The sequence below is a fragment of the Rana temporaria genome (assembly GCF_905171775.1).
Source record: "Rana temporaria chromosome 2 unlocalized genomic scaffold, aRanTem1.1 chr2t, whole genome shotgun sequence".
In the NCBI taxonomy this organism is placed as follows: domain Eukaryota; kingdom Metazoa; phylum Chordata; class Amphibia; order Anura; family Ranidae; genus Rana; species Rana temporaria.
Window position 1 is genome coordinate 101395 of NW_024404422.1, and position 72089 is coordinate 173483.

Sequence of the window (72089 nt, forward strand, 5' to 3'; positions counted from 1 at the left end):
ACCGTCATAAGCATTGGCTTGTTCCGGTTTAATTTCGAGCATGCGCACTGGGATACCCCCACGGACGGCGCATGCGCCGTAAAAAAAAAACGTCATTTACGTCGGGTCACGACGTATTAACATAAAACACGCCCCCATCACATCGATTTGAATTGGGCGCCCTTTCGCCGGGAGAATTTCGCTACGCCGCCGTAACTTTAGAGGCAAATGCTTTGTGAATACAGCATTTGCCTCTCAAAGTTGCGGCTGTGTAGCGTTACTAGGATACGCTACTCCTGTATAAAAATACGATCCGCTACGTGGATCTGGCCCTTTGTATTTTGTTTATTGCACATTCTATGTGGTTTTTCTAATATTTATTTTTTGGTATATAAATGTGATATCCTCACACATGTTTATCCGTATAGTACACCACTAATGTCGTTGCACTTTATATAGCACGTCAGTTGTTTGTGCACTAATTTAGCATATCTCTTAATAGCACTTTATGAAATTGCACTTTTTAAAAAATCTTTGGATCAGCGCAGTAACATTTTTACTATTCCTTTATATTGGCTTTTGGAATTTACAAATGCAGCAATTTAGAATTTGGATGAAAGGTTTAGCTCTGGGAAACACTATTTGATAGATAAATAGTAAATTTTATATACAACTATAGAGATCAGACCAACATGAGGGACAAATGAGGAGAATGAGGGACCGAGGCACATTGCTCCAAAATAGGGACAGTTGTAAGTGACTACTCTGTGCAACATTGTTGCACAGAGCAGGTAAGTATAACGTCTTTTTTATTTTAATTAAAAAAATTATCTTTAACCCCTTAACGCCGTTGCCTCCCAAACCTTTAAGAGGTTTCTGATACCGGGAGGTGGAGCTGGGTTTCTGATCCTGTGACCGCCGTGATTGGCTGTCACAGGATTAGAAAGCTCCCAATCTCAAGTACAGACCAGGAGCTTTCTGTTAGCGGCCAATAACTGTGCCAAGAGCGTGCAGGGCGCATGCTCTCGGCACAGCTCTGTATACATTCTGGTATGCTTACAGTGCCTTGAAAAAGTATTCATACCCCTTGCAATTTTCCACATTTTGTTTTCAATATCTTTTTTACTAAGTTTATACAAAATGTTTACAAATACATAAACATTCATATATCTTATGTCTTTACATATTTTCCTGTTTTCCTAACTTCGGGTCTTAATTTATAAAAGTGGGGTGTGTTTCCTTTATTCCTTTCCCTTGTTAATTTCCCAGGGCTTTATTATTCTACCCCCCCCCCTTATTTTTTTATGTGTACGCGGCATTAGAGGTTTTCTTCCTATATTGCCTTGTTTTTGTCTCCATCCATCTTCCCATCAACTCTGACCAGCTTCCCTGTCCCTGCTGAAGAAAAATGTACTGAACAGCAACCACAACTCTGGCCGTATGATCACATTATTGTGTGAGTAGGGTTGAGCGAACCTGAACTGTAAAGTTCAGGTTCGGTACGGACTTTGGGTTTTTCCCGAACCCGAATAATTGAAAAAAGTTTGGGTCCGGGATCGGAGTTTGGGGAAAAAAAATGCGCGGAGGTCCCCGCAAATTCAATAACCAGACCCTTCAGGTCTGGTATGGATATTAAGGGGAACCCCGCCGTCAATTTAAAACAAAAATGACGTGCGGTTCCCCCTAAATATCCATAACCAGACCCCTTATCCGAGCACGTTGACCTGGCCGGCCGCAGAAAAGAAGGGGGGACAGAGTGCGGCCCCCCCTCTCTCCTGAACCGCACCAGGCCACATGCCCTCAACATGGGGAGGATGTCCCCATGTTGATGGGGACAAGGGTCTCATCCCCACAACCCTTGCCCGGTGGTTGTGGGGGTATACGGGCGGGAGGCTTATCAGAATATGGAAGACCCCTTTAACAAAGGGGACCCCCAAATCCTGCCCCCCCTATGTGAATTGGTAATGGGGTACACTGTACCCCTACCATTTCACAAAGGAAGTGCAAATTCTTGTTTAAAAAAAACACACTGACACCATAGAATAAAGTCCTTTATTAATAAAAAAAAAGAAAAAAACTCCAGCGGTGATAATCCACTCGTTCCCGGCTTCCTGCTTCAACGTTGTCCTGATCCTGCGACGGCTGCGGGTGATCTCCAGCGATGAGACGATCCTGCGACGGACGGGTGATCTCCGCTCCAGCGATGAGAAGATCCATTCATCCGGAGCGCAGCAGCATCCCCGACCTCCTCATCGCTGGACACAGCCCAGCGAATGACGCGCTGAAGCTGTGACATTACTTATATAGAGGAGGCAGGGCCACCCGTCACGTGACCCCGCACCCTCTGACGTACCCTCTGCTACGTCACTGGGGAAGCCCAGGAAGAGGGAAGACTATGGGCTTCCCCAGTGATGTAGCAGAGGGTACGTCAGAGGGTGCGGGGTCACGTGACGGGTGGCCCTGCCTCCTCTATATAAGTAATGTCACAGCTTCAGCGCGTCATTCGCTGGGCTGTGTCCAGCGCTGAGAGGAGGTCAGGGATGCTGCGCTCCGGATGAATCGTCTCATCGCTGTAGCGGAGATCACCCATCGCTGGATCTTCTCATCGCTGGAGATCACCCGCACCCGTCGCAGGATCAGGACAACGTTGAAGCAGGAAGCCGGGAACGAGTGGATTATCACCGCTGGAGTTTTTTTTTTTTTTTTTTTATTAATAAAGGACTTTATTCTACGGTGTCTGTGTGTTTTTTTTTACAAGAATTTACACTTCCTTCGTGAAATGGTAGGGGTACAGTGTACCCCATTACCAATTCACATAGGGGGGGTCAGGATCTGGGGGTCCCCTTTGTTAAAGGGGTCTTCCAGATTCTGATAAGCCTCCCGCCCGCATACCCCCACAACCACCGGGCAAGGGTTGTGGGGATGAGACCCTTGTCCCCATCAACATGGGGACATCCTCCCAATGTTGAGGGCATGTGGCCTGGTGCGGTTCAGGAGAGGGGGGGCGCACTCTGTCCCCCCCTCTTTTCTGCGGCCGGCCAGGTCAACGTGCTCGGATAACAGGTCTGGTTATGGATATTTAGGGGGAACCGCACGTCATTTTTTTTTTTTTAAATTGACGGCGGGGTTCCCCTTAATATCCATACCAGACCTAAAGGGTCTGGTTATTGAATTTGCGGGGACCTCCGCGCATTTTTTTTTTCTAAAAGTCCGTGTCCCATTGACTACAATGGGGTTCGGGTTCGGACCCGAACATCCAGGTGTCCGCTCAACTCTATGTGTGAGTCAACCAGAATTTTTGAGGTGGAGTTTACTGGTGCCACACGGAGACCAAAATATAAAAATATATACATTTTTATTATTATAAATACATACAATACATAGGACCAAATGGGTTACATTTAACTGCTTCACACCTAAGGATAAAACACATCTTAATGCTTGTCCACTTAAGGACCACCCACTGTATATATACGTTGGAAGAATGACGCGGACAGGCATAATCACGTATCTGTACGTGGCCCTTTAAATGCCTGCCGTGTGGTCGTGAGCTTGCCGCTTTTCCCATGAGTCAGACCGCGGGTCCCGCAGACTCAATCACTGCGGGGATCCCCGCGATCGTCTTACGGAGGTATAGAGCGGGGAGATGCTTGTGTAAACAAGCATCTCCCCGCTCTGACTAGTGACAATGACACTGATCTCGGCTCCATGTACTCGGAGCGGAGATCAGTGTCATGTGACACAGAGCCCATCCCCCCTACAGTAAGAAACACTATGCAAGAAACACTTAACCCCTACAGTGCCACCTAGTGGTTAACCCCTTCAGTGCCAGTGTCATTTTCACAGTAATCAGTGCATTTTTATAGCACTGATCGCTGTGAAAATGACAATGGTCCCAAAAATGTGTCAAAAGTGTCCGCCATAATGTTGCAGTCATGAAAAAAAATCACTGATCGCCGCTATTACTAGTAAAAACGTTTTATAAAAATGCCATAAAACTATCCCCTATTTTGTAGACGCTATAACTTTTGTGCAAACCAATTAATAAACGCTTATTGCGATTTTTTTTACCAAAAATATGTAGAAGAATACGTATCGGCCTAAACTGAGGAAAAAATTGTTTATATGTGTAGCATTACCCCCAGTGGAGCTGCTGGATTTTTGGGCGGCGTGTTACCTTGTGGCTCATCCGAAATTCTTAGGGGTGAATGATGCGTATTGCATGTAGTAGAAGTAAAGGAATGTCCACGGCAGGTGCTCTTTGCTGTGCTCTTTATTACCCAGCCGGGAAAAAACAATAAACTTGTGGTGAGGAAAGTAAAGCTGAAGAAGAAAGGAGAACTGCAGATTCAGGCGTAATGATAGGAAACAGTCCTGCTCCCAAACGTAACACTTCTCTGCACCACTCCCGCCGGAGTGGGTTTAGTGTACCCGGACAGGCCTCTCTCACTGACCCGGACAGGCCTCTCTCACTGACCCGGACAGGCCTCTCTCACTGACCCGGACAGGCCTCTCTCACTGACCCGGACAGGCCTCTCTCACTGACCCGGACAGGCCTCTCTCACTGACCTGGCAGCCGGAGTGTCACTCAGACAATTGTAGGATAAAGTTTCTGCCACAGACCCTCCTTGGTGAACTTAAACATGGGAGAAAGTCTCTGCCACAGACCCCTCTCAATGAGCCTCAGAAGATACCTCTGCCAGAGGTCCCCTCTGGGTTGGATTATTGGAGGTATGCCTCCTTAATTGATTTACGTCTGGATCTCCTTCAGCTTGTCGCCCAGGTACCGACTGACAGGTGATAAATCCCTCAGGGTCCGGTTAACTCAATCCCCGGTGGTTTGTCAAGGCCCTTTTGGATCACCAGCCTCTCAATGGCGCTCCTCAGACTGACTCCCCACCGAACAGCAGTGCAGCTTGGGATCCTCAAAGGTGGGAACCCAGTCACTCACTGGGTCCCCGCCGCTGTTCAGATGCTCCGAGCCAGCATGGTCCCGGAACCAGGAACACCGTGTGGCACGCACGCCCTGGCCAAGTAGGCCATAACGCTGGGGCGCCGTGATGTGGTCACCCTGAAGGTGGGTGCCACAGTGGACAAAGAAGACCCAGAACCAATGGCGTCTGCCTCATAAGTACCCCTCCCCAGCATGCACAGCGAGGACAAACCCTCCTGATTGGCTGCTGGGAAAGAGCACCCAAACCATGACTCCACTGATGCCACCTACAGCACTGGGGCTGGAAGAACACCCTGGTACAGCAGAATGGATTCACAGCCCAGCCAAGCAGAGACAGAGACCCTGTTTGACACTTAACAATCTGGATCAGAGTTCAACTACACTCTGATTCTGCCCTTACATTTAACTAGCACCGGTTCCATAGTACACAGGCGCTGCATATGTTTTTTGGGGATATTTATTATAGCAAAAAGTAAAAAATATTGAATTTTTTTCAAAATTGTCACTCTATTATTGTTTATAGCGCAAAAAATAAGCCACGTCACACAACCGTGCAATTGTCAGTTAAAGAGACGCAGTGCCGAATTGTAAAAAGTGGCCCAGTCTTTGACCACCCAAATGGTCCGGGGCTAAAGTGGTTAAAGACAATTTTGCAAATATGACATGTTCTAGCAAAACCGTATACATCATCACAACTACTTTGTGCATCCAAGTGGATTATATTTTTTCCCAAGACAAATTAGTCTTTCATTTGATGCTAAATGGTAATGGATATCTCCTATCTTTTTTTTTTATTATCAAAGGAAAAACTGGCCCAAAATAGTAAAAAAAATATAAAATATATATATTTTTTAAAGATTTAGCTGCATATTACTTGCTACTACCGTAACCTTCCAACAAAGAACATCCCAAAACAAATTCTCCTGCTTCTAATGAATGCTGCAATTTCACATATGTGGATGTTAGTTGTTGTTTGTACCTGTAGTAGGGCCCAGAAACAATAGAGTGCTTTTACTTTTTTTTTTTTTTAATCTACCTAAAACACACTTGGCTGGATTCAGATAGAATGCTCCATCTTTCTTCCGGTGTAACGTATCTTAGATACGTAACGTAACGATATGTAACGTATCTTAGATACGTTACGCCGCTGTAACTTTGGGCGCAAGTTCCATATTCAGAAAGAACTTGCGCCCTAAGTTACGGCGGCGTAACGTATGTGGGCCGGCGTAAGCCCGCCTAATTCAAATGGGGATGTTGTGGGCGTGTTTTATTTAAATTTAACATGACTCCACGTATTTTTCGTTTTTTGTGAACGGCGCATTCGCCGTTCGTGAAAGAAACCCAGTGCGCATGCTCGAAATTACACCGCAAAGCCTCATTGGTTTCGACGTGAACGTAACTTACGCAAAGCCCTATTCGCGAACGACTTACGCAAACGACGTAAAATTTTCAAAATTAGATGCGGAAACGACGGCCATACTTAACATAGGATACGCCGCACATACCCCTCATATAGCATGGGTAACTTTACGCCGGAAAAAGCCTAACGCAAACGACGTAAAAAAAAAGCGCCGGGCGGTCGTTCGTTTCTGAATCGGCGTAAATACCTAATTTGCATATTCCTCGCGTAACTATACGGAAGCGCCACCTAGCGGCCAGCGTCAATATGCAGCCTAAGATACGACGGTGTAAGAGACTTACACCAGTCGGATAATCTTAGGGATATCTATGCGTAACTGATTCTCTGAATCAGGCGCATAGATACGACAATCCGCACTCAGGAGATACGCCGTCATATCTTGTTTCTGAATCCAGCCCAGAGATACTAATTTAAAAAGAAAACACTATCCCCCTTGATCTTGGGGGATAACTGTACTGAAGGACTGGCTAACCTGGGGGTATTATACTGGGGACAGATTGACCTGGGGGGGATTATACTGGGGCACAGATTGACCTTGGGGGAAAAGATTGTACTGGGGGGCAGACTAACCTAGGGGGATTATACTGGGAGACAGATTGACCCAGGGGAAAGGATTTTACTGGGGGTCAGACTGACCTGGGGGGGTGGGGGATTGTATGGGGGGACAGATTGATCTTGGGGGGAGAACTGTACTGGAGAACTGACTGACCTGGGGGTATTATACTGGGGGACAGATTGACCTTGGGGGGAGAGGGTAGGATTATACTAAGGGAAAGACTGACCTGGGGGGGGAAGTATACTGGGGCACAGACTGACCTAGAGGGCGGGACGGATTATACTGAGGGACAGACTGACCTGGGGGGAATTATACTGGGGTCAGACTGACTTGGCGGGCAAGACGGATTATACTTGGGGACAGATTAACCTGTTGGGGATTATACTTGGGGACAAATTTACATTGAGTGCGAAAGATTGTGCTGGGGGACAGATTAACCTAGAGGAATTATACTGGGGGACAGATTGACCTGTTGGGGGTTATACTTGGAGACAGATTGACCTGTTGGGAATTATACTTGGGGACAGATTGACCTTGGGGGGGAAAGATTGTGCTGGGGGACAGACTAACCTAGACGGATTATACTGGGGGACAGATTGACCCAGGGGAATGGATTATACTGGGGGACAGACTGACCTGGGGGGTGAGGGATTATACTGGGGGACAGATTGGTCTGGGGGGGGAGGATTGTACTAGAGGACTGACTGACCTCGGGGTGTTATACTGGGGGACAGATAGACCTCGGGGGGAGGGGGAAGGATTATACTGAGGGACAGAATGACCTGTAGGGAATTATACTGGGGGACAGACTTACCCCGGAGGGCGGGATTGATTATATTGGGGGACAGACTGACCTGGGGGTGGGGGATTGTACTGGGGTGTTGTGCTTTTTAAAAGGTAATTTTTACCCGCACAGTATTTATTTTGAATTCTTATTTTAATGAAGATATTTTTGAATACAAGTCAATCTATATGACATAGTCTATAATATGAAACTTATTCACGGAGACATATGATCATACAAAATAGCTACATTTATTGGTTGACAAAAATATGAATATTTACATGAAATTAAAATACCAGTTGCGTTATATGAACGACTTGAAAGTCAATAAAAATACCCCCAAAATGGGCATGCAGTACACTTTACATTTGTGCCATGATACATTCTCAATGTGGTTTCAATAACTTTGTGTAAATGACAATGAAACTCATACTTGCAAGATATTCAATATTTTAGAGAACAACATCAATATTTCAACATTTTAGAGAACATCATCAGTATTTCAATATTTTAGAGAACAACATCAGTACTTCGGTCCTGAGAGAGCGCGCCAAAAACGTCCTCTCCCTTAAATTACCTCCCCCAGCAGGCGGTGCGGAAGGCAAAGCATCTTGGGGTTGCAAAGCTGCTCTCTGGGTAATGTAGTTTATTACAGGCCAGGGCAAATGGAGTCTCTTCTCCTTCTGAACTCAATCCCCCAACATTCACTGCGGTACCAGAATGAAATGTAAACAACAGGTGACTCTAACCCAACTTGGCCGCAGGAGGGAGCCAAGATCCTTCATGATCAACAATGGTAGTCTTTTGTATCACATCAGAGGGGCGATACTATAAAAAAAAATTTGCTTGTGTAAATGTTCAGGTTTGGCTTGAAAAAAGGTGGCAACCATATCCTATAGCCATAAAGTGCAACAGAGAAAACTCTTTTAGGTGGCCATGGACAATAACACTGATAAAATGCGCAACATACATTGATTCAGACAACTTTCACCTAAGACTTGCACATATTTCTAACTAGATTCTCTAAACTAGACATGTGTAATTAATTTATAGGTAGATTCAGGTACATTGGATTAACTTTAGGGCTGCGTAGCCTAGCCTGTTTAGGCTACACCGCTGTAAATTAGTTAGGCTAGAAGTGATTTTCAATCTACTTAGCTGCTAATCTACGGCGGTGTAGCCTCAAACGAGCGGGCGTAAGGGCGCCTAATTCAAATTGCTTGGAGGGGGGCGTGTTGTATGGAAATGAGGCTTGACCTCAAGTTTTTTGCTACTGTGCATGCGCCGGGCGCCTACATTTCCCAGTGCGCATTGCGGCTAAGTACGCCGTACGGGCCTATTGATTTCGACGTGGACGTAAACGACGTAACTCCCGATTCGCGGACGACTTACGCAAATGACGTAAAAAATTCGAACCTCGCGGCGGGAACGGCGGCCATACTCATAGGTGGAATAACTTTAGGCCGCCTAAGGCCTTACGGAAACGATGTAATTCGACTGCGGCGGCCGGGCGTACGTTCGGGAATTGGCGTACAAGCTCATTTACATAATCTACGCCGGCCGCAATGGAAGCGCCACCTAGCGGCCAAATAAAAAAATTGAAAATTCGAAATTTCGAAAATTGAAAAATTTGAAAACCTGATTTTTTGAAATTCGGAATTTAAGAAATGCGAAAATTAAAAAATTAGAAATTTCGAAATTGTCTAAAATCTAAAGTTCGAAAATCTAAAATTCGAAAATGAGAAATTTCCGAATTTTTTCCGAATTTCCAAAAATGTGTTTTTTTTCATTTTCGTTCCATTCGTTTTTTTTCAGAAATTTCGTTTTTTCCGTTTTATTCATTCTTTGCTTTTTTCGGAAATTCGAAAATTCCGAATTTTCGAATTTCCTAATTCCGAATTTCGTGGATTTACGAATTTCCGAAAAAAGCAAAAAAACGAATAAAAAAAAAATATTTTTCAATTTGCCCGAATTTTCGATAAAATTTAAAAAAATGAATGAAACAAAAACAATTTTTTTGGCAGTGCACATGTAAACCTTTCGAAATAAGCCTCTTTGTTTTCGTATGCAATTCATTTCTAGGCAGTGGACCAATTTGTGTACCGTATAATGTATTTCCAGATGTATCCAGACAGTTCCTGATGGTGGGACTGGGTTTATTTTGTATAATCCCAGAGCTTTGCAATGTCCTGTAGTGATGGAATGCTGACAATTCTGTGCTCCTCAACACTGGACCAACCAAATTTGACTCTTTTTATGGGGAGGAAGGGTAAGATTAGGTGCTCCTGGGTAAATCAACTCCAATAACTCCAATAAGTCTGTATGTTTAAATGCAGAAGAGATTGGCTAGAGGTAGATGGTACAAATAACCAGACTTAAAACCAGATTTAAATGTGAAGGTCTCATGGCTCAATAATAAGTCAATCTTACTAAAGGAAAAGTCTTTGTAGTTTTGATTTTTGGTTTAAATCCAAAAAGCTTTGTGTAGTGGGTAGTTTCCAGTAGAGTATATCCAAACTTTGCAGAGAACAAAACTCATTTTGCTGAAGGAAGGGCAATACTTGAGCTGGCTGCCATGACACATCAGAGCTCGTTGCACACAGAGAGGAGAAGATCTCATCAGGATGATGGAGAAGATCTTTTTATGTGGATCGCAACATGCAGTGCTCACTCTGGAAGTTTTATTTCAGTGACAATCACCGGCTTTCCATCTGAAAGACAAAAAACAATGTGGTAAATGTCTCCATGTCATCCAAATGCATTAACTGTTCCAGGCCTGGTCTCAAGTTAATCAAGGAGTGCATGTTGGTTTTGGCGTATCAAAAGAACTTGCTAAAGCACATACGGGGTACAAAACTCTACTGATTCAAAAGGTTAACTCAGCAAGTCAAGCAAGAGGAGCAGTAGAGTTGTTACGGGTAAGGATGAGCCTAACACCCTCCAGTTCGCACCAGAACTTGGGAACAGGCAAAACATTTTTTGAACACGGTTAAAGTCTATGGGACACGAACATGAAAAATCAAAAGTGTTCATTTTAAAGGCTTATATGCAAGTTATTGCCATAAAAAGTGTTTGGGGACCCGGGTCCTACCCCAGGGGACATGTATTTTTTTCGGGAGCAGTGATTTCAATGATGCTTAAAGTGAAACAATAAAAATTAAATAGTCCTTTAAATTTTGTGCCTGGGGGTGTCTATAGTATGCCTGTAAAGTGGTGCCAGGCCCGTCGCTACAGGACAGGCAAAGCAAACAATTGCTTGGGGCCCCGAGCTGGCCTGGGGCCCCCAACTTCCCCTTCCCAGGCTGTAGCGTGGCTGAGCTCCTCTTCTTTCCTCCTGTCAGTCCGGCAGAGTACCGCGTGGTACAGGAAATTCAGTGTCCTGTTACCGGCCAGACTGACAGGGAGTGCTCACTTCCTTTCAGCCTGGCCGGGAACAGGAAACTGAATCTCCTGTACCGCTCGGGACCTGGCCGGTGTTCTGCCAAAAAAAGTTCCGCCCGGTGGATAAGGACCCCCCTTGTACTGTGCATGCGTGGCACCGAGTCTCCGAAAATACGGCAGGACACCTGACTGACAAGAGGAAGAGGAGCTCGGCCATGCTACAGCCTACAGGTAAGAAGGTGTGTATGACACAATCAAAAGTTGTAACAAGTGATGCTATATGGTGATAGTAAGAGTCTCTCAGTGACTGTGAATAGAAAGAGAGAACACTGGCACAGCTGGGTGGATGGAAAGTGATCACAAAATGGTAAAATATGAATGAAAGCAATGTGGGAAGCATAAAGATGCTTTATGCTTCCCACATTGCTTTTATTCATATTTTACCATTTTGTGATCACTTTTATTGGCTATATTTTACACCGATTTGTAAGATATTTTTTGAAATAAACCTCATTGGTTGATCTAGACCATATGGAGCCCTCTGTTATATTTCATGCTATGCTGGGGCACTAGTGATTCATCTTGCCCCACCATCACCCCTTCCATCCACCCGACTCTTGGTTTTCTGCTTGCTGTGGTTCTGTGCTTTGCGTGCGGGGGGGGGGGGGGGGGGGCCTCCATGTTAATTTTGCTTGGGGCCCCCTAATTCCTTCAAACGGCCCTGAGTGGCGCATGTTTCCGTGTTTAGAACAATACCACAGCAAAATGAAATTTCTAAAGGGAAAAAAGTCATTTAAAACTGATCTCGGCTGTGATGAATAGTCGGGTCTCGGCAATACAGATACAAGTCATTGAAAAAAACAGCATGGGTCCTCCCCCAGTCCATACCAAGCCCTTTGGGTCTGGTTTGAATATTAAGGGGAACCCCTGAATCAAAAAATAAAATAAATTGTGTGGGGGTCCCCCCAAAATCCATACCAGGCCCTTCAGGTCTGGTATGGATATTAACCACTTAAGGACAGAAGGTGTTTTTCAGATTCAGTGTTTACAAGACTAAAACATTTTTTTTTGCTAGAAAATTACTTAAAACCCCCAAACATTATATATATTTTTTTCTAACACCCTAGAGAATAAAATGACGGTCATCGCAATACATTTTGTAACACCGTATTTGCGCAGCGGTCTTACAAGCGTACTTTTTTTGGAAAAAAATCACTTTTTTGAATTAAAAAATAAGACAACAATAAATTTGGCCCAATTTTTTTATATATTGTGAAAGATAATGTTACGCCGAGTAAAATGATACCCAACATGTCTCGCTTTAAAATTGCGCCCGCTCGTGGCATGGCAAACTTTTACCCTTAAAAATCTCGATAGGCGACGTTCAAAAAATTCTATAGGTTGCATTTTTTGAGCTACAGAGTAGCTCTAGGGCTATAATTATTGCTCTCGCTCTAACGATCGCGGCGATACCTCACTTGTGTGGTTTGAATACCGTTTTCATATGCGGGCGCTACTCGCGTATGCGTTCGCTTCTGCGCGCGAGCTCGTCGGGACGGGGCGCTTTAAAAAAAAAACATTTTGTTTTCTTATTTATTTTTATTGATTTTATTATTTTTTACACTGAAATAAAAAAAAATATATCACTTTTATTCCTTGTAATAGAAAAAAGCATGACAGGTCCTCTTAAATATGAGATCTGGGGTCAAAAAGACATCACATCTCATATTTAGACTAAAATGCAAAAAAAAAAGGAAAATTTGTCATTTAAAAAAACGTCACTTCCGCCCAGCAGAGCTATGAGGATGGGTGGGGGCCATCTTGCCCTCACTCAAGTCCTCACACACGAGCCGGAAGCATCCGATCTCCTCCGCCGCTACCGACGGCTCCGGTAAGTGGCGGAGGGCGCGGAAGAGCGGCGAGAGGGGGGGGCCCCTCTCCCGCCACCGATAACGGCGATCTCGCGGGGAATCCGCCGCGGAGACCGCCGTTATCGTTTACACGGCCGCCCACTGTAAAGATGGATACCTCAGTTGTGGCAGCAGCAGCTCTTTAAAAACAGGATGTATATATACAGTGGGCGGACGTTAAGTGGTTAAGGGGAACCCTGCGCCAAATAAAAAAAAATATGTTGCCCCCAAAATCCATACCAGATCCTTATCCGGGCACGCAATTTGGCAGGCTGCAGGACAAGAGGGGGGGACGAGAGAGCGTCCCCCCTCCTGATCCATACCAGGCCACATTCCCTCAACATGGGGAGGGTGCTTTGGGGTCCCCAAAGCACATTGTCACCATATTAATGGGGACAAGGGCCTCACCCCCACAGATTTATTACATTTTGTGAATAAGTCTGGGAGGCTAACAAGGATAGGCAGACGTTCCCATGGCACTGTAAGGGGGCCAGCAGCGTATGTGTCCACAGGCAAAGGTGGACATGGTCCATCCTCAGGCAGGGCATCATTTCCTCTGTTTAGTGATGTTGTCCGTGCTATCCAGCCACAGCATGCAGAGGAGGTGGTAGACTGGCTTACTAAACCTTCCTCATCTTCCTCCTTCTCATCCTCCACCAACCAAGCAGTGACTAGTGCAGAGTCCACTGCAGCTTCCCTCTGAGATTTTTTGCAGTTATGTGTGGTGGCTTATCTTGACGATATCCTCATATTTTCCAAGTCCCTGGTGCTTCAGAAACTAAGAGAGAACAATGTCTATGTAAGGGCTTACCTTGTGTGGAGTCCATTTTGCAGGTTTGTAAGCTCACCCTTGCAGGTACACACAGCCCAAGGTAATACAGGTAAGACACTACCTGGGCTGTGAGTCTGTGCACGAGGGCTAGATAGAGATTAGCCCAGGATAGTATAGCCGTGGCCCAGGATTCCAGAGAGAGTCAGGTAAGTACTGATGGAAAGTTCAGGGTTTGCAGACAGGAACCAAAGACAAGTCCGGGGCACAAGCCGTGGGTCAAGGGATGGAGAAGACAGGGAAAGTCCAAAAGTACAAGCCGGGGTCAGAGGGCAGGAGACAGCAGCAATCCAGGGTACGTAAGCCAAAGGGTCAGAAGCCGGGGTCAGTCTTGTAGCTGAAGACAATCACAGGAACACAGGAACCGTTGGCACAGACAGGACAAGCAGAGTACAATGAACTGACACCTGCCTCATAGTGAGGCAGGGCTTTATACCTTGGTTGATTAGGAAACCTGCCTCAGCTGGACCAGGATAAACAGGTGCAGATTGCAGGGAGATTCAAAGACAGGCAATCAGCCCATAGTTCAGAACCAGGCCTTGATGGACAGCGAGCAGAATATGAACTTGAGAAGTGGCTCAGAGGCAAAGATCTGGAGCAGTGAAGGAGAAGTCCTGGGTTCAATCCCACCCAGAGCCACTTGGGGCGTGACCACGCCTCGCTGTCTGTTTGGCACGATAGCGATCGTGACAGTCTATTGTAAATTGGAGAAGTGCGAATTCCATCGTGAATAGTTTAAATTCCAGGGTTACCGTATTTTCCGGCGTATAAGACGACTTTCTGCATCCAAAATCATGCCCCAAAAGTCGGGGGTCGTCTTATACACTGGGTACCTGTCGTCAGACGGCGGCCATCCATTATTCAAAAGCCGCGCCTCTTCCTCTGACTGTTCCGTGAAAGGCGGAACACTAATTTTCCCAGCAGAGCCTCTGTTCAGTGTTCTGCCTATCACGGATGCCTTCTCATCCTCGGCCTCGGACGAGAGGACATCCGTGATAGGCGGAACACTGAACAGAGGCTCTGCTGGGAAAATTAGTGTTCCGCCTATCAGGGAACAGCCTGAGGAGGAGGCGCGGCTTTTGAATAATGGAATCGCCGCCGTCTGACATACTCTGCAAACAGGAGAAGGTAGGGAGATCGTCGAGGCAGGGAATGGAATGGTACAGTGAGGCATGTATAGATGGCACAGTGAGGCATGTATAGATGGCACAGTGAGGCATGTATAGATGGCACAGTGAGGCATGTATAGGTGGCACAGTGAGGCATGTATAGGTGGCACAGTGAGGCATGTATAGGTGGCACAGTGAGGCATGTATAGGTGGCACAGTGAGGCATGTATAGATGGCACAGTGGGGCATGTATAGATGGCACAGTGAGGCATGTATAATGGCACAGTGAGGCATGTATAGATGGCACAGTGAGGCATGTATAGATGGCACAGTGAGGCATGTATAGGTGGCACAGTGAGGCATGTATAGATGGCACAGTGGGGCATGTATAGATGGCACAGTGAGGCATGTATAATGGCACAGTGAGTATATCCCAAAACCAACATTTTAGCTGGAAAATTAGGGGGTCGTCTTATATGCCCAGTCGTCTTATACGCCGGCAAATACGGTATGTCATTTCAACTGCTGGTTTTTCGATGGACCCAGAGAAACTTTCAGCAGTCCTATAGTGGCCCCGACCTGTGGGTTTTCATTCTCTGCAGCATTATCTTGGCTTTGCCAACTATTTTTGGAAGTTTATTCGTAACTTTTATTCTTGAGGTTGAAGCTTCTGAGACTGGAGTTGGCGCCCTTCTGTCTCAATGTCGTACCTCTGTGAGTGCTTGTGGCTACTTTTCCAAGAAATTGGCACCTGCGGAGTGCAATTACGAACAGAGAGCTGTTAGGGATCATTAGCCCTGAAAGAATGGAGACACCTTCTCGAAGGTACCACTGTGCCGGTTCTTATTCTTACTGACCATAAGAATCTCATATTCTTGTCTGAGGCTAAACGTCTCTCTCCCAGAAGGGCACGAAGGGCTCTTTTCTTGTCAAGTTTTAATTACATTGTCTCATTCTTACCCGGTACTAAGAATGTAAGGGCTGAAGCTTTGTCACAACAATTTTCCTCCACTTCCAAGATGGAGTTGGTTCCGGTTCCTATGCTTTCTCTGATCGTATTCTGGCTATGGTTCACACCAGTCTCACTTCTCCTTTGGGTGTCAAAATTCTCAGGTCTATGCTCCTCCTGAGAATCCTTGTGACCGCTGCTTTGTCCCTGAAAGTCTCCGTACTGCCGTGCTCCAGACTTACCATTCTCCCAAGGCTGCTGGCCACCCTGGGAAGAATCAACTCTTTTGGGCCATTTCCTAACAATTTTGGTGGCCTAGTCCACGTGCTGATGTAACCGCCATCATAGTTGCCTGCTCTATGTGTTCTCAGAGTAAGACTCCACGACACCTTCCAGTGGATCTCATACAACCAATACCGAATGGAGAGAGGCCCTGGACCCACCCATCTACGGATTTCATTGTGGAGTTACCCAACTCCACAAACACATTAATCCTTATGGTGGTTGACCGGTTCTCAAAAATGTCTCGTATTCCATTTAAGAAGTTGCCCGCTTCTAAGGAACTGGCTTCCATTTTTGCTCGGGAGATCTTTCGCTTTCATGGGCTACCCAAGGTGATTGTCTTAGTCAGGGGAAGTCAGTTTGTGTCCCGGTTCTGGTGAGCCTTTTGTTTACAGTTGGGAGTTTTGTTTGCTTCTCCTCTGCGTATCACCCGCAGTCTAATGGGGCCACAGAACGAGCCAATAAGTGCTATATTTCTGACCATCATAATAACTGGTCAGACCTCTTACCATGGGCGGAGTTTGCTCACAATAGTGCCTTGAATTCTGCTTCCCGATTGTCCCAGTTTATGGCAAACTTTGGTTTTAAACCTTCGATGTTGCCTGACTCATTTGTATTCCTGAGATTCCAGAGTATTCCTGCATTAGAGGAGCATCTCCGTGGTCTTCGTTCCACTTGGGCACAAGTCCAGGAGGCTTTGCAACATGCTAATGATAGGTACAGACTCCATGCTGACCGCAGATGCATGCTTGCGCCTTCCTACCAGGTTCTGGCTGTCATCTCGCAACCTCCAAATTAGTGTTCCCTCTCTCAAGTTCGCACCTCGGTTTATTGGGCCTTTCCGTATTCTTCGCAGGATTAACCCAGTAGCATACGCGTTAGACTTTTCTTCTAATATACGTATCTCAAATGTATTTCATGTCTCCTTATTAAAACCTTTGGCCTGCAACCGCTTTACCACCTCAGTGCCATCTCCTCACCCTGTACAGGTTGAGAACCATGAAAAGTATGAAGTACAGTCCATTGTTGATTCCCGTAGGTTCCGTGGGCGCATACAGTACCCAATGCATTATAAAGGGTACGGTCCAGGTGAACGATCTTGGGTCTCATCTTAAGACGTACATGCCCCTGTTCTCCTCCGTGATTTTCATAGATGTTTTCCCCTCAAGCCTGGTAGTCCTCTGAGGGGTAGGGGTCATTGAGGAGGGGGTACTGTCAGGGCTGGGCTCAGCCCTTCCTTCTCTGAGCTCGCCGCTCAGCTGTTGGCCAATTGCCAGCTCCTATCTCTCCACAGTGACTCACCAGTTGATGATTTCCTGCTCATCAGTCCTGTCTGCTTAAGCCGTCCAGCCCAGATGATCTCTGCCTTCGGCTTGGTCAACATCACAGAGTCTATCTCCTGTGTTCCTGTTAAAGACTTTGCTTAGCTGACATTCCTTCTATCTCCAGATCCTGCTTGCTGTTTCAACCACGCTGATCCCTGGCTTCCTGACTTTCTGTAACAACAAAACCTGGGGAATGCCCAGGGAAAAACCAAGCCCACTTACCGTCCAGCTTGCAGAACAGCCAATAAACCTGTCTAACAGTATGCGTTAAAAACAGGGGTTTTGTTCGCACGCATCTGCAAACGCATGCGTGAGCCACAGAGCCGCGCCAAGGCACCCTGTAATCTGTGGTCCTAACACTAAACAATGAGTTTCCCCACAATGGAGGCACATGCATTCTAATGTATAGATGAGGGCAGGTGGACTGGAGGGGAGCCATCCCTCCTTAAAGGTGCAGGAGCACACCAAACACCCAGCATGTAGCACAATGGCTGCAAAGGTGTTGGTGCGCTGCTGGACCAATACAAGCACCACAGGTGAAACATAAACATGTCCACCGCCCCATCTATAGCTGGCCATAGCAGTAAGTAGCATTGGAAGGCTAAAGCAGGTAACAACAAAACCTGGGGAATGACTTTCCTGACTTTCTGGCTTGTCTGACTATCCATTCCGGTTAGTGAACTTAGGCTATGTTTTGACTACGCTTGTTCTATTTACTTTTATTATTAAACAAGTGTGATTTATCTGTACTTCTGTCTCGGTCTGATTCATGGTTTCTGACAAAAACTCACCAAATGACGATGCCTTGCACTCTCATGCTCGGCAAAACAGCATCAACCCATACAGGGTTAGATATCCACTGATATCCAGACGTGACACCTGATATCATGGACTCTCCATATACAATGAAACAAAGTGCTCCAATAGTGCAGTATCATTGTAAAAAGTTTATTCTATTAAAACAGCTTCAAACATTGCACTCACATAAGCTCAAATAAATGATTCAAGTACTGGTGTAGTGTGGTCTCAGCGGACACAGCATAGGTGAACTGAATCTCACCAGCAAAAGATCGTGATCCTCTGAGCATCACTTCCCGTATAGCATCAAGCGTGAAAAACTGGTTGCCGTACAGCCACATCCCAATATTCTGTCATAACGACTTACTCATGGGAGTAAGCTTACACATCCTATCAGCAACGTCTTTATCATATGGTGGACGATTATCTAGGGGCTAAAACAGAAAGAGAGAGCTTTCCGTTGACGATCCACTGGGTTACTACGTCATGAGAATAGACTACTGGCCAGAACTTGCCCAGTATGCAATAGAGCTGCTGGGCTTCCCTGCATCCAGCATGCTTTTCAAACATGCATTCAGTTCTGCCAGAGGTTTTGTTACAGACAAGAGAGCGCATCTGTCCACAGACTCTGTGGACCGGCTGACATTTATCAAAATAAATCAGTCCTAGGTTAGCAGCAGCTATCAAGCCCCTGATGCCGATTGACACTGATTAAGTGCTTTCTGGATCTGGAATCTTTGAAAGACTGCCTGGGCTGATTAGCTTTGTGGATGTTGATTTCATGTGGAAGAAATTTTTTGGTGTAAGTTTAATGGGCACGATAGACAAATGAATGAATGAATGAAAACTTATATAGCGCAGCACATGCGAATTTAATCGCCTCTGGTGCCAATCTAAGTGTAGTAGTATGAACAGACTTTAATCGCAAGTTATTGCACTCACTAGAAAGTGGTTGTTAGTAGGCACAACATGAATTAGCAGACTTTGGATGTCACAGGAGTCCAGGGCAGCTCTGTGCAGCGCGATCCTGTCAAGCTCGACGGCGCCGGTGGGTTCCGGTGTCCCAGGCTTGATGTGGAGGGCACAGAGGAGAACCCAAAAGTGCTGCACAGAGCTTCCCTGGACTCCTGTGACATCCAAAGTCTGCTAATTCATGATGTGCCTACTAACAACCACTCTCTAGTGAGTGCAATAATTTGCTATTAAAGTCTGTTGTTTATACTACTACACTTAGATTGGCGCTGTTTTGTTTGTCTTTTCTGTTTCCACTACCAGAGAAACTTCTGCTCTACAGCTAGCTGCCTTCCTAGTGTGGATTTCGAGATTGTCATTATTCCTGAGGTTTTAACCCAGGACACATGGACTCTTTATCTGGTCTATTTTAAATTTTGAATCCTTTGTCATGGGTTGAATGATTTTAATATATCTTTAATGCTTAAACCAGGAATATACAATCCCTCTATCATAATTTTTTTATCTTTTGTACATACAATCCTCATTTTATATGGTCCAAGGATTGACTTACCCTTACCAATATCACCGCCTATACTTGGGAGTGCCTTGGCGTGACAAATATTGTTGTCTTCATGGGCACGATTAACGCCCAAGGACCAATTTTTAAGCACCTGTTTTTGCTTTCATCAAGAGTATTTCTATAGTGTTTTGGTGTGAAGGCACCACCGACACCCAAAGACCAACTTTTCCGCACCTGTTACTTCTATCCAAAGTCTGCGAAAGAGACACCAGAATTTTTACCCAAAAAATTCTAATCTTGTTTCCCATGCACTACATTGTGGCCTCATTATACAGACTGCCTCTGCAAGCCATTTATAAAATAAAGAAAGCTTGCAGGGAAAATTTATTTTTTATATATAATAATAATAATATTTTTTAATATGTACAAGAGAGGAGTGTGGAGGGGATGACAGTAGGCAGTATGTACAGGAGAGGAGTGTGGAAGGTATGGCAGTGGGCAGTAAGTACAGGAGAGGAGTGTAGAGGGTATGACAGTGAGCAGTATGTACAGGAGAGGAGTGTGGAGGGTATGACAGTGGGCAGTATGTACAGGAGAGGAGTGTGGAGGGTATGACAGTGGGCACTATGTACAGCAGAAAAGTGTGTGCCTGTCAGTTTATTTTTTTGCTATCCCTGTCCCATTGCAGAGACTCAATTTCCTGCCCCATAGACAAACAGGAAGTGAGAGGAAATCTTTGCAAATTAAGGGAATTTATTGCACCCTCCGAGAACTCTCAGAACTGGTGTCCCGACTGGAAGATTGCAGGGCGGGACTTAAACTGTGTGTGTCCTTGACAGGCAGGGGTGGGTCATATCTATATTAGAGGTGCATGAGTTTATTCAGGCCTAGAACAGCACACAACATTAATACACCACTGGGGGCAATTACCCCAGCTCCCCACTGCAGCCCCTGGCCACGCTCTGTCGACCAGTTCAGGAACCTGAAGTTGGTGGAGCAGGTGATGTCCAGTCTGATCTACCCAGTGAGCAGAGAGTACCTGGAGAAGAGCTTCAGCCTGGGATGAGGTCCGGAGGAGGCAGGAAAGAGGGAAGAGAGTCGGGCCTCTGGGTTGTTCTTGTCCCCTGGGCAGCCCTTGAATAGACACCTACAATTTTATATGTGAACATAGCCCATGACACACACTATCAGAAGGAATTTGTCTTTCTCTCTGATCTTAAAGAAAGACAATTTTTCAGACAGTGCGAAGCCCCGTGTGTACACATCTCTTGTTACTTGCTGGATTCGCATTGGACAAGTCTAAAGATTTTCGTTTGAGGCTCAATGAGGTGACAGTCTGTTCATCTTTACCTATAACTACAAGAATGTCAGAACATTCTTTACATCTAGGTGTTAATTTCCCCAATCTTCAGGCACAAGAGCTGTCTATTCAGAAGTTTCAATTGTGGCCTTCACCTTCTACTGACTTTCATACCTGTGCTGGTTGTGTCTGGTTCTTCTAGTTGCACCTCTGGTCTTTCTCTCTGTTTCTTTGTTGTAATTCCCCCCTTATATTAGACTTTGTTAGGTGATAATACCTGATAGCACAGCTCGGGCGGTCCTCTTCAGTCTCCCCTCTTTCACCACACAGAAGTACGGTTTATTTCTTTCCACATCCAAGTTCAGCACAGACGTCACCATCTTCCGCCCATTACCGATGTCAGTTATGTTACGTGTTCCATAGTCGGACAGATCTGTACTCTCCTCATCATACCACTTTATCCAGGGATCCCTGAACACACCGATATCAATACACTTCAGACGCTTCTTCCCATCAATGTGAATGATGGTAACTGTTGACTCCTCTGCATTTAATTCTAAAAAAATAAGAGAAACTTAATGTTACAATAGAACAACAAATTTACATTTTGATAAAATGATACATAAAAGGCCTAGATGTTTTTGAAATAATAAATGCTCACTGTTGTTGTCAGGGATACCCTGTGGCAAGGCAGATGCTTGGGTGTGCGTGCGCCAACTCAGCTTGGCACCAGTGACCCTTTAAAAGGACAGCAGCTGCTCTAGTGCAGTGCTGTCTGATCTGCAGCATTTCCTGAGTCTGATTCTGTACCTGCTTGTAATTACTGATCCAGCTCTGTTTGACTACTGCTGCCTTTTCCTATCCTGACCCGGCTTGCCTTGACCCTGCTGTACCTGTACCTGTTTATATTCCGGTGCCGAACCTCTGCCTGTCTGCTGACTACTCTCTGCCTGCTGTATTACCTACCTGTTCCCCTTGCTGACCTGGCTTGTCTCACTCTGCTCCAGCCTGTTCATGATCATGTCTCGGCCAATATCCAGGGGTCGCTGACCCACACCTGTAACCACTGCCTCCAGCTGCTTCTACAGTCCAGTTCTTCCAGTGGATCATCTCTACTCATCTGTTTCAGCTACTGCAGAACTTACAGGCACTCCTAACTCACTGCGCTCTCGTAACCACTGTTGCAACCCCAGTGGTCCCAGAGCCAGGGCTGTAAGAGGTCTCCTTCTACTATTGGGCTCTGGTATGTGGCAGCTGTCCCCTGCAGAAAGTCCTCTCCACTGCCAGTCCTCATTTGGGTTAAATCACAGCCAGCATCTTTAAACCCATTTCCTATGAGCCCAGGGCATCATGAACCTGTGCCCTTGAGGCATGTCACCATGCCAACCTGGACTCACAGTACAATACTGCTGAGTACAGCACTCATTTCATCTTCTTAAAGTGGTTATTAAGCCATGCAATAACTTTTCAACAACCCCCTCTGCTATGTTTAATAATATTCCCAGTGCATTTGTTTAAAAATAAAATGCAGCCGTGTACCTCATTTCAGAGCGCCGATCGGTGCTCACGTGACAGGACGCATCTCTCTTCTCTAGGTATTATAGCTGAATCTTGCGCCCAAGAACTAGATGATTCTAGCTTAGGTGCAAACTGTAACTGACTGATTGTAAACTCACACACAATTTATACCACACAAAATCAGGTAAGAGCTTGGTCACATTTTCCTAAACAATGCAAACTGTGTGGCCAGCTCTTTCAATGAACATGTATCATTTCAAATAGAACAAACCAGGAAAAATCTGTAGGCCAAATACAAGAAAACAGTCCTTCCAAAATGAAACAAAAAAAAAGGAAATATTACAATAATGAAAAACAGGGTGAATGTGGGCAGAAAAGGTCCCTGCATCCAGTGTCTGTGACAGTACCCCAAGGGGGAAACGGTTGTATAGAGCCAGTATTTGGTAAAACCAGCTTTGGCTGCAATTGAAGCCATTTGGGGTCAGTCTTATTTGAGGTAACAGCTTTTCACATTTAGACCCAGATTTTTTTTTACCAGTTCCCCATAACCAAATTGCTCTCCATCTGTTGGGTTGGATAGAGGCCATTGGTGATTTGTGAATTTTAAGACTTGCCTCAGATTCTTAGTTGGACTGAGGTCTTGTCTTTGACTGGTCTTTTCCAGTCCAATCAGGTTTTGGTTCAAAAATACTCAAGTGTAGCACTGGTTGTATGTTTAGGGTCTTCTTTGCCACACTGGAACTTGAATCACTGCCCCAGTATAGCATCTCTTTCAGATTGAAACAGGTTTTTTCTAGAATTGTCATAAATTGGTTACATTCATCTTGCCCACAATGAATGGTTTCTCCCATCTCAGTTGTAGACCTTTACAGCTCCTCCAGAGTCACCAATAGCCTGTTGATTACTTCTCAGAATAATGCCCTACTTATCCAAATATGGATGTAGGCATATCATTGAAACAAACAAGTTGAAAACCTTGCATGGAATGTAGATATATAGAGTCTATACTAATATCCACTGTCAGCTTAAAGAATCTTAGGAGTAGCACAGAAATATCTGGAGATAAAAAACAAACAGACATACTGTAAATATAGAAATACAAAAACATATCAGACCTCGAATTCCCTACTTACAGTCGTGGCGAAAATGTAGCGAAATTCCAAGTGGGTATAAAAGTTATGCCGCGTACACACCATCACTTTATGTGATGAAAAAAAACTATGTTTTTAAAAACGTCACTTTAAATGACCGTGTGTGGGGGAAAACGTTGTTTTATGTCTTGTGAAAAACGACAAAAAAAATTGAAGCATGCTTCAATTTTATGTGTCGTTTTTCAAAACGTCGTTTTTTACTTCACAGAAATTGACCGTGTGTAGCAAAAAACGTTGTTTAAAACGACGTTTTTACACCCGCGCATGCCCAGAATCTAGTTATGAAGCGAGCTTCAATGGAAAGACGTGGTGGAACGTAACCCCGCTTTGCTAGAACATTGTGAGAAAAACGATGGTGTGTAGACAACTTCGTCTTTGAAAATTGAAGTTTCAAAAACGTAGTTTTTTACTTCACAGAAAATTTCGTTTTTTTTCATCACATAAAGTGATGGTGTGTATGCGGCATTATGCCCTGTACACACGAGCGGAATTCCCGACAGAAACAGTCTGATGGGAGCTTTTCGTCGGAAATTCCGACCGTGTGTATGCTCCATCGGATTTTTGCTGTCGGAATTCCTGTCAGCTGGTTCTCAATTCTCCCTACGGAAAAAATTCCTATCGGGAAATCTGATCATCTGTATGCTTTTCCGCATGCTCGGAAACAATTTGACGCATGCTCGGCGGCATTGAACTTATTTTTCTCGCCTCGTCGTAGTGTTGTACGTTCTTAACGCTTGAAAGTTTCAGAGAACTTTTGTGTGACCGTGTGTATGCAAGCCCAACTTGTGCGGAATTCCGTCGGAGAAACCATCCAACTTTTTTTCCAACGGGAATTCAGCTTGTGTGTACAGGGCATAAGACAACGCATAGATAAAATCAATGAAACTTCAGAATATATTCAATGTAAGAAGCTGGATGGAGCCCCCAAAAGGCCAACAAAGTTCTAACTGGGAGTTGCGGAAAGGTGGGGGATGGATAGATAGGATAGATTTCTCACGGTACACGCCCCCAGGCATCACTGCAAAGCCCAGTGATGGAAAGGCACACAGGTTCTATAAATTAAATAAATAAATAACCTAGTAAGTTGGCAGAAAACTAGTAAAAAAGCAGATGAGAAAGCATGAAAATATAAAAAAAATTATGTGTGTGTGTTACAAAAAAAAGGTGCAAAGTAATGTGAATAAATGTAAAAAATATGTATGTGTGTATATAAACGCACCCATCAATATACAATGTCAAAACAGGTGTAAAAAGTGTATGTAATATGCAAAACTGCTGGTAAATAAAGTGAAAATAAAATCAATAAAATCTAAAATATTGTGTAAAGTAACTAAAACAAGAGGTGGCCAAATTGTGATTGTTATGTGTGCAATGTACCCATAATGGTGATAATGATATTGGTGTAAAAGTAAAAAATAAAACAGTGAAACAATGAAGAAAATAACAAATGATGAAAAAAGTCTTAAACCCCACAACAAAATGTAGTCAAAAAATCAATCAATCAATCAATCGACCCATACATCATCCAAGGATGATGCATCAACCCCCATATCATGTATGACAATGAATCCTTGATCTCTAAAACCAACACAGGGTAAAGCAAACAGCATCCAGTTACCTGAGCGGCAACTAGTAACCACCAACCTGATCCCATCCATCAACAAAGAACCACTAAGGGGCAAGCCCTGGGCTATATATAGTCTAAACATCAAACAAACCCCACCCTTCCAACATCACCATGGGAAACCGCCACTAGGCTCAAGTCAAATGGGGGGGGGGTGCCACACCGCCACCCACAGAACCTGGCCAATGGTAATCCAGGGCAGGATGCAGGGAATGCTGCATCTGCCCAAGAAATCTAGGCTGTATCACGGATGTGTGAATGACGCCAAATGCATCACGGCTGTGTCATGAACCCAGAAGTGTACTGGTTGGCTATGTGAGAAATTATCTCCAAGGCAGGTGATGCCAGTCCCATCCATTCCCAGGTGTGGAAGGGGATGCAAAGCACATTGGGGGGTGGGAAGGGGGGAAAGTCACCCAGGGACTAGCCAAGTGACACCAATAGGGACACAATGAAGAATCCCAGATTTGCCCCACAATGTGACAACGGCAGCAGGATGGACAGATGGGGTTGTAACTCCTGAAGCCCTGGTCGGATGTGCCTACACACCTTCAGATAAAAAAACGATCAAGTCCAACGCGGTGACATAAAACACAACGAAGTGCAGAGAAAAACGAAGTTCAATGCTTCCAAGCATGCGTCGACTTGATTCTGAGCATGCGCAGGTTTTTAACCGATGCTTTTGCGTACTAACCATCGGTTTTGACCTATCGGCTAGGTGTCCATCGGTTCAATTTTAAAGCAAGTTCTACATTTTTTGACCGAAGGATAACTGACCGATGGGGCCCACACACGATCGGTTTGGACCGATGAAAAGGTCCTTCAGTCCGTTTTCATCAGTTTGGACCGACCGTGTGTATGCGGCCTAAGACCTAAGGGAAGGAAAAGGAAACATAATTTTTTTTTTAAAAATAAAAGATAAAAAAAACAAACAAAAAAAATAATAATAAACAATAAAAAAAACTCAATTTATATATCTCCAGATATTGCCAGTTAACATGCAACTAGACATTATAAATAAATAAGCAACAATGAAAAGCAAACAAACAAGTACAAAATACAAATCATACATAAATATGCCACACACATATTAAAGTGAATAAATTAACCGGTCCAATGGGTAAAAAAGACCTAAAGGAAGTGGCATCATTCATGAACAGATTAGAAACAAAGTAATGTACATGTATCGGTCTAGGAAGGGTTTCAAAGCCATTTCTAAGGCTTTGGAACTCCAGTGAACCACGGGGAGAGCCATTATCCACACATGGAGATAACTTGGAACAGTGGTGAACCTTCCCAGGAGTGGTACAAAAGTTACTCCAAGAGCATGACGACTCCTCATCCAGGAGGTCATAAAATAACCCAGAACTATATCTAAAGGCCTCACTGGCCTCAGGTAAGATGATTCACCAATAAGAAAGACTGGGGGCAAAAATGCAGTCAATGGGAGAGTTCCAAGGCCATAACCACTGCTGACAAAAAAGAACACAAAGGCTCATCTTACATTTACCAAAAAACATGTGGATTATTCCCAAGACTTTTGGGCAAATATTCTGTGGACTGATGAGACAAAGATTTAACTTTGTGGAAGGTGTGCATCCCGTTACATCTGGCATAAAATGAAGGCAGTATTTTATAACAACATCACACCAGCAGTCAGACATGGTGGCGGTAGCGTGATGGTCTGGGCTTCAGGATCTGGATGACTTCCCATAATTAATGGAGCCATGAATTCTGAGCTTTACCAGAAAATCCTAAAGGAGAATGTCCGGCCATCAGTTCCTGACCTCAAGTGCACTTGGGTTATCCAGCAGGACAATGATCCGAAACACACCAGCAAGTCCACCTCCAAATGGTTCAAACAAAGCAGAATTAAGGTTTTGGAGTTGCCTAGTCAAAGCCCGGACTTAAATCCCATTGAGATGCTGTATCATAACCTTACACAGGCCGTTCATGCTGGAAAACCCTCCAATGTGGCTGGATTAAAACAATTCTGCAAAGAAGAGTGGAGCCAAAATTACTCCACAGCGATGTGAAAGGCTCATAGTCAGTTATCGCAAACGCTTGATTGCATTTGTTGCCGCCAATGGTGGCACAACCAGATACAGGGGGTCCCCGACTTACGAACACCTGACTTACTAACTCCTCCTACTTACAAACGGATGCTGTGGGGACCATCTACCGTTCTGCACATGCACGACCAGATGGAGCCTCGGAAAACATCATAAAATTTCGGAAATGTCCGTAATTGCCGTTCTGCACATGCGGACTTATGAACATTTCCGGCTTACAAACAAAGGAAAGTCCGTAACGCGTTCGTAAGTCGGGGAACCCCTGTATTAGGTTTAGGGGGCAATTACTTTTCCACATAAAGCAAGGCTGGTTACTTTGAACAGCTTTTTTTCCTCAATAAATGAAACATCATTTAAAAACTGCATTTTGTATTTACTCGGGTTATCTTTGTGTAATAAAAGTTGTTTGATGATCTGAGTAATGTACTGTATATAGCACCAACAGTTTACACAGTGCTTTTTTAAATCCTATATATATGTCTTCACACTAGAGCTGCACAATTCTGGCAAAAATGAGAATAACAATTTTTTTGCTTAGCATAAAGATCACGATTCTCTCACAACCTTTCACATTATATAAAAAGATTTGGGCTAACTTTACTGGGGTTTTTTTTTTATTCATTAAAGTCATTTTTTCCCAAAAATTTGCATTTGAAAAACCGCTGTGAAAGTGCAACATAAAATATTGCAACCAACATTTAATTCTCTAGGATCTCTACTAATTATATATATAAAATGTTTGGGGGCTCTAAGTAATTTTCTAGCAAAAAAAATATTTTAACTTGAAAGCAACAACTGTCAGGAAAAGGTTTGGTGTTTATGTGGTTAAACGTTCCTAATTTACATACAGAAGTTTATTCCTTTGATGTAAAAGATAAATTGATACATTGTTTAGACTTAACATTCCACTGATAGAATGTTTTAAAACTTTGCAGACTGCCCAAACTTTGATCTTTGATTTCTGAGAGCAGAGAGAAAATTCTCTGCATACCAAAGATCGGGAAACCCTTTGTCAAGATCGCAACGTGGGAAAAAAATCGCGATAACGATTCTTGACGATTAATCGTGCAGCTCTACTTCACACTGAAAAGGTGTATAACAAGCTGCGCTACAATACAATAACTAAAACCATATAGAAGAAAGTCTATGAAGACAAATCCAATAAGGTCTTGAAAGTGAGATTAGGTCACAGACTTGAAGGTGCCATCAGAAATACTGAATATAATGTCACACCACAAAACACTCGTGATCCACCACCGTAAGGATTTTGTGTTTACCAGAACAAGCTGGTAAAACAGCCTGTATAATTAGACCTGCAGGTACCAGTCACACTCCTCCGATTCAGACAAAGGCTGGATAGTAGTTGAACTGTTAATACTCAGAGGTCACCGCCCAGAATCTCTTTCCTTCTGTCACAATGTGGTTGATCTGTATACACCCATTCAAATGTATCCCTTACCACCTGATTACCCATGGTGTATTCACCCTGCACCACGTAGAAGGCTGATTGTTGTCACCTTCAGCATACATTATCCACCCGCCATAACTGTTTGCATTCCAAAAGTTGCGTTCCAGTGCACCACCTCTCTGGCTGAGCCAATAGGAAAAACGGAGAGTGTGAGAGGTGGCGCACTGGAACACAACTTTTGGAACGCTTATGCCGCGTACACACGATCGGTCAATCCGATGAGAACGGTCTGATGGACCATTTTCATCATACCAAACCGATCGTGTGTGGGCCCCATCGGTTATTTATCCATCGGTTAAAAAATGTAAAACTTGTTTTAAAAGTAACATCCATGCATGCTCAGAATCAAGTCGACGCATGCTTGGAAGCTGTGATCCCTGTCCTCTGATTCTCCAACCGTGATCCCTGTCCTCTGATTCTCCAGCGGCGATCCCTGTCCTCTGATTCTCCAGCGGCGATCCCTGTCCTCTGATTCTCCAGCGGCGATCCCTGTCCTCTGATTCTCCAGCGGCGATCCCTGTCCTCTGATTCTCCAGCGGCGATCCCTGTCCTCTGATTCTCCAGCGGCGATCCCTGTCCTCTGATTCTCCAGCGGCGATCCCTGTCCTCTGATTCTCCAGCGGCGATCCCTGTCCTCTGATTCTCCAGCGGCGATCCCTGTCCTCTGATTCTCCAGCGGCGATCCCTGTCCTCTGATTCACCAGCTGTAATGCCTGTCCTCTGATTCTCCTCTGATGTAAAGAAGAACTCTGGAAACTCAAAACTCTTAAGCCACTTTGAGTATCTTGGCGTGCGGTGTGTGTATTTGCACGCACGGTGGAAATTGTGGGTGGTAATGGGGAGGTCAACTTTTGCATTCTGGGCCCACAAGCTCCAAGCTATGCCTCTGTTCAGCTATCTATCAAAGGTAAAGAAACAGATCTTATAATACAGTAAGCATATTATGAGTTACGCACGGCATATGTCACCGACACAAACCCCCCATGCATGCAAGCTATGTGGTGGGTCCACTACCACCAGCCACACATAACATTTGAGGAGCCTGAAAAAAATGCATATTTTAGGCCATGAACTGTGTGGGGAAGAACTTACTGTTTATGGTTAATTCCACCTTCTTGTCCCCATGGTCTTTTCTGTTGGCTGCTCTGCAGAAATAAGTCCCCTCATCATTGAAGGTGACCTCTCGCAGGGTCAGGTTCACCGTTCCCTGAGCGAAATCTCCAGACAATTCTGTGCGTTCCGTGTAGCGTATATCCTGTTCTGTGAGATTATCCTGATTATTCATAAACATGTGTGCGATCGATCCTCTCCCATCCTTATCATTCTTCTCCCAGACCACCTTCAGACCTTCTGACCCTTGTATAAAGGAAAACCAACACGGGAGGGTGACATTGTCATGGAGGGAAGCCACCACTCCCGTCTTATCTGTGGAGGAGAACAGAAATATTCGCTGAAAATAAATTATTTGTACAATCAGCCTCATCACTTTCACATCATGTCCATTTGTTACAATGTGTATATATTATTATTATTTCAGGTACTTCTATAGCACTGTCAATGTATGCAGCGCTTTACATATACATTGTACATTCACATCAGTCCCTAACCTCAAGGAGCTTACAACCTCAAGGTCCCTTACTCACACATACTAGGGCCAATTTAGACAGGATCTGATTAACCTACTAGCATGTCTTTAGATTGTGGGTGGAAACCCACACAGGCACAGGGAGAACATGCAAACTCCAGATAGATGGTGTTGTGGTCAGGATTTGAACCAGCGACACATTTTGCTGCTAGGTGAAAGTGCTAACCACTACACCACTAATATGAGCAATTTTCTTTATAATACTAAGAAAATCCATACATGTGTGATTCTGGGCAGAAGTCTTTCTGAGTCCTGGGAATTAAAAGGAGCCAGTCACTGAATGACTTTACTGTATGTATTTACTGGATGAGCTTCGAGTTTCGACTCGAACATTGCCCGTTCACCGAACAATTTGGGGTGTTCGCGGCAAATTCGAACAGCCGAAGGAACACCCTGTAAAAGTCTATGGGAGAATTCTAAAGTGCTAATTTTAAAGGCTAATATGCAAGTTATTGTCCTAAAAAGTGTTTGGGGACCTGGGTCCTGCCCCAGGGGACATGTATCAGTGCAACAAAAAGTTTTAAAAACTGCAGTTTTTTTCGGGAGCAGTGAATTTAATAATGCTAAAAGTGAAACAATAACAATAACAGTGAAATGTTCCTTTAAATTTTGTACCTAGGGGGTGTGTAAAGTATGCCTGTGAAGCAGTGCTTGTTTACCATACTTATAACTGTCTCTGCACAAAGTGTCATTTCTGAAGGAAAAAGTCATTTAAAAATCACTCGTGGCTAGAATGAATTGTCGGCTGTGTGGGGGGTCCCCCCCAAATTCAATTACCAGGCCCTTCAGATCTGGTATGGATATTAAGGGGAACCCTACGCCAAATAAAAAAAATAATCTGGAGTTCCCCCCAAATATCCATACCAGACCCTTATCCGAGCATGCAACCTGGCCGGCCGCAGGAAAAGAGGGGTGGACAAGAGAGCGGCCCCCTCCTTCTGAACTGTACTGGGCCACATCCCCTCAACATAGGGGGGATGCTTTGGGGTCTGGACCCCAAAGCACCATGTCCCCATGTTGATGGGACAAGGGCCTCATCCCCACAACCCTTGCCCGATGGTTGTGGGGGTCTGCAGGCAGAGGGCTTATCAGAATCTGGAAGACTCCTTTAACAAAGGGGACCCCCAGATCCCGCCCCCCCATGTGAATTGGTAAGGGGTACATTGTACCCCTACCATTTCACAAAGAAAGTGTAAAAAATGTTTTAAAAAAAAACACAAACACAGTTGGGATAAGTCCTTTATTAAAAAAAAAAAATTCCAGCGGTGGTAATCCACTCTCGATCTCCACTCCTCCCTCTTATGCAACGGGAAACCTGCGTTACATCAGAGGGGGGCGGGGTCACCAGTCACATCACTGGGAAAGCCCGGGTTTCCCCTTGCGTCAGAAGGGGATGGGGTCACATGACGGTGGCTCCGTCCTCGCCTACACAAGACCTGTCAGGCTGCCGTGACGTCCTTCCCGGGGTGTCTCCAGTGGAGACAGGATCGTGTGCTGTTCCTCGCTGGACATCATCGCTGGAGCCTGGAGATCACCCATCGCTGGATACCAACAGCGTTGGAACGGAGACCGAGAGTGGATTACCACCGCTGGAATCTTTTTTTTTTATTTTTTTTAATGAAGGACTTTCCCAACGGTGTCTTTGTGTGTTTTTTACAATTTTTTACACTTTCTTTGTGAAATGGTAGAGGTACAATGTACCCCATTACCAATTCACATAGGGGGGGGGCCGGGATCTGGGGGTCCCCTTTGTTAAAGGGTTCTTCCAGATTCTGATAACCCCCCCGCCCGCAGACCCCCACAACCACCGGGGAAGGGTTGTGGGCATGAGGCCCTTGTCCCCCCTCTTTTCCTGCGGCCTGCCAGGTTACGTGCTAAAAATCTATACCAGACCTGAAGGGTCTGGAATGGATATTTGGGGGGAACCCCACATCATTTTTTTTACTGAAGGGCCTGGTAATTGAATTTGGGGGGACCCCCACACATTTTTTTTATTTTTTATGAATGACGTTTCTCTGTATTAAAATCACTTGCTTGCCGGGAGCCGACAATTCATTATAGCCGCAAGTGATTTTAAATGACTTTTTTTCCCTTCAGAAATGACACTTTGTGCAGAGACAGTTCTAAACACAGGAAATAAGCGCTACTTTACAGGCATACTATACACCCCCCCCCCCAGGTAAAAAATGTAAAGGAATATTTGTTTCACTTTAAGCATTATTAAAATCACTGCTCCCAAAAAAACATTTTAAAAACTTTTTTTGCATTGACCCGGGTCCCCAAACCCTTTTTTATGACAATAACTTGCATATTAACCTTTAAAATTAGCACTTTAGATTTTTCATGTTCGAGTCTCCAGTCTTAATATATAGAAATTCAATATTACAACCATGAACTAGGTAGGACTTGTTTGGCTGCACATCTGGAACTGTTTATTTGAACAAGAATGAAGTCTTTTATATGGCTGATCCTAGGGTCACAGACGCCTGGGTGCAGAAATATTTCTGGCACCCCCACGTGAGCGTGGTCATATTACCAACTCCTCCCCTTTACAAATGTTTCAATGTCAACAGCTCAAACACAGAGATGCTCCCCTAACACAGACAAAGATAGCACATCAGGCGTGGACCACCCTCCAGCAACGTCACTGCACGGCTGGTCTCTCTCCACATAGGGACAGCCGCTACTTCGCTCTCCTCCTCTGACAGGAGGAGGGAGGGGGGACGGGCTTGGGCAAGAAACACAGTGGTGGTGGCGGTGACCGATGGAGAGAGCCGCCTCTGGACACGGACAAGGAGAGGAGGAGGGAGGGGAGCACTCTGGCTCTTCAGTGCCCCCACCTCTGTGGCGCCTGGGTGCACTGCACCCCACACACCTGCTTAGGATCAGCCCTGGTCTTTTATACACTTGAGGAGGAGGTTCCCCCTTCTGATCATATTACCCTAACAATACAAACTGTAACCAGAAACATAAATTAACATGAGCTAATTAACTAGTTATTTAACCAGCCTAGGTGACTCAGAGGTCTGACCTTTCAAGTCAGCTTTGCCGTCTCCTAGCTCAGAACACACAATACACATTATCATAAGTATAAACACAGCAGGACACCTTCACACAATAGCAGAGTTACAGTATCTCACAAAAGTAAGTACACCCCTCAGTCACATTTTTGTAAATATTTTCTTCTATCTTTTCATGTGACAACACTGAAGAAATTACACTTTGTATCTACAATGTTGTGTAGTGAGTGTACAGCTTGTATAACGGTGTAAATTTGCTGTCCCCTCAAAATAACTCAACACACAGCCATTAATGTCTAAACAGCTGGCAACAAAAGTGAGGACACCCCTAAGGGGAAATGACCAAATTGGGCCCAAAGTGTCAATATTTTGTGTGGCCGCCATTATTTTCCAGCACTGCCTTAACCCTCTTGTGCATGGAGGTCACCAGAGCTTCACAGGTTGCCACTGGAGTCCTCTTGCCCTCCTCCATGATGACATCACAGAGCTGGTGGATATTAGAGACCTTGCGCTCCTCCCCCTTCCGTTTGAGGATCCCCCACAGATGATCAGTAGGGTTTAGGTCTGGAGACATGCTTGGCCAGCCCATCACCTTTACCCTCAGCTTCTTTAGCAAGGCAGTGGTGGTCTTGGAGGTGTGTTTGGGGGGTCATTATCATGTTGGAATACTGCCCTGCGGTCCAGTCTCTGAAGGGAGGGGATCATGCTCTGCTTCAGTAGGTCACCGTACATGTTGGCATTCATGGTTCTCTCAATGATCTGTAGCTCCCCAGTACCGGCAGCACTCATGCAGCCCCAGACCATGACACTCCCACCGCCATACCTGACTGTAGACAAGACACACTTGTCTTTGTCCTCCTCACCTGGTTGCCACCGCACACGCCTGACACCATCTGACACCAAATACGTTTATCTTGTCTCATCAGACCACAGGACACGGTTCCAGTAATCCATGTCCTTAGTCTGCTTGTCTTCAGAAAACGGTTTGCCGGATTTATTGTGGATCATCTTTAGAAGAGGCTTCCTTCTGGGATGACAGCCATGCAGACGTATTTGATGCAGTGTGCAGCGTATGGTCTGAGCACTGACAGGCTGACCCCTCCCCCACCCCTTCAACCTCTGCAGCAATGCTGGCAGCACTCATACGTCTATTTCCCAAAGTCAACCTCTGGATATGACGCTGAGCACGTGACCTCACCTTCCTCGGAGGACCATGGCGAGGCGGGGGAGGGGAGGGGAACCCGTCCTGTTATACCGCTATATGGTCTCAGCCACCGTGCTGCAGATCATTTTCAGGGTCTTGGCGATCTTCTTATATCCTCGGCCATCTTTATTTAGAGAAACAATTCTTTATATCAGATCCTCAGAGAGTTCTTTGCCATAAGGTGCCATGTTGTACTTCCAGTGACCAGTATGAGAGAGTGAGAGCGATAACACCAAATTTAACACACCTGCTCCCCATTCACACCTGAGACCTTGTAACACTAACTTATCACATGACACCTGGGGGGGGGGGGCTAATTGGGCAAGAGGCTAGCATTCGGACCCCTCCAAAAGCCTCGTTCCGGGTGACTCTATCACATATGGCACAATTACAAACCTACCAAGACATGGCCGTCCACCTAAACTGACCAGGCCGGGCAAAGAGAGCATTCATCAGAGAAGCAGCCAAGAGGCCCATGGTAACTCTGGAGGAGCTGCAGAGATCGACAGCTCAGGGGGGAGAATCTGTCCACAGGACAACTATTAGTGGTCTCTCCACAAATCTGCCCTTTATGGAAGAGTGACAAGAAGAAAGACATTGGAGAAAGAAAGAAAGACATAAGAAGTCCTGTTTGCAGTTTGTGAGAAGCCATGTGGGGGAGGGGACACAGCAAACATGTGGGGGAGGGGACACAGCAAACATGTGGAAGAAGGTGCTCTGGTCACATGACACCAAAATTCTACTTTTTGGCCTAAAAGCAAAATGTTATGTGGGGGGAAACTAACACTGCACACCACCCTGAACACACCATCCCCACCGTGAAACATGGTGGTGGCAGCATCATGTGGTGGGGATGCTTTTCTTCAGCAGGGACAGGGAAGCTGGTCAGAGTTGATGGGAAGATGGATGGAGACAAATACAGGACAATATTAAAAGAAAACCTGTTAGAGCCTGCAAAAGACTTGAGACTGGGGGGGGGCGGAGGTTCACCTTCCAGCAGGACAACGACCCTAAAGTACAGCCAGAGCTACAATGAGATGGTTTAGATCAAAGCCTATTCATGTGTTAGAATGGTCCAGTCACAGTCCAGACCTAAATCCCATTGAGAATCTGTGGCAAGACTTGAAAATTGCTGATCACAGACGCTCTCCATCCAATCTGACAGAGCTTGAGATATTTTACAAAGAAGAAGAATGGGCAGAAATGTCCCTCTCTAGATGGGCAAAGCTGGTAGAGACACCCCCAAAAAGACTTGTAGAGAAATGGGGGTTCTACAAACTATTGACTCCGAGGGGCGCCATACAAATGCCCCCTCCCCCCACACTTTTCATTTATTTGTATCATTTATCATTTTCCTTCCACTTCACAATTATGTGACACTTTGTGTCTCTCACATAAAATCCCAATAACATACCCATAGGTTTTTGGTTGTAACATGAGAAAATGTGGGGAATTTCAAGGGGTATGATTACTTTTTCAAGGCACCGTATCTCTCTCTCATATATATATATATATATTTATTTATATTAACCGAATGCCGACCGCCCCACATCCATTTACAGAATGATGTACAGATACGCGATTCTGAACTTCCCGGTCTGCAGCACGCACGTGCGCTACAAGAAACCCACTCCCATTGTGATTTGACACAGCGGGAGCAAATCAGCAGAACCCGATATCTGCTGGGACCCACCGATCGTTCTCAACAGAGGCAGGATGGTGGTCTGCCGATGTAAACAAGGCAGATTGCTGTTCTGCATTCCCGCAGTTAAAGCTAGGGTTGCCACCTGTCTGGGATTCACCCAGACAGTCCAGGTGTTGAATCATGTCTCCGGGTTTCAGTCCAACAGAAACCCGGACACATTGTCCAGACAGGAATGTGGCTTGGAACAGGGCTTGACAGGAGGGTGGGGGGGGGGCACTATGTGTGCCGCATTACTATTCTCTTTGAATTGCCCAAAGGTGTCCCATGTCTGTTACAATTCTATAGTGTATACTAAATAAAAAATGTTACTATGCGCCGCTAAAGTGTTCGGATTTGGCTTGATGAAAAAGTGGCAATCCTAGTTAAAACACCTCTCCCACAGTTAGTAAGCACTCCCAGAGAACACACTTAACCCTTTGATCGCCCCTGATTTTAACCCCTTCCCTGCCAGTGTCATTAGTACAGTTACAGTGCATATTTTCTAGCACTGATCACTGTATTGGTGTCACTGGTCCCCAAAAGTGTTTGATGTGTCCGCCGCAATGTCGCAGTCTCGCCATAAGTCACCAATTGCCGCCATTACTAGTAAAGAAATAAAAATAAATAAAAATTCCATAAATCTATCCCATTGATTGTAGACGTTATAACTTTTGTGCAAACCAATCAATATACACTAATTGGGATTTTTTTTACCAAAAATATGTAGAAGAATACGTATCGGCCTAAATTTATGAAGAAATGTGAAGTTTTAGAGCAGAAACTAAAAAAAACTTGTTTGTTTTTTTTTCAAAATTGTCAGCTTTTTTTGTTTATAGTGGAAAAAATAAAAACCGCAGAGGTGATCAAATACCACCAAAAGAAAGCTCTATTTGTGGGGAAAAAAGGACGTAAATTTTGTTTGGGTACAGTGTAGCATGACCGCGCAATTGTCAGTTAAAGTAACTGTTATGGAACGTCCCACACTCCGCTTGAGTGCTTCCGTCATATACCGCTTCCTATCAGTCTGGATATAGATATCAGATATTCCAGCTGCTCGCAACACACAACCAGACAAGACTTGTTTGTCTGCTGAACATGGAGGGCCAGATCCACGTACCGCAGTGCTTTTTTACGTCCGGCGTAGCGTATCTCAGATACACTACGCCACCGTAACTTACAGCGTATTTCCCGTATCCACAAATAATTTGCATCGTAACTCGTAAGTTACGGCGGCGTAGTGTAAATGTGTTGGCGTAGGGGCGCGCAATTCAAATGGCTAAGTTGTGGGCGTGTTTTATGTTAATACGTCTTGACCCGACGTAAATGACGTTTTTTCTGAACGGCGCATGCGCCGTCCGTGGGGGTATCCCAGTGCGCACGCTCCAAATTAACCCGCAACAAGCCAATGCTTTCGACGTGAACGTCATTCTACACAAAGCCCTATTTGCGAACTTTTTATGCAAACGACGTACACAACGGAAAATTCTATGCTGGCCCGACGTCTATACTCAACATTGGCTACGCCTCATATAGCAGGGGTAACTAATCATTTACCCAGACTAGGCGACTCCGAGATACGATCCTTCGGGGTAGACGTCACGTCTCTTCGCTCACCTGCTATACAATACACATTATCATAAGTGTAAACACAGGACATCTTCACACAATAGCAGGGTCAATTAGCACAGAGAACAGACAGATGGCTGGAGGTGATGGCATTAGCATCTAACAGTATGCGTCCCAACAGTATGAATGAGTCACTCTTACAATAAACCCGTTGAGTTCAGAATCAACAAACAGTAAATAGTTCTTTACAGATATCCTGGAATACCGTATTTATCGGCGTATACCGCGCACTATTTTGCCCTGAAAAATCAGGGCAAAATCATGGGTGCGCGGTATACGCCGATACCCGCTTTCCCGCCACGAGTTTGAATACTGCGCCGGCATATACCGAGCGCAGTACACTCGTGTATCTTCGGGCAGTCTCGGCGCCTCTCGCGCTGACGTCCTGAGCATACAGGACGTCAGCGCGAGAGTTGCCGAGCCTGCCCGATGATACACGAGTGTACTGCGCTCGGTATATGTCGGCGCAGTATTCAAACTCGGCGCGGGAAACGAGCGGGGAGGACGCGAGGACGCCGCAGAAGGACGCCGGACCCGACGAAGAGGATACCCGAAGCCGCAGACGGACGCCGGACCCGACGAAGAGGACACCCGAAGCCATAGAAGGACGCCGGACCCGACGAAGCCGCCAATGGACGCCGCGCAAGACACCAAAACTGTAAGTACAAAAAAAACTTTTTTTCCACAGGATTGGGGCAAATTTAGGGGTGCGCTGTATACGCGGGAGTGTGTTATACCGCGATAAATACGGTATATTGTGGATAATAATTACATAATAATCCCATCTCGGGTAGTCCAAGATATTATTTCTCAGTCATCCTATGCCCCTAGGATGATTTTAGACATAAGAGGGTCCGGGGATGTCCTGGGTGAGTCTGTCACAGTAACGCAGTGCTGTGTCGCAAAAAATGGACTAGTCATGAAGGGGGGGGTAAATATCCTGGCGCTGAAGTGGTTAAAAAAACTGCAAACAAATCGTGATAACAATATAACTTTAAAAAAATATTGTATAAATGAATATGAATTATGATCTTTGAGCAGTGTCTTTGAATATTGTGGTTCCCTGACGAAGCAATGAGTAAAACATGTCAAAGTTTTCTGGCCTTAGTTGCACTTACTATCATGTTTTAATAAAATTGTATCTTCCTGTATTGTGTTTTTTGTACAAGAATAATTGATTTTAATACTAAGATTTTTGATCTCTTTTTGGCACCTTAAAAGTCTCAAACTTTTGGTTGATGAAAATTTTTGGCCAAACAGGATGTGGTGTCTTTGGTTCTCCCTCTATCTAATACTTTGATGAATAAAAGTGCTACTTACCCAAGTGCCCAACACGCTGGGAATCTATGCACATTATCAGGACAACCTATAACACAAAAAATGTCAGTACATTGATATTAAATATTTAGTAAAGACAACGCAAAAAGACACATATCTTATTGTTATATTTTTATATGGTACAAGGTGTCACGGGTGTAGCTCTTCTGTCCTCTGCTGGCTAAAATTAGTATATATATATCTGCTGTAACCAGGTGAGCTGCAATTAATTTTTGTTAGATCTGTTTAGGCTTTCCCTAAGGCCGCGTATACACGATCAGTCCATCCGATGAGAACGGTCCGAAGGAGCGTTGTCTTATGTTAACCGATGAAGCTGACTGATGGTCTGATGTGCCCACACACCATAGGTTAAATAACCGATCGGGTCAGAACGCAGTGACGTAAAACACAACGAAGTGCTGAAAAAACCCGCATGCTTGGCAATCACAGTGCGCAAAAAACGGTGAGCCATAATTGGCCAAAGCCAGGGTGGCTTTGGCCAATTATGGCTCAGGGGGTTTAGTACACGCCCCACACTATATAATGCTGCCTGGAAGTCGGCCTTGTGTAGTGTGTTCGTGGTTTACAGAGAGAGTGTCATTTTTAGGAGTTAGATAGAGCAGGCAGGCTAGTCAGTTAGAGTTACAATGTGTAGAGGATATATATACATACCAGGTGTTGTGTGTGTATATATATATTTATACACTGTATTGAGTTTAGATAGATCCCCTCTTCCTAATATACTGACAGGCAGGCAGGTGATTGTGCTAGCTGCAGTAGTTTCAAGTGGTGTACTGTCTGTGTCCTCTACACAGTGTTCACCTAAAGCTACGTCAATAGATTTGCTGGGGTTTCTCATATTAATTCCTAAAGGTAGTAGAGCTGCACAATTCTGGGAAAAATGAGAATCACAATTATTTTGCTTAGAATGAAGATCACGATTCTCAAAAAAAAAAGCATGGTGCTTTTGTTAGTATGCATTTTTGTGATTGTTCTTTTTTTAATTTTATTTACACACACATTAAAAAAATATATATATATATACCGTATTTATCGGGGTATAGCGCCCTCTCGCGTATAGCACGCACCCCTAATGTTGCCCCGAATTCCTGTGGAAAAAAGTTGTTTTGTACTTACAGTTTTGGTGTCTTGCGCAGCGTCCATCGGCAGCCTCGTCGGGTCCGGCGTCCGTCTGCGGCTTCGGGTGACCTCTTCGTCGGGTCCGGCGTCCTTCTGCGGCGTCCTCCCGTCCTCCCCGCTCCGAGTTTGAATACTGCGCCGACAGAGCGCAGTACACTCGTGTATCGTCGGGCAGGCTCGGCAACTCTCGCGCTGACGTCCTGTACGTCCAGGACGTCAGCGCGAGAGGACCCGAGACTGCCCGACAATACACGAGTGTACTGCGCTCGGTATATGTCGGTGCAGTATTCAAACTCGGCGCGGGAAAGCGGGAATCGGCGTATACCGCGCACCCACGATTTTGCCCTGATTTTCAGGGCAAAATAGTGCGCGGTATACGCCGATAAATACGGTATAATGTGTGTGTGTGTGTAAATAAAATGAAAAAAAATCACAAAAATAATAATGCATGCTAACAAAAGCACCATGCATTTTGGTGAAGCGGCATTACAAATTTAAATTAAAAAAATGCCCATGCACTTTGGTGCTATTGAGGGGTGGCAGGCAGTTCATTCTCAAATTAATAGGCTGTTCTGCAGCAAGGCACATACTCTGATGCATCGCATAGATGTGAAGTTGAACCTTTAAAACACAATCAGGAGGCCGAGGGGCATCAAAAACCACAGCAGTGGTAGCTGATAATAGCATGGCTGTTTTGTACAATGTCACTACAGTACTACCCTACCTCACTGCGCACTCACTGCTCTATGTTTTCCAAAAAGTTTAACAATAGATTTTATGGCTGGAGCTACACTTCAAAATTACAAACAGATTCTACTTAACAACAAACCTACAGTCCCTGTCTTGTTTGCACCGCCTGTATACTGCTGTTCAAAGTATATAGGGCCAAAGGGGCTTGTAATGACCTGAGGTGAGGGGGGCGGGAAAACCCATGCTATTTTTCTCAGTGATTTTCATCCATATTGCACCCGTTTTACGACAATAACTTGCATATTATCCTTTAAAATTAGCACTTTTGAATTCGAACGTTTGAGTCCCATAGACTTCAATGGGGTTCTAAAAGTTTGCGCGAACGTTCGGTCCGTTTGACGGTTCTGGTGCGAACCAACGGGGGGGGGGGGGGGTGTTCGGCTCATCCCTAGTTGTTAGCCCTGCCAAATGTCCCGCAATGCACTATGCTCTGCACCAAACTGACCGCCAAATACCTCCTCCACCATTTGACAGTTCTTATATGGATGTAGCATTACCCCCGGAGGAGCTGCTGGATTTTTGGGCGGCACATTACCTCACGGCTCCTCCGAATTCCTAAGGGTGAATGATGTGTATTGCATAAGGTAGAGGTAAAGGAATGTCCACGACAGGTGCTCTTTGCTGTGCTCTTTATTACCCAGCTGGGTAAAAACAATAAACTTGTGGTGAGGAAAGTAAAGCTGAAGAAGAAAGGAGAATAGCAGATTCAGGCGTAATGATAGAAAACAGTCCTGCTCCCAAACGTAACACTTCTCTGTGCCACTCCCGCCATAGTGGGTTTAGTGTACCCGGACAGGCCTCTCTCACTGACCTGGCACCCGGAGTATCACTCAGACAATTGTAGGATAAAGTCTCTGCCACAGACCCTCCTTGGTGAACTTGAACTTGAGGAAAAGTCTCTGCCACAGACCCTCCTCGGTGAGCCTCAGAAGATACCTCTGCCACAGGCCCTCTCTGGATTGAATTCTCAGAGATATCCCTCCTTAGATGAGTTACGTCTGGATCTCCTTCAACTTGTCGCCCAGGTACCGACTGACAGGTGATCAATGCTTCAGTGTCGGGCTACCTCGATCCCTGGTGGTTTGTCCAGGCCCTTTTGGATCGCCAGCCTCTCAATGGCGCTCCTCAGACTGACTCCCCACCGAACAGCAGTACAGCTTGGGATCCTCAAAGGTGGGAACCCAGTCACTCACTGGGTCCCCATCACTGTTCAGATGCTCTGGGCCAGCATGGCCCCGGAACCAGGAACACCGCATGGCACGCACACCTCGACCAGGTAGGACATAACGACGGGGCGCCGTGATGTGGTCACCCTAAAGGTGGGTGCCACACTTGATGAAGAAGACCCAGAACTAATGGCGTCTGCCTCATAAATACCCCTCCCCAGCATGCACAGCGAGGTCAAACCCTCCCGATTGGCTGCTGGGAAAGAGCACCCAAACCTTGACTCCACTGCTGCCACCTACAGCACCGGGGCTGGAAGAACATCCCAGTACAGCCGAACAAGCCCACAGCACAGCCAAGCTGAGACAGAGACCCTGTTTTGCACTTAACAATCTGCATCAGAGTCTAACTACACTCTAATCTACTTCTAAATTTAACTAGCACCGGTATCATAAAGTACACAGGCGCTACATGGATAAGGGCTGGGTGCCACTTGGCGCTGTTACCTGGTGGCACCACCACTTGTGACATCACCGACCCAGTATGCACCATGTCCATGATGTCACAAGTGGGGGGGGGCAGTGCCACCAGGTGATGTCAAGTGGCAGAGGAGGCATTCGGCAGTCAGCCATCAACAAATAAGGAGCTTTTTTTATTGGAGGGTTCCAGCGGGTGGCGTGATTGATGATGGATTTACATCAAGGGACACTGTTTTTTTATTTTTTAATAAAGAAATTGCTAAAAACAGTCTCTGTGTTTTTATTACTTTTTGACACTTTTTTGTACCCCCTACGCATTCACATAGGGGGGTGGGATCTGGGTGCCCCCTTCTAAAAGGGAGCTTCCAGATTCCCGATAAAACCCACTGCTTGCAGACCCCCACAACCACAGCCCAGGGTTGTGGGGAAAAGACCCTTGTGGGGTGGGTACTAATTTGCATTAGTTGTGAACAAGGCCAACATTGTCATTTTTGGGGTTCTGACAAAAGGAGGGGAGGACAATCTCCTGTGACCTGTGGAATTCTGAGGTCACTTTTGGCAAATATAAAGGATCCTGTCTGAGGATTACCCTATCCTCTAGGAGCAACAAAAACCCATGGGGGTTTTTTTGGAGAGAACCTTCTCTAGGCTGAGCCCAGCGAAAGAAGACTTTCCAAACTTTCGCATAAATTTGTCTGGTGACTGGCTTCCTACTCTGTAAGAACATCCCCTACGCCTGAGGATCTCCCTCTCAAACACCATGCCATCAGGGTAAGAAAACCTGGATCAGGATGTAACACTGGTCCCTGGGAGAGGAGATCGCGTCTGGACGGGAGATGCAGCGGAGGAGCAATCGGCCACCTTCTCAGGGAGTGGGGAACCATGCTCACTTCGGCCACCAGGGAGCGATCAGAATAAGGCACCCGTTTGACTGGGATAGCTTCTGCAATACCCCGGGAATGAGCACCAGGGGAGGGAATGCGTACGCCAGGGAAAATTCCCAGTTCTGGGCTAAGGCATCTATTCCGCGGGAGCCCTGCTCCCTGGTGAGAGAGAAGTACTTGTGAACTTTTTTGTTCTTCCTGCAGGCAAACAAATCTATCTCTGGTCTGCCAAATTGTTGGCTTACCAGAGAGAAAACCTTGTTTAGCTCCCACTCTCCTTAATGAATGGGTTGCCTGCTGAGGAAGTCTGCCTGGATGTTGAGGGACCCCCTTACATGTACCGCCGAAACTGAAGAAGTCTTTTTTTCCACATCCCCCAGGATCTCCTGGGTCAGTTTCATCAGCCTGCTGTACCTTGTTCCCCCTTGATGATTTAGGTAGGACACAGCTACTGCGTTGTCTGAGAAGATCTGTACTTCCCTTCCCTGGACATGGTCTCTGAAAAAGTTTGGCGCTTTTCCGACTGCTAACAGCTCCCTGAAATTGGAAGAAGCTTTGCTCTGCTCCCGGTCCCAAGGGCCCTGGGCGAAGAGATCTCCAATATGAGCTCCCCAGGCACTTACGTCCGTAGTCAGATTCAACAGATTCTGTTGGGTCCATGATCGACCTCCCAACAGGTTGTCTGTGTTGAGCCACCAGTCTAGGGAGTTCCTTGTCTCTTCTAAAAGGGACACTGTGCTGTCCAGGGATTCTCTTCTCCCATCCCAGGAGGAGAGAGGGAATCCCTGGAGTCTCCGGGAATGGAACTGAGCCTAGTGAACCGCTGGGATGCAGGATGACATAAGCCCCAGCACTCTCATCATGGCCCGGCTTAGAGAGGACTCTGGTACCAAGCAGAGCCGATACTGCTCTTTGCACTTTTGTGATCTTTTCTTGGGGCAGAAAGATCCTTTGGTTCACTGAGTCTACCCGGTACCCTAGAAACACCTTGGATTGTGCAGGATCTAGGGAGGATTTCTCTTTGCTGATTAGCCACCCCAGATATTCTAGAGTGGACAGCACTTTGTCTCGGTCTGCCTGGAGTTGTTCCAGGGCAGGACTGAAAATAAGCATGTCGTCCAAGTATGGGATCAAGGCTATCCCCTGGAGGTGTAAGAACGACACCACCTCGGCCAGAACTTTGGTGAAAATTCTCGGACTGGCCGCTAGGCCGAAGGGGAGAGCCTTGAACTGCCAGTGTTGGACGCCCTGCTTCGTCTGCACTGCAAACCTCAGGAACTTCTGATGTTTCGGTGAAATGGGGACATGCAAGTAAGCATCCTTTAAGTCCAACATGATCATAAAGACTCCCTCCTGGTAGTGTCTTCTGACCGTGTAGATGCTCTCATCCGAAACCTTTTGTACACTAGGTACTGGTTTAGCTTTCGTAGATTTATGATCAGCCAGAATTTGCCAGATGGTTTTGGCACCACAAATATGTAGGAATAAAATCCCTGGCCGATCTGATCTATGGGAACAGGAATGATGACCTCCTGTTCCGCTTGTTCGCCGACACTCCCCAAAAGGCCCCTTGCTTTCAAAGGATCTTTGGGGAGATGGGTCAGGATAAAGTTTGGGGGAGGGGGGAGACAAACTCTAGTTTGTATCCCTCCCTTATCAAGTTTAAAATGTAAGGACTCTGAGTGATATTTTCCCATTGGGGGAGGAACCACAAGAGCCTTCCGCCAACCTTTATGTTGGCATCATTTGGACTCCTTGTTGGAAGTACCCGCCCCCGGAAAAAAGGATCCCACCTTTTTCCTTGCTTTTACCAAATCCTCACTTTTTCCTCAGCACCTTCTTCCCCTTAAAACGGTCCTTAGAAGGGGGCCTCGAAAAAAAATCTTTCCTTTATCCTTCTTGGGCTTTGCAGGGAATTTTTTGCCTTTTTCTGTGGAACGAGACAGTACCTGTACTAGGTCTGAACTGAAAAGCAGAGATCCTTCAAAGGGTATACCGCAAAGCCGAGACTTGGATGTGAAATCTCCATCCCACGTCTTTACCCAAAGGGCTCTTCTAGCAGAATTTAGAAGGGCTGCCGATTTGGCGGTTGTTCTAACTGTCTCTACCGTGGCATCTGCCAAATAGGCTACTGCCTTCCCAAACCACTTCCAGAGAATCTAACACCTCCTTAGATTTACTCTCCTGTGCTACGTGGTCCATTAACCTGCGGACCCATGCGTCCGCATTTCTAGCGACACAGACGGAGGCCAACGCTGGCGTCCCAGGCCCTGCATAGCAAGGTTTCAGATTTCTTGTCCATCGGATCCCGAATGCTCCCTGAATCTTTGAAGGACAGATCCGAACGTTTGGATACTTGAGCCAATGAAGCATCCAGACGCGGAACTTTAAAGAATCTGTCTTCTTCCTCAGCTTTAAAGGGGCACCTACGCTTCAAGGTTTTAAGTCTTAAAACCTTGCGCTCAGGTTCCTTCCATTCTCTTAAATTGATATCCTTAAGAGATTGGTGTACTGGGAAAGATTTGTTGGCTTGGGCTTTTCCAAGTCCCCTGTACAGCCTATCTTGTGCTGAGACTTGAGTGGGTGGTATCTGAATGTCCTCAGAGGTATAGATAGCCTTGAGGAGATCCTCCATATCCTCAGCTGAAAAGAGATGTCCGTCAGGTCTAGCCTCACCGAGACTACCCTGGTCAGAATCCTCCCCTTCTTCTCGAGAACTCTGGTCCGAGGTTTCTAGCTCTTCATCAGAGACGGTTAGAGACGGTCACACTTGCCGGGGGTCCCCACCAGAGAGAGGGGGCTTTCCCTATCTACGGGGGCCTCCTCCCTCTTTGCTACTGTAGTTTTGAAGGACTGCGTGGCGAGCATTTCAGCCTGTAGTGCCCGGCACTCCTTCATAGCCTGCGTTGTCTCCTTGCCTGCTAATCTGTGGGTGCACTTAAAGCAGAAGGGTTTAGCGTGTCCCTGTGGGAGTAAAATAGGGCCACTCTAAATCTTCTCCCCCCTGCCAGCAGAATCACTCACCCTTGTGATGCCGGAATCGGTCCGCCCTCCTTCTCCATACTGCTTTGGGCAGCCCGCCCGCCTGGGAAGGATTGCTCTGTGCAGGTTGGGGGGGGGGGGGACACAGGACCGCGGACCCCCGCTCCATTACCGCTGTTGTGCCGCTGTACAGCGTGACACGCCGCTCGCCGCCATTTTGGTGTAGCCCGGACGCGGCGAAAATTTCATCATCCCGGCGCGCCACAACCCACATCCGGACATGCGCAGTGGCGGGACACCGAGGACAGCGTAGCGGCCCGTAGGAGATCTCCTCTGCCCTAGTCCCGACCAGGAACTGCCCAACAGCCTTAGATTCCCTCCCCGCAACGGGGGACATCCGAGCGACTCCTCCATGCTATCCACCACTGTCCGGTAGGAGCAGAGAGTGGGATATATGGTCCCTGGGGATGTGGACAGGTGTGCCGTCCTGGAAGACGACTGGAGAAAAAAATGCTTTATTTTTGTTATCGTTGCTAGTTTGATATAGATAGGAGATTCGACATGACGGTGACAATAACAATCTGTCTTTCGAACCTGCGGTCGAATGTGCCTAACCTTAACTCTATTAGTCCAATATTATTCTACATAGAGGGAAAAGATTTGACATAGAGAGAAAAGATTCAACATTATAGAGACATATCCTCAGCTGAAAAGAGATGTCCGCCAGGTCTAGCCTCACCGAGACTACCCTGATCAGAATCCTCCTACAAAATAGGGGATAGTTTTATTGCATTTTTATAATTTTTTTATGGCGGCGATCAGCGACATTATGGAGGACACTTCGGACAATTTTGACACATTTTTGGGACCATTGTCATTTTCACAGGAAAAAATGCTATAAAAATGCACTGATTACTGTGAAAATGACAATTGCAGTTTGGGAGTTAACCACAAGGGGACGCTGAAGGGGTTAAGTGTGACCTCATTTGTGTTTCTAACTGTAGGGGGGCTGGACGTGTGACATCATTGATTGTGTTCCCCTATAAAAGGGAATTCATGATCAATGATACTGCCACAGTGAAGAACGGGGAAGCCGTGTTTACACACACCTCTCCCCGTTCTTCAGCTCCGGGGACCGATCGCGGGACTCCAGTGGCGATCGGGTCCCGCGGTCACGGTCACGAAGCTTCGGACCGGGTCGGCACTGCTGGGCACTTAAAGAGGACGTACCTGTACGTGCTTGTGCCCAGCCGTGCCATTCTGCCGACGTATATCTGCAGGAGGCGGTCCTTAAGCGGTTAAAGGAACCCATTTAGAAAATAAAAAACAAACCTTTACAACCCCTTTAACCAGTTCCCGACCCCCGCATGTACATATACGTCCACAATATGGCACGTACAGGCACATGGGCGTACATGTACGTCCTCGCCTATTAGCGGGTGGGGGGTCCGATCGGGACCCCCCCCGCTACATGCGGAGGTCGGGTCCGCTCGGGGAGCGATCCGGGACCACGGCGCGGCTATTTGTTTATAGCCGCTCCGTCGTGATCGCTCCCCGGAGCTGAAGCACGGGGAGAGCCGTATGTAAACACGGCTTCCCCGTGCTTCACTGTGTCGGCGCATCGATCGCGTCATTCCCTTTATAGGGAAGACACGATCGATGACGTCATTCCTACAGCCACACCCCCCTACAGTTGTAAACACACACTAGGTGAACCCTAACTCCTACAGCGCCACCTGTGGTTAACTCCCAAACTGCAACTGTCATTTTCACAATAAACAATGCAATATAAATGCATTTTTTGCTGTGAAAATGACAATGGTCCCAAAAATGTGTCAAAATTGTCCGATGTGTCCGCCATAATGTCGCAGTCACGAAAAAAATTGCTGATCGCCACCATTAGTAGTAAAAAAAAAAAAATTTATAAAAATGCAATAAAACTATCCCCTATTTTGTAAACGCTATAAATTTTGCGCAAACCAATCGATAAACGCTTATTGCGATTTTTTTTACTAAAAATAGGTAGAAGAATACGTATCGGCCTAAACTGAGGAAAAAAAATGTTTTTATATATGTTTTTGGGGGATATTTATTATAGCAAAAAGTAAAAAATATTGCATTTTTTTCAAAATTGTCGCTCTATTTTTGTTTATAGCGCAAAAACTAAAAACCGCAGATGTGATCAAATACCACCAAAAGAAAGCTCTATTTGTGGGGGGAAAAAGGACGCCAATTTTGTTTGGGAGCCACGTCGCACGACCGCGCAATTGTCTGTTAAAGCGACGCAGTCCCGAACTGTAAAAACACCTTGGGTCTTTAGGCTGCATATTGGTCCGGGGCTTAACTGGTTAATTCATTCGGATTTTCGGACTAATGCATTTTTAACGAAACAAAATAAAAACTATTTTTGGGAGTAACTAAATAAACGTATTTTTCGATGAAAACTAAATTCCAAAACAAAATATTTCAGTGTGCACATATCTACTGCTGGCTTTTAATTTTTGCAGCGGTGGGCGAACCCTCCACTTTAAGTGATTCCAAAATCCATCCAACCCTTACTGCAGAATCTCCACATCTTCTCCTTGTTTATGTGGTTTAATCACATTCAGAATTTCAGAAAGGAAACGGCAGCATTTAGAGAACTGTAAAAAAAAAAAATCCAATAAATCTTCAGAATCTCACCTGTAATAGTGACCTCATAGTTGACTGTGATGTCACTTCTCCTCCTGGATGAAATATAAAGAGTCAGTTATATATGGAAGAGCTCTGATGATGGCTCACCAAGAAAATGGTTACAGATGTTGTCACATTTCCTCTTATTTTAAACCAGTTGAGCAGAAGAACAAATTTTCATCTTCCAGCTGTAGGCCTAATAATTTAATCATAACTTTGTCCCCAGATCCCTCCATAAAGAGTACCTGTCACATGTCTATTGCTGTCACAAGGATGTGTACATTCCTTGCTACAGGAACAAAAGTGATAAAAATAAATAAAGCAACAGTGTAACAAAAAAAAAAAAAAAGATAATTAAGCACTTAAAGCGGAGTTCCAGCCACAATTTCACTTTTTAAATATAAATACCGCTGTAATACACAAGCTTAATGTATTCTAGTAAAGTTAGTCTGTAAACTAAGGTCCGTTTTGTTAGGTTGTTACAGCATTTAGACACTTTATAAAATAGAAATTGACTGGGGCCATCTTAAGTGTGGGCATCATGAAGCCAGACTGTATGACTTCCTGGATTTCAGCCTTGCAAATCTCGCACATGCTCAGTGCTGCACAGGCAGTGTCAGATCAGGTTTCAGCACCTGTGCTGTCCAAGTCACAGAGAATCACAGACTCCTGGAAAGTTACACCCACTACATTCCCAGGAGTCTGTGCGGTGTAGGTTAGGAAGCATTAAGCACCTAGGTGCAGGAAGTGGGAAGATTAACTATTCTGCCTAGCAACAACACTTTGAAGGCATCTAAAAAAAAAAAAAAATTCGTAAAGGACTAATGACATTTTTTTAAAACTACTGATGTAATGTTATATTTATGGGTGGAACTCCACTTTAACCACTTCCATACCAGGGGGCACTTACGCACCTTCCTGCCCAAGCCAATTTTCAGCTTTCAGCACTGTCGCACTTTGAGTGACAATTGCGCGGTCGTGCTACACTGTACCCAAATGAGATTTTTATCATTTGGTTCTCATAAATAGAGCTTTCTGGGGGCGCATGCGCGGCGCGATGCTGACAGGACCCGCCTGAGCTCAGCTCCGTCACACCCGGTCCTCTTGGCTCATTTCCCCGGGGCTATACAGCACAGATCGCGGCGAAAATACCAAGCACCCCCGTGGGAACAAAGGGTGCATGCCATCAGCGAGGAAGAACCGGTTTAAAAGACCCCAGCACTGCCTCACTAACTTTCTCCTGGACATGGAGCAGAGGAGCAGCAAGGCATCCCAAGATGGCGCCGGCGGCCTCACGTGGGGAGGGGGAGAGCAGGCCTCACTACAGCCCAGCACCCAGGAGAATCGTGAGTACAACTCCCCTCTATCAAAGGCAGACCTGGATGAGAGTCTCACCTCCATATATATCAAGCTTGTGGAGAAAATAGAGAGAGAGGTGCACAAATCTACAACAGCCCTCTCACATGAGATAGCCACCATAGGCACACGCACAGATCTCTTGGAGACTAAACATGACGAGCTTTCACTGGCTCATAACGACCTGAGAAAAGATTATGAGAATTTGGCAGATAATTTTGCCTTTATGCAGGCACAGGTTAAAGATTTGGACAACAGAAATCGTCGCCAAAATATCCGGCTGCGTGGGGTCCCTGAGACTGTCACAGAGCTAATGCCTGCTGTATCCAAGATCTTTCATGGTCTCCTCCCAGACAAGCCATTAACTGCTTTTGCATGTGACAGGATTCACAGAGCCCTTCGTCCAAAACCCACAGCTGATAACCCCCCCAGGGACATTATCATGTGCATGAAGGACTTCTTGGTTAAAGAGGACATCATGAGAGCATCTAGAAACACTCCCAATATTTCACATGAGGGGAAAAGAATCCAGATATACCCAGATATCTCCCCTGCCACGCTAGATAGAAGACGTCGGATGAAGGAGGTCACCTCTGTTCTACAATCAGCCAGAATAAGATATCGCTGGGGATTCCCATTTAAGCTCACAGTACCCCACAATGGATCCACTTACACTGTTTTTAATGTGATTGAAGGCAAGGAGCTTCTGATAAAATTGGGCCTGCTGACACAAGACCCTCACGCCCACCCTCCATCCACTCCAAGACCCTCACCTATCTGGTCCATCCCCCTAACAGGTGCAACCAGAGGGACCAAAGGAAACTGATCAATTACTTTCAAAATCAACATAACTGATAATTCCAGCTACATGAGAATTGTACAGAATTGCACTGACTGCGATGTGACTGTTTCCTCTCCCTCCTGTGTCCCCTAAATTTTTACTTTTGTTTTTTTTTGTTTTTTTTTTTCTCTTTTCTTCCCCTCCCCCTCCTTATCCTATATACTATCTTTCTTTTGGAAGAATATGATATGTTTTCTTTTCTTTTCCCTTTTTTTTTCTTTTTTTGGAAGCCCTTGAGGAGCGAATCCACCCTGGGAAATGGGACAGACATCTCTGTCCTTGCCTTGCCTCACAGATCCCCCCCTCCCCCCCCTGCTCCAGAACATACCACAATGTTGTCTAATATGCCCAGTTGTTCTTCTGGTATATACAAGACTTGTAACTATCTTGGAGAATATGTATGGTGACTTACAGCCCTTAGACAGCTCTAATTATATACCTTCCTTCCACAGGTCATATGGTTATGATGAGTAGCTGTGAAGGAAAGATTTTTTTTTCTTTGTGTAATGTGATAAAGGTTTTTGTCCAAGGTTTATGTCACAGACCTCCCCCCCCCCCACCCCTCTCCAGCTCTCTAGGTTTTAACGACCTACCCTGGGTCACGTATCTATCCCACCCTGTCTTGATACCCTCAATTGGGTAGAGTGTCTGATAACCCAATAGCCATACATGCTCACCCACCAAGTGAGATGTGACAACCCCACCAACCACCACCTACCTGTTGGATTGTTTCAATCTATAACTTGACACGTTTAGACAAATCTCCTATTGCTCTCACAAGATATAGCTGATTCAGAGGAGAACATGTAATAATCTATAACTTAGAGGCATATCTATACTTCCTTCTTAACAGGTCATATATTTATGATTATGCATACTAACTCCATGCACCAAGCTAACTAAATGTATTATAATATGTTTATTTTTCCTGCATTTTTTTGTTCCAATGACCGGGGGCATCTGCCGTTGCTGGATTGACCCCACTCCTGCTCAGAGACTCGACTGCTGCGCGTCAGACGCTACAGCACCCGAGTCTACTGCAGGAAATGGACCCCTTTTTGGTCCTCCACACTTTATTGTGTTCTTTACAGGTTCATTTTGACAGACTTTCCCCTGTCCCACTGATGCCAGTAGGCACCAGCAGAGTTTACCTTTCCAAGGCTTTTTGGGCCTTTAGTTACAATTTTTGATTATAAATATGCAATCTCATTGGTTCCTAATGGTATGTATGCTCCTACAGCTTTGTGTCCATATTGCTTGATTTGTGGTAGAATCACCAGACCTCCCTCACACATGGAGGGAATCATTTTTACACCCCTCCTTATACTTATATGCGGTTTTGTCTCTGGACACAGAAGGGCGCCATTCTATCATTATAACCACACAATAGGAATAGTTTTGTACGTTACTCAGTCGATAGTTCTAGGAAAGACACAATATGGGCCTTAAAATAATATCTCACAACACAAATGGCTTTAATTCCCCTAATAAACGCAAAAAAGAATTCCAACAATATAAAAAACTAGGGGCAGATATAATACTGCTCCAAGAAACACATTTCGCCACCTCAGCCGATCCTAAATATTTTCACAGATCTTACAACCAGGCCTACTTCACCACCTTCACAAATAAAACCAGAGGAGTGGCGATATTTATTCGCAACTCAATAATCTTTGACATCCACCATACTTTTAAAGATCCCGATAGTAGATACATCATCCTTAAAGCGGAGTTCCACCCAGGAAAACAACATTTGGCCAAAAGTACTAAAAAAATAAAATAAAAGTGAAAAAAAAAAAAAATTTATACTCACCCGAAATACCTGTTGCTATGCGGAAGTCCGTAATCTGCCTCTTCGGCACCGCGGAATGTTTTCTTCTTCTTCTTCTTCTAGTGAATGGGGCGCGCTGCTTTCTGGGAACTGTGTGTGTTCTCAGAGAGCAGCCGCCCATTCACAAGCCGGCATGAGACTCACACAGGCGTAGTAGGAAATGGGCAGTGAAGCCGTAAGGCTTCACTGCCTGTTTCCCCTAGTGTGAATGGCGGCGCGGGACCTGCATCGATCGTGGGATCGGCATCGGGGGGGCCATCAGCGCGGGCACGTAGGACAAGGTAAGTGTCCTTAGTAAATGTCAGCAGCTACACTGTTAGTAGCTGCTGACTTTAAAAAAAAAAATAATTGCGGGTGGAATCCCGCTTTAAAGGGAAAATAAATAACAGAGATATCACAATTGCATCTGTATATGCCCCAAATGACACCCATACATCCTTTTTCACAAAATTCTTCGACTCCATAGACAAATATCACTCCCCACATCTGGTGATTGGAGGGGATTTCAATCTTGCTGCTCACCCAGTTCTAGATAGGAGCAAGATCTCCCCCCACACCAAATCATTCAGTAAGACAATCAGTCGACTTATTAATAGGATGCAGCTAATTGACTCTTGGAGGGCCCACAACACAGGAGTGAAAGCATATACACATTACTCGCATCCACACGATTGCTACGCTAGGCTTGACTATATATACTGCACCCCAACCCTCATGGCAAACTCCACACAAGCACAAATCCACCCCTGCTCGTGGTCAGACCACGGTATCACCTCTTTTGACACCTCTTATATCGGCCTTGCCCCCTCCACCTTTAACTGGCGTCTTAATGACTCTTTACTCACTGACCCTACATTCATTGCGACTATCTCCAACCATATTGACAATTATTTCACTGAAAACATAAACGACGAAACTGCGCCTACCTCAAAATCGGTTGCCCATAAAGCGGTCCTAAGAGGCCATATAATTAATATAGCTTCCATCAAAAACAAAGAAAGACAAGCGGACATTAAGAGACTCACTAGAGACCTACACCATCTATACAACAAACTACAACACTCTGCCACACCCCTTATTACCCAACAGATACAGGAAAAAAGGCAGGCCCTTGACCTGATATTATCAACTAATGCAGAGAAATCCCTTAGATTCTCCAGGGCCAAGTTCATGCTTTACAGCAACACTACCTCGGCGATGTTTGCCAGGAAACTAAATCAGGACTGTAAACCCACACATATCTATAAATTAAGGAACAGTAAGGGAGACTTGGTCACCCACCCACAAAAGGTTCTTGAAATGTTTAGTTCCTTCTACAGAGAGCTCATGGCAGGCCCTGGTGGGGCCCCGGGAGATGCGTCCAAATTGTGGTTGGAATCTCTCTCTATCCCCTCCTTAACACAACAACAAACTGACTCCCTCAACTCCCCTTGCACAGTCGAAGAAATAACACATATCATCAAAACCCTTAAGACCTCTACGGCCCCTGGCCCTGATGGATTTACATCCTCATATTACAAAAAGTTTGCCCCACTCCTAGCCCCCAATCTTGTGAGGTTGTTTAACCACATTCTAGAAGGAAACAACTTTCCTAACGAGATGCTTTTGGCAAATTTATCTCTCATTCCCAAACCAGACAAAGACCATACTCTCCCACAAAATTTCAGACCAATATCAGTATTAAACAATGACCTTAAATTATTTGGACGGATTCTTGCGGATAGACTCGCTAAGGTGATTTCCCCACTCATACATATTGATCAATCAGGCTTCATCCCCCATAGACAGATAACCGACAACATTAGATTAGTGACCAACATTATACAGGATGCCAACTTACACTCGCGCCAAACATGCCTACTCAGCCTAGACATACATAAGGCCTTTGATAGTGTCAGTTGGACATACTTGAACAGTCTCCTGCCTAGATTTGGAATCTCAGGCCAATTCCTACAAGGCTTTAACGCTCTATACCATGCCCCACAAACCCGCATTAGGATCCCGGGTTATAATTCGGATTTCTTTCCTCTTGGTAGAGGCACCAGGCAGGGCTGCCCCCTATCCCCACTCCTTTTTGCTCTGGCCATGGAACCCCTAGCACAAGCCATAAGAGCTAATCCCGATATTAGGGGATACTCTAAAGATCACTTGGAATACAAAATTAGCCTCTATGCTGACGATGCATTATTATATATTACAGACCCCCATATCTCTATCCCGGTCCTCCTGAGGGAACTAAACATGTTTCATGACATTTCAGGACTCAAAATAAATTTAAATAAATGTTCAGCCTTGCCCATTAACATCCCACAAAACACCCTTACCCTACTTCAAGCCAACTTCCCTTTTTCTTGGAACTCACGCTCTGTGAAATACTTAGGGGTCAATATTACCCCTAATCATAATGATTTATTCAAACTTAATTACATTCCCCTCTTTAACCATATTAGTTCCCTCCTCGACACCTGGTCTACTTACAACATTTCTTTCCTTGGAAGAATTTGTGCTATTAAAATGAGCATTATACCCAAAATGTTATACTATTTCCGTACCCTTCCTATCAATATCCCCAAATCCAAATTAGAATCCATCCAAAGGCTTATTAATAAATTCATATTCTCCAACAAAAAACCCAGATATAGCTACGCTCTATTACATAGAACCCTCTCCAATGGTGGGCTAGGCCTCCCTAATCTATGGAAGTATTTTCTGGCTGCCAGACTCTCACAAATATCACAGTGGTTCTCCCCCTCTCAGGATATCCCCTGGATTAAATTTGAAACATCCTCCATCCTCCCTTTTCATCTCCAGGGGATATTGTGGTCTGACCTAGTCCTATACAGTAAACTCCGCAAATATAATTTGATAGTAGCACACATGCTTCAATTATGGCTTAAAATTAAGGACACATTCGGGTTATCCTCCCCCATCTCGCCACTCACATCCTTCCTTGGAGATCCCAGATTAGTCTCAGCATTTGACAATAGAACCTCATTTTCATGCTGGATGAACACCAATAAGACCACACTAGGATCACTTCAACACAAATGGCAATTCAAGTCCTTCGAGGCTCTCCAAAGAGTAGATGGATTCCCCCTTGCCGAACATGAAAGGTATCTTAGGATAAAAGAATTCTTTTCCTCCCACTTCTCCCTCTCCACCCAACCTACGAACACACTATTTGAGAGAATTTGCCTCTCCACTTCTAGAGACAAAGGGATGATCTCAAGAATCTATCAATACCTCAATGACATTTCCACTCCTGATAAATCACAACCAATGTTGCATTGGGAAGCTGATATAGGGTCGAACTTCACTCCTGATACCTGGAAATCTATGTCTGAAAACCTCCGGAAAAGTAACAGGGCGGCCTCCTTTAGAGAGACCCCGTTAAAACTATTTTGCAGATGGTATCTAACCCCCTCCCAAATTCATAAGTATTATCCCTCAGTCTCCCCTAACTGTTTTAGGGGTTGCCCGGTAGAGGGCACATTATTGCATATTTTCTGGAGCTGTCCCCACCTAACTCCAATCTGGAAAGCCGCACTACATAGATTTGAAAGATCCTCAAAACATAAACTTAATCTCACCCCCCAAATATGCCTATTGTATTTTAGTATCCCTGATGTTCCTCCCCCATGTAGCAGATTGTTTCACTCTCTCTGTAGCTCCATCCAATGGATGATAGCTCTCAACTGGAGGACAGATACCCTACAATGGTCACAGGTTCTAGATAGGATGGAATTACTAAAACTCTCTGATAAGATCTACCACACACTAAATGATACCCTGTATATATTTGATGATAAATGGTCGTACTGGTCTATTACACAATAATCTCAATCTCACCCACAAGTTACTCGATGACCAAAATATTAATTTCTCTCTTTTTTTTTATTCATTATTACCTCATCAATGGACTCACCAAATTGCTGTACCTCGTGTAAGATTTGCATACCATGTTACTTGTTATGTTTATTCTTTGTACCTCTTGAGACGATTTCATACATATTGTCTATGTTTATATTCATCTTAAACTATACAATAAAACTTTTGTAAACAAAAAATAAATAGAGCTTTCTTTTGGTCGTATTTGATCACCTCTGCGATTTTTTTTTTTTGCGCAACAACTAAAAAAAGACCTACATTTTCAAAAAATATATATTTATTTTTTTCTGTTAATTTTTTTAGTAAAAGTTTTCTTCTTGAATTATGGGCACTTATATGGCAACACTGATGGGCACCGATGAGCTGGCCCCGATGGGCACCGATGAGGTGGCACTGATGGGTGGCACTGGTATGCTGCACTGATGGGCATTCATAGGCGGCACTGATGGGCACTCATAGGCAGCACTGATGGGCGGCACTTATGAGTGGCACTGATGGGCACTGATAGGTGGGCACTGGGCATAGATGGGCACTAAGAGGTGGCACTTATGGACACTGGGTGGCACTGATGGACACTGAGGGGTGGCACTGATGGCATTGCTGGGCATCATTTCAGCCAGTGCCCATGGTGCCAGTCAGTGTCCATTTGTGATTGGCATCGATTGTGTTAATTTTTTTTTTATTGGTGTTTTTTTTTGTCCTATTGAGCACCGGGAGGGCACTCCCTGGTGGTCCAGTGTTGGCATCCAAGGGGGGGGGCTGCGCTGATAAACAATCAGCGCGAACCCCCCCTGTCAGGAGAGCCGCCGATTGGCTCTGCTCTACTCGCGTCTGTCAGATGCGAGTGAGGAAGAGCCGATCAATGGCTCTTCCTGTTTACATCGTGATCAGCCGTGGTTGGACACAGCTGATCACATGGTAAAGAGTCTCCACCGGAGGCTCTTTACCGAGATCAGAGGTGCAGGGTGTCAGACTTACACCCTGCACCACCGATCGCCGCGCTGCGCGCCCCCACGGGCGCTCCGGCATGAAATCCTGCAGGACGTCAATAGACGTCCAGTCAGGATTTCACAACCACTTCCTGGACGTCAATTGACTATTGACCGGGCGGGAAGTGGTTAAGGACCAAGCCTTTTTCTGACACTTGTTGCTTATAAGTTAAAATCAGTGGGCCAGATCCACAAAAGAGATACGACGGAGTAACTGCTGTTACTCCATCGTATCCCTTGTCCTAACTTTGGAACTGATCCACAGAAGCAGTTTTCCAAAGTTAGGCAGAAGATCCGGCATGTGTAATTGAATTACACTGCCGAATCTTAGGATGCAGTACCGCATCCGCCGCTGGGGGCATTTCGAGTCGAAATGCCGCTTCTAGTATGCAAATTAGCACTTAAGGCGATCCACAAAGCTTTTCAGCTTCGTTTTTCGCCGTAAGTTTTAGTTTGCAAGTGTAAAACTAGGGCTGGTGTTACAAAGTGTAAACTAGTAACACCATGTAAAAGCCCATTCCAGCGACGGCATTTGGTATGCATTCCTGAGGGAGAACTCCACGGCAATTTGTAAAAACAAAACCGGCATGGGTTCCCCCCCAGGAGCACACCAGGCCCTTAGGTCTGGCATGGGTTGTAAGGAGACCCCCCCTACGCCGAAAAATCGACGTAGGGGGTCCCCCTACAATCCATACCAGACCCGTATCCAAAGCACGCTACCCGGCCGGTCAGGAAAGGAGTGGGGACGAGCGAGCGCCCCCCCCTCCTGAGCCGTGCCAGGCCGCATGCCCTCAACATGGGGGGGTTGGGTGCTCTGGGGCAGGGGGGGGCACTGTGGGCCCCCCCACCCCAGAGCACCCTGTCCCCATGTTGATGAGGACAGGACCTCTTCCCGACAACCCTTGCCGTTGGTTGTCGGGGTCTGCGGGCGGGGGCTTATCGGAATCTGGGAGTCCCCTCAAATAAGGGGGCCCCCAGATACCGGTCCCCCACCCTAAGTGAATGGATATGGGGTACATCGTACCCCTACCCATTCACCTGGAGGCAAAAAGTAAAAGTTAGTAAACACACAACACAAGGCTTTTTAAAATAATTTATTATTCTGCTCCGGAGGCCCCCCCTGTCTTCTTTATTAGCTCTATTAGCAGGGGGGGGCTTCTTCTTCCACTCTCCGGGGGTCTTCTCCGCTCTCCGGGGGGGGTTTCTTCTTCCGCTCTCCGGGGGGGGGCTTCTCCGCTCTCCGGGGGTCTTCTTCCATCTTCTCCCCTCTTCCGCTGTTGACTCGGCGAACCCCGGTTCTTCTGGAGATGTCCGGTGCCTTCTTCTTCAGCGCTGGCTGCCTGCTATCTTTGTGTGTTAGCTCAATTAGTAACAGGCAGCCGGCGCGGTCTTCTGTGACGTCAGGGTCTTCTCTTCTGTTCTTCTCCCCTCTTCCGATGTTGCCTCGTCGCCTCTTGTCGCTGTAATGATGGAAGCGCGCCTTGCATCACATTTATATAGGCATCACCGTCCCATCATGCTCCGGTAGGTACCCACGTGGTGGGTGCCTACCCACGTGCACCCACCACGTGGGTACCTGCCGGAGCATGATGGGACGGTGATGCCTATATAAATGGGATGCAAGGCGCGCTTCCATCATTACAGCGACAACAGGCGACGAGGCAACATCGGAAGAAAGGAAGAGAAGACCCTGACGTCACAGAAGACCGCGATGGCTGCCTGCTCGTAATTGAGCTAACACACACAGATAGCAGGCAGCCAGCGCTGAAGAAGAAGGCACCGGACAGCTGCAGAAGAACCGGGGTTCGCCGAGTCAACAGCGGAGAGCGGCGAAGATAGAAGAAGACCCCCGGAGAGCGGAGAAGCCCCCCCCGGAGAGCGGAAGAAGCCCCCCCGGAGAGCGGAAGAAGAAACCCCCCCCCCGGAGAGTGGAAGAAGACCCCCGGAGAGTGGAAGAAGAAGCCCCCCCTGGTAATAGAGCTAATAAAGAAGACAGGGGGGCCTCCGGAGCAGAATAATAAATTATTTTAAAAACCCTTGTGTTGTGTGTTTACTAACTTTTACTTTTTGCCTCCAGGTGAATGGCTAGGGGTACGATGTACCCCATATCCATTCACTTAGGGTGGGGGGCCGGTATCTGGGGGCCCCCTTATTTGAGGGGACTCCCAGATTCCGATAAGCCCCCGCCCGCAGACCCCGACAACCAACGGCAAGGGTTGTCGGGAAGAGGTCCTGTCCTCATCAACATGGGGACAGGGTGCTCTGGGGTGGGGGGGCCCGCAGTGCGCCCCCCTGCCCCAGAGCACCCAACCCCCCCATGTTGAGGGCATGCGGCCTGGCACGGCTCAGGAGGGGGGGGGGGCGCTCGCTCGTCCCCACTCCCTTTCCTGACCGGCCGGGTAGCGTGCTTTGGATACGGGTCTGGTATGGATTTTAGGGGGACCCCCTACGTCGATTTTTCGGCGTAGGGGGGTCTCCTTACAACCCATACCAGACCCAAGGGCCTGGTATGCTCCTGGGGGGTGAACCCATGCCGGTTTTTTCTTTGAAAATTGGCATGGAGTTCTCCCTCAGGAATGCATGCCGAGCGACGCTGTCAATTTTTTATTTTTTTTCCCGACGCAACTTTTTTAAGCCGGCGCGATCCACAAAACTCGGCGTAACGTAACTTCGCACATGCGCAGTACCGCCTGGCGCGGGTGCGCGCCTCATTTAAATGGGACTCGCCCCATTTGAATAGGAACGCCTTGCGCCGGCGGAATTTTAGTTACACGGCCTGAAATTTCTAGATAAGTGCTTTGTGGATCGGGCACTTAGGTAGAAATTTTAAGGCAGTGTAACTTAAATGGGATTTTTTAAGTTACGCCAGGTTTTTGTGGATCTGGCCCAGTATTTTTTTTTGCTAGAAAATTACTTGGAACCTCCAAACATTATATATCTGTTTTAGCAGAGACCCTAGGCGGTTTTTGCTATATTTTATGTCACACTATATTTGCACAGTGGTCTTTTAAATGCAAAATAAAAAAAATGTGTTAGCCCAATTTTTTTGTATATGTGAAAGATGATGTTACGCTGAATAAATTGACACCCCAACATGTCATGCATTAACATTGCACACGCCTGTGCAATGGCAACAAACTACGGTACTAAAAATCTCCACAAATGTTAACTGTTACCAGTTTAGAGTTACAGAGGAGGTCTAGGGCTAGAATTATTGCTCTCGCTCTTTCTGGGTTTATAGATCTGAGACTTTTACTGAGGATTTTAAAGCATCGCCTAGGGATAGTAAAATTTATGCCACACAATTGTCATTCAAAGTGCGACAGCGCTGAAAGCTGTCCTGGGCAGGAAAGTGCCCGGTATTGAAAAAATAGATATAATGTTTGGGGGTTCTAAGTAATTTTCTAGCAAAAAATATTGGATTGTTACATGTGAACAAAAAGTGCGAGAAAAGGTCTGGGACTGGAAAATCACCCAAAAGCAAATGGTTTGCTTTTGTCTAGGGGTGAGGAGAATGAGTTTTCCTGCCCCCCTCCCCCCGACATGTATGCTAGCGGTCTTGTGAATGGACTGTTCCTGACGTCATCACACCAATAGACTGGCTCCGGACATAAGAACAGCAGGAACAGTCTATGGCTGGATATGGGGGATCGCTGCTTTCCTGGAGGATAAAAAGATTTGGTGGGCTCCTCGACAAAACAAGCAGTTAACCTATGCAGTGGGGGCAGGGGAGGGCTGGCAGCCTTAGGCCTGGGGGGCAAGTCCTGTCAAGTGGCTCATTGAACCACCGAATTGGCTCACCATCCATCTACACCACATTCCTCCAGAGAGAGAGAGAGGGGGAGACTGCTTCAAATTGTCCCCGAAAGAGAGGGACTGCTTGACACTTCCTGCACAGAGAATGAGACTGCTCCACATTGCCAACAGTGCAAAGCAGTCACTCTCTGTGGGGGCAGTGCAAAGGGGTCACTCTCTGTGGGGGCAGTGCAAAGGGGTCACTCTCTGTGGGGGCAGTGCAAAGGGGTCACTCTCTGTGGGGGCAGTGCAAAGGGGTCACTCTCTGTGGGGGCAATGCAAAGGGGTCACTCTCTGTGGGGGCAGTGCAAAGGGGTCACTCTCTGTGGGGGCAGTGCAAAGGGGTCACTCTCTGTGGGGGCAGTGTGAAGGGGTCACTCTCTGTGGGGGCAGTGCAAAGGAGTCACTCTCTGTGGGGGCAGTGCAAAGGGGTCACTCTCTGTGGGGGCAGTGCAAAGGGGTCACTCTCTGTGGGGGCAATGCAAAGGGGTCACTCTCTGTGGGGGCAGTGCAAAGGGGTCACTCTCTGTGGGGGCAGTGCAAAGGGGTCACTCTCTGTGGGGGCAATGCAAAAGAGTCACTCTCTGTGGGGGCAGTGCGAAGGGGTCACTCTGTGGGGACAGTGTGAAGGGGTCACTCTCTGTGGGGGCAGTGCAAAGGGGTCACTCTCTGTGGGGGCAGTGCAAAGGGGTCACTCTCTGTGGGGGCAGTGCAAAGGGGTCACTCTCTGTGGGGGCAATGCAAAGGGGTCACTCTCTGTGGGGGCAGTGCAAAGGGGTCACTCTCTGTGGGGGCAGTGCAAAGGGGTCACTCTCTGTGGGGGCAGTGCAAAGGGGTCACTCTCTGTGGGGGCAATGCAAAGGGGTCACTCTCTGTGGGGGCAGTGCAAAGGGGTCACTCTCTGTGGGGGCAGTGCAAAGGGGTCACTCTCTGTGGGGGCAATGCAAAAGAGTCACTCTCTGTGGGGGCAGTGCGAAGGGGTCACTCTGTGGGGACAGTGTGAAGGGGTCACTCTCTGTGGGGGCAGTGCAAAGGGGTCACTCTCTGTGGGGGCAGTGCAAAGGGGTCACTCTCTGTGGGGGCAGTGCAAAGGAGTCACTCTCTGTGGGGGCAGTGCAAAGGGGTCACTCTCTGTGGGGGCAATGCAAAGGGGTCACTCTCTGTGGGGGCAGTGCAAAGGAGTCACTCTCTGTGGGGGCAGTGCAAAGGGGTCACTCTCTGTGGGGACAGTGCAAAGGGGTCACTCTCTGTGGGGACAGTGTGAAGGGGTCACTCTCTGTGGGGGCAGTGCAAAGGGGTCACTCTCTGTGGGGGCAGTGCAAAGGGGTCACTCTCTGTGGGGGCAGTGCAAAGGGGTCACTCTCTGTGGGGGCAGTGCAAAGGGGTCACTCTCTGTGGGGGCAATGCAAAGGGGTCACTCTCTGTGGGGGCAGTGCAAAGGAGTCACTCTCTGTGGGGGCAGTGCAAAGGGGTCACTCTCTGTGGGGACAGTGCAAAGGGGTCACTCTCTGTGGGGGCAGTGCAAAGGAGTCCCTCTCTGTGGGGGCAGTGCAAAGGGGTCACTCTCTGTGGGGGCAGTGCAAAGGGGTCACTCTCTGTGGGGGCAGTGCGAAGGAGTCACTCTCTGTGGGGGCAGTGCGAAGGAGTCACTCTCTGTGGGGGCAGTGCGAAGGAGTCACTCTCTGTGGGGGCAGTGCAAAGGGGTCACTCTCTGTGGGGGCAGTGCAAAGGGGTCACTCTCTGTGGGGGCAGTGCAAAGCGGTCACTCTCTGTGGGGGCAGTGCAAAGGGGTCACTCTCTGTGGGGGCAGTGCAAAGGGGTCACTCTCTGTGGGGGCAGTGCAAAGGGGTCACTCTCTGTGGGGGCAGTGCAAAGGAGTCACTCTCTGTGGGGGCAGTGCAAAGGGGTCACTCTCTGTGGGGGCAGTGCAAAGGGGTCACTCTCTGTGGGGGCAGTGCAAAGGGGTCACTCTCTGTGGGGGCAGTGCAAAGGGGTCACTCTCTGTGGGGGCAGTGCAAAGGGGTCACTCTCTGTGGGGGCAGTGCAAAGGAGTCACTCTCCGTGGGGGCAGTGCAAAGGGGTCACTCTCTGTGGGGGCAGTGCAAAGGGGTCACTCTCTGTGGGGGCAGTGCAAAGGGGTCACTCTCTGTGGGGGCAGTGCAAAGGGGTCACTCTCTGTGGGGGCAGTGCAAAGGGGTCACTCTCTGTGGGGGCAGTGCAAAGGGGTCACTCTCTGTGGGGTTGAAAGTTTTCCAGCCATCAGAATACAATGATCACTGCTGGCAGCTATAGCAGCCAGCAGTGATTGCCAAAAAAAAAAAAAAAAAAAGACACGCTGGCTGTACTGAAGTCAATTGATAGATTGAATTCTGTACAACCGCATTCTGCACATAGATAGATCGAAATTCTGCTGAACCAGCAGAGTTTCAATCTGTCTATGGTGGCCTAAGTCATCCAGTCTCTGGGTTTAACCTTCTGAGCGGTGTTCCCGAGTCTGACTCGGGCTCGCCTCACAGAATCCACAGGCAGTGTTTACTTACCTTGTCCCTGGATCCTGCGATGCCACCGCGCTGTGTGAGCGAGTGGGACCTCGCTCGATTCACACAGCGTCCTCCTGTGCCGCCTATCTCCGTTCCCTGAGACGTTACGACGCACGGGGGCGGAGAACGGCGCCAAATTCAAAAAAGTAAACAAACACAATACATACAGTATACTGTAATCTTATAGATTACAGTACTGTATATAAAAAATACACCCCCCCCCCCCTTGTCCCTAGTGGTCTGCCCAGTGCCCTACATGTACTTTTATATAATAAAAACTATTCTTTCTGCCTGCAAACTGTAGATTGTCCATAGCAACCAAAAGTGTCCCTTTATGTCAAAAATAGTTTTAGATCAGCTAGAAAACAGCGATAATAAATTATAATCACTTGCAGAATTGTGCGATAGCGATTTGTGGGGAAATTCGTCATACAAAAAATAAAAGTAATGACAGCGACAATTCTGCAACTGAGCAAATTTCTGTGATTTTGAGTTGATTACATTATTGAATAATTTTTATTATAATTATATTATTATTTGTTATAATTATGTATTATATTATAATTTATCATTTTGTTTTTAAAGAAAAAATGTCATACCCGGGATGCCTACTAGACTCTTGTTTGGTCAGATTTAAGTGAGTTATTCCTAAGAATTACAGACCTACAGTATAAAACGCCAAATTTCCTTGCAAATAAGGGTACCGCTTTCAGCACCAAAAATCGGAAATAATCATACCGCCAGGGAGGTTAATAATATCCTCAAATCTTCTGAGAGGGGGCTCCACTTAGGTGTAGAAATTCACTTTGAACTCCACCTTATTTTTAGAACTCTTTAGGTATTAGATGTGCAAACAATAAGGTGAGAGCGCATCTAATACCTACTGAGAGTAATGGAAACAAGGCGGAGTTCAAAGTGAGCCGTGCCATTACTTGGAGGGATTGGCATTTAGGGGGTTAAATCAGGCAGGGATGAGATGTGATATCACCTCCTCTGCCTGTCACTTTTCAGTGGAGTGGCAGTGCCTGCTACAAGTCTTTGGGCTCACACTGGTGTACTGCCAGCTTTCCACAGCCATAGTCCCTCAGACTTCTTTCAGGTTGCACATTTTTGCTGCATTTTCAGGAATTGCACCAAAGATGCAGCATGCAGGACGTTTTGCGCACTTTCACAACAGACAGTAAAAATGGGAATAGGGGCAACATGCAGGAAGACAAACTGCAGGATACCAGTGTGTGCCCACATCATAACACCTAGGTAGTGTCTGTCACAGGCTGCTAGAAAAAAAGAAAAAAGTTTTATCTGCAGAGAGGGGGAGGGTGGAGAAGCTCACTTACTTGGACGGTCCCAGGAGACTCACTGCATTCGAGCCGACTGCTCAGATTGAACTTCCCGGCCACACATCCTCTTTACAGAGGCTGGCCAGAGTGTGGGCGGGGAAAGAGAGAGCAGCCTCTGCCAACCAATTGTGTGGAGGAGGGTGGGAGGGGCTGGGCTCTGTGAGACAGAGAAGACATCGTATAGATGCCACACTCGGGCAGCTCAAAAACTGCGCATGTGCGATCCTGAGCTGGCGACAAGGCAGCCTTTGCAGAGCATATCAGAGCAGCCCAGGGGGAAAATGCATCTCTGTCCCCTGGCCCAGTCCACCCCTGAGTGGGGGAACAGCCCCACTGCAGATGTATGCAGAGGACACAGGAGATGATCAGAGACTGCAGACATAGTACAGGAGATGGTCAGAGACTGCAGACATACTACAGGAGATGGTCAGAGACTGCAGACATAGTACATGAGATGATCAGAGACTGCAGACATGATACAGGAGATGATCAGAGACTGCAGACATAGTACAGGAGATGATCAGAGACTGCAGACATAATACAGGAGATGGTCAGAGACTGCAGACATAGTACAGGAGATGGTCAGAGACTGCAGACATAATACAGGAGATGATCAGAGACTGCAGACATAGTACAGGAGATGATCAGAGACTGCAGACACAGTACAGGAGATGATCAGAGACTGCAGACATAGTACCGGAGATGGTCAGAGACTGAAGACATAGTACATGAGATGGTCAGAGACTGCAGACATAATACAGGAGATGATCAGAGACTGCAGACATGGTACAGGAGATGGTCAGAGACTGCAGACATAGTACAGGAGATGATCAGAGACTGCAGACATAATACAGGAGATGATCAGAGACTGCAGACATGATACAGGAGATGGTCAGAGACTGCAGACATAATACAGGAGATGATCAGAGACTGCAGACATGATACAGGAGATGGTCAGAGACTGCAGACATGATACAGGAGATGGTCAGAGACTGCAGACATAATACAGGAGATGATCAGAGACTGCAGACATGATACAGGAGATGGTCAGAGACTGCAGACATGATACAGGAGATGGTCAGAGACTGCAGACATAGTACAGGAGATGATCAGAGACTGCAGACATAGTACAGGAGATGGTCAGAGACTGCAGACATAGTACAGGAGATGATCAGAGACTGCAGACATAGTACAGGAGATGGTCAGAGACTGCAGACATAGTACAGGAGATGATCAGAGACTGCAGACATAGTACAGGAGATGGTCAGAGACTGAAGACATGATACAGGAGATGGTCAGAGACTGCAGACATGATACAGGAGATGGTCAGAGACTGCAGACATGATACAGGAGATGGTCAGAGACTGCAGACATAGTACAGGAGATGATCAGAGACTGCAGACATAGTACAGGAGATGATCAGAGACTGCAGACATGATACAGGAGATGATCAGAGACTGCGGACATAGTACAGGAGATGATCAGAGACTGCAGACATAGTACAGGAGATGGTCAGAGACTGCAGACATAGTACAGGAGATGATCAGAGACTGCAGACATGATACAGGAGATGATCAGAGACTGCAGACATAGTACAGGAGATGATCAGAGACTGCGGACATAGTACAGGAGATGATCAGAGACTGCAGACATAGTACAGGAGATGATCAGAGACTGCAGACATGATACAGGAGATGGTCAGAGACTGCAGACATAGTACAGGGGATGGTCAGAGACTGCGGACATAGTACAGGAGATGATCAGAGACTGCAGACATAGTACAGGAGATGATCAGAGACTGCGGACATAGTACAGAAGATGATCAGAGACTGCAGACATAATACAGGAGATGATCAGAGACTGCAGACATACTACAGGAGATGGTCAGAGACTGCAGACATAGTACAGGAGATGATCAGAGACTGCAGACATAATACAGGAGATGATCAGAGACTGCAGACATACTACAGGAGATGGTCAGAGACTGCAGACATAGTACAGGAGATGGTCAGAGACTGAAGACATAGTACAGGAGATGATCAGAGACTGCAGACATAGTACAGGAGATGATCAGAGACTGCAGACATGATACAGGAGATGGTCAGAGACTGCAGACATACTACAGGAGATGGTCAGAGACTGCAGACATAGTACAGGAGATGGTCAGAGACTGCAGACATAGTACAGGAGATGATCAGAGACTGCAGACATGATACAGGAGATGATCAGAGACTGCAGACATAGTACAGAAGATGATCAGAGACTGCAGACATAGTACAGGAGATGATCAGAGACTGCAGACATAATACAGGAGATGGTCAGAGACTGCAGACATACTACAGGAGATGGTCAGAGACTGCAGACATAGTACAGGAGATGGTCAGAGACTGCAGACATAGTACAGGAGATGGTCAGAGACTGCAGACATAGTACAGGAGATGATCAGAGACTGCAGACATGATACAGGAGATGGTCAGAGACTGCAGACATACTACAGGAGATGGTCAGAGACTGCAGACATAGTACAGGAGATGGTCAGAGACTGCAGACATAGTACAGGAGATGATCAGAGACTGCAGACATAGTACAGGAGATGATCAGAGACTGCAGACATGGTACAGGAGATGGTCAGAGACTGCAGACATAGCACAGGAGATGATCAGAGACTGCAGACATGGTACAGGAGATGATCAGAGACTGCAGATATAGTACAGGAGATGATCAGAGACTGCAGACATGATACAGGAGATGGTCAGAGACTGCAGACATAATACAGGAGATGGTCAGAGACTGCAGACATAGTACAGGAGATGGTCAGAGACTGCAGACATGATACAGGAGATGGTCAGAGACTGCAGACATGATACAGGAGACGGCCAGAGACTGCAGACATAATACAGGAGATGGTCAGAGACTGCAAACATAGTACAGGAGATGGACAGAGACTGCAGACATGATACAGGAGATGGTCAGAGACTACAGACATAGTACAGGAGATGGTCAGAGACTGCAGACATAGTACAGGAGATGGTCAGAGACTGCAGACATAGTACAGGAGATGGTCAGAGACTGCAGACATACTACAGGAGATGGTCAGAGACTGCAGACATAGTACAGGAGATGGTCAGAGACTGCAGACATAGTACAGGAGATGATCAGAGACTGCAGACATGATACAGGAGATGATCAGAGACTGCGGACATAGTACAGAAGATGATCAGAGACTGCAGACATAGTACAGGAGATGATCAGAGACTGCAGACATAATACAGGAGATGGTCAGAGACTGCAGACATACTACAGGAGATGGTCAGAGACTGCAGACATAGTACAGGAGATGGTCAGAGACTGCAGACATAGTACAGGAGATGATCAGAGACTGCAGACATAGTACAGGAGATGATCAGAGACTGCAGACATGATACAGGAGATGGTCAGAGACTGCAGACATAGTACAGGAGATGGTCAGAGACTGCAGACATAGTACAGGAGATGGTCAGAGACTGCAGACATAGTACAGGAGATGATCAGAGACTGCAGACATAGTACAGGAGATGATCAGAGACTGCAGACATGGTACAGGAGATGGTCAGAGACTGCAGACATAGCGCAGGAGATGATCAGAGACTGCAGACATGGTACAGGAGATGATCAGAGACTGCAGATATAGTACAGGAGATGATCAGAGACTGCAGACATGATACAGGAGATGGTCAGAGACTGCAGACATAATACAGGAGATGGTCAGAGACTGCAGACATAGTACAGGAGATGGTCAGAGACTGCACACATGATACAGGAGATGATCAGAGACTGCAGACATAGTACAGGAGATGGCCAGAGACTGCAGACATAATACAGGAGATGGTCAGAGACTGCAAACATAGTACAGGAGATGGACAGAGACTGCAGACATGATACAGGAGATGGTCAGAGACTACAGACATAGTACAGGAGATGGTCAGAGACTGCAGACATAGTACAGGAGATGGTCAGAGACTGCAGACATAGTACAGGAGATGGTCAGAGACTGCAGACATACTACAGGAGATGATCAGAGACTGCAGACATTATACAGGAGATGATCAGAGACTGCAGACATGATACAGGAGATGATCAGAGACTGCAGACATAGTACAGGAGATGATCAGAGACTGCAGACATAGTACAGGAGATGGTCAGAGACTGCAGACATAGTACAGGAGATGGTCAGAGACTGCAGACATAGTACAGGAGATGATCAGAGACTGCAAACATAGTACAGGAGATGGTCAGAGACTGCAGACATAGTACAGGAGATGATCAGAGACTGCAGACATAGTACAGGAGATGATCAGAGACTGCAGACATAGTACAGGAGATGATCAGAGACTGCAGACATAGTACAGGAGATGATCAGAGACTGCAGACATAGTACAGGAGATGATCAGAGACTGCAGACATAGTACAGGAGATGATCAGAGACTGCAGACATAGTACAGAAGATGATCAGAGACTGCAGACATAGTACAGGAGATGGTCAGAGACTGCAGACATGATACAGGAGATGATCAGAGACTGCAGACATAGTACAGAAGATGATCAGAGACTGCAGACATAGTACAGGAGATGATCAGAGACTGCAGACATAGTACAGGAGATGGTCAGAGACTGCAGACATAGTACAGGAGACGGCCAGAGACTGCAGACATAATACAGGAGATGGTCAGAGACTGCAAACATAGTACAGGAGATGGTCAGAGACTGCAGACATACTACAGGAGATGATCAGAGACTGCAGACATGATACAGGAGATGGTCAGAGACTGCAGACATAGTACCGGAGATGGTCAGAGACTGCAGACATGATACAGGAGATGATCAGAGACTGCAGACATGATACAGGAGATGATCAGAGACTGCAGACATGATACAGGAGATGATCAGAGACTGCAGACATGATACAGGAGATGATCAGAGACTGCAGACATGATACAGGAGATGATCAGAGACTGCAGACATAATACAGGAGATGATCAGAGACTGCAGACATGATACAGGAGATGATCAGAGACTGCAGACATGATACAGGAGATGATCAGAGACTGCAGACATGATACAGGAGATGATCAGAGACTGCAGACATGATACAGGAGATGGTCAGAGACTGCAGACATGATACAGGAGATGGTCAGAGACTGCAGACATATTACAGGGGATGGTCAGAGACTGCAGACATAGTACAGGGGATGGTCAGAGACTGCAGACATGATACAGGAGATGGTCAGAGACTGCAGACATAGTACAGGAGATGGACATAGACTGCAGACATGATACAGGAGATGGTCAGAGACTGCAGACATAGTACAGGAGATGGTCAGAGACTGCAGACATAGTACAGGAGATGGTCAGAGACTGCAGACATAGTACAGGAGATGGTCAGAGACTGCAGACATAGTACAGGAGATGGTCAGAGACTGCAGACATAGTACAGGAGATGATCAGAGACTGCAGACATAGTACAGGAGATGATCAGAGACTGCAGACATAATACAGGAGATGGTCAGAGACTGCAGACATAGCGCAGGAGATGATCAGAGACTGCAGACATAGCGCAGGAGATGATCAGAGACTGCAGACATGGTACAGGAGATGATCAGAGACTGCAGATATAGTACAGGAGATGATCAGAGACTGCAGACATGATACAGGAGATGGTCAGAGACTGCAGACATAATACAGGAGATGGTCAGAGACTGCAGACATAGTACAGGAGATGGTCAGAGACTGCACACATGATACAGGAGATGATCAGAGACTGCAGACATGATACAGGAGACGGCCAGAGACTGCAGACATAATACAGGAGATGGTCAGAGACTGCAAACATAGTACAGGAGATGGACAGAGACTGCAGACATGATACAGGAGATGGTCAGAGACTGCAGACATAGTACAGGAGATGGTCAGAGACTGCAGACATAGTACAGGAGATGGTCAGAGACTGCAGACATAGTACAGGAGATGGTCAGAGACTGCAGACATACTACAGGAGATGATCAGAGACTGCAGACATTAT

The 72089-nt window shown here is 46.2% G+C and overlaps 1 protein-coding gene across 1 annotated transcript; it reads right to left on the minus strand.

Moving 5' to 3' along the window:
* Positions 1–10332: 10332 nt before the first annotated feature.
* LOC120921681 (myelin-oligodendrocyte glycoprotein-like) lies at positions 10333–49543 on the minus strand. The gene is made up of 5 exons (XM_040334210.1): positions 49461–49543; positions 39383–39428; positions 29976–30308; positions 21328–21606; positions 10333–10404 (listed from the first exon to the last, which is right to left on the minus strand). Exons 1-5 carry the CDS (start codon positions 49476–49478, stop codon positions 10361–10363), a joined length of 720 nt encoding a protein of 239 aa, XP_040190144.1. The 5' UTR covers positions 49479–49543; the 3' UTR covers positions 10333–10360.
* Positions 49544–72089: the final 22546 nt, after the last annotated feature.

Coding starts and splice junctions, on each gene's coding strand:
- LOC120921681 (XM_040334210.1), bottom strand. Junction 30,309..39,382: donor CCAGCGTGTTGGGCACTTGG/GTAAGTAGCACT, acceptor TCTCCTCCACAG/ATAAGACGGGAGTGGTGGCT. Junction 21,607..29,975: donor GGTGGAATTAACCATAAACA/GTAAGTTCTTCC, acceptor TTATTTTTTTAG/AATTAAATGCAGAGGAGTCA.